The sequence below is a fragment of the Saccostrea echinata genome, unplaced genomic scaffold (genome assembly GCF_033153115.1).
Source record: "Saccostrea echinata isolate AGI-Se365-2 ecotype Australia unplaced genomic scaffold, CSIRO_AGI_Sech_v1 ptg000016l, whole genome shotgun sequence".
NCBI lineage: Eukaryota > Metazoa > Mollusca > Bivalvia > Ostreida > Ostreidae > Saccostrea > Saccostrea echinata.
The window spans coordinates 18,102,713-18,174,801 of record NW_026889765.1 but is presented as its reverse complement, the minus strand read 5'-3'; the positions used below and the strand labels follow the sequence as shown (position 1 = coordinate 18,174,801).

General features: G+C 31.7%; 2 protein-coding genes across 2 annotated transcripts; both read right to left on the bottom strand.

Moving 5' to 3' along the window:
* Window positions 1-434: 434 nt before the first annotated feature.
* On the bottom strand, window positions 435-3,104 carry LOC133188972 (cyclin-dependent kinase 5 activator 1-like). Its single transcript, XM_061324435.1, has one exon. The coding sequence runs from the start codon at window positions 2,933-2,935 to the stop codon at window positions 2,066-2,068; it is 870 nt and encodes a 289-aa protein (XP_061180419.1). The 5' UTR covers window positions 2,936-3,104; the 3' UTR covers window positions 435-2,065.
* A 30,206-nt stretch (window positions 3,105-33,310) lies between these two features.
* On the bottom strand, window positions 33,311-70,232 carry LOC133188530 (unconventional myosin-Id-like). The gene is made up of 21 exons (XM_061324000.1): window positions 70,053-70,232; window positions 65,117-65,325; window positions 62,288-62,381; window positions 59,152-59,317; window positions 56,424-56,573; window positions 52,555-52,674; window positions 52,092-52,301; window positions 51,403-51,548; window positions 50,677-50,902; window positions 50,449-50,508; window positions 49,945-50,090; window positions 49,252-49,384; window positions 48,723-48,889; window positions 47,779-47,983; window positions 47,065-47,186; window positions 46,494-46,595; window positions 45,401-45,545; window positions 38,995-39,096; window positions 38,057-38,173; window positions 37,544-37,692; window positions 33,311-36,691 (listed from the first exon to the last, which is right to left on the bottom strand). Exons 1-21 carry the CDS (start codon window positions 70,151-70,153, stop codon window positions 36,535-36,537), a joined length of 3,027 nt encoding a protein of 1,008 aa, XP_061179984.1. The 5' UTR covers window positions 70,154-70,232; the 3' UTR covers window positions 33,311-36,534.
* Window positions 70,233-72,089: the final 1,857 nt, after the last annotated feature.

Genomic DNA, 72,089 nt, shown 5'->3' with positions numbered 1-72,089 from the left:
ACAAAAATGAGAATTAAAGAACTTGTTGTACCGTATAAGTGGAAATTTTAGCGAGACGAAAATCTAGCAATTTATCCTAAAAAATTGATATCTATTTTTAGCGAGAAGTAATTTTAGCGATATTAAAATGCTAACTAAAGAAGCTATTACAAATAAAACGCGATTAATTTTTAGCGATATTCAATTTTAGCGATCTCAGCACCCTCGCTAATAATGCCAAAATTACACCCTTGCTAAAAATTCTACTTATACGGTACTTTAAATGTTATACAAGCTAATCTTTCTCTTTAAAGATGAAACAATATCTTATATCTTACGGTATATCATTTAAAAAAGAGATAAAAACATATGTAATATGTTAAATCTTAAAGTTTTACTACACTGTATGTATAAGATACCCTTATGCTTTATCAGGTCTTTATAAATATACACAATTCATTTTTAAAATCATTTATTGCAAAACTTTCAACACATAACAACATATTACAGAATGATAAAAAAATTAATCAACATCTTAAAATAGGAAGAAGGATGACGGAGCAATCCGTTTTGTCTATACAGAATATAACAGTATGTAAAATAAAGCAACCCCTGAAATAAATATAAATAAACTAAAAACATCTCTCTGCCTCCATAAACTCATCTTGTTATACAAGGCATTGATGTGAATTGTATGAAATAAAGATAATTAATGACTGCTTTTAAGCATTTGTATCATACGTAATGCACAAAATATATACCTTTTCAGGATGCACTGAATAATCAATGTTTCCTGATATCATAAACAGCACCGAATTAAAAATTGCCGGCAAAGAGTTTGTGCTAATAAAATGTAAAATAGGAATAATAGTTTAATTTAAATGCAATGTATAATAATGATCTTCAATAGAAATATATTTTTTTAAATAAACAAACAAATAAATAAATAAATAAATAAATAAATAAATAATAACCTTATTAGCATGTAAAGCCGGTGGTTCTTTTTCTGCAAAATCTAAAAGCATTGATTAAATCTATCAAACTAAGTTGATATTCTGTTTAAGAGTTAAGCTTCGTAAACATCGAATTTTTTCATCTTGACAATGGGCCAAATAAAAAAAAATTCTGCGACATTTAATTAAAATTTGATTTCCCTAAATTTGATACATTTGTATATTTATTGTCAACAGATTATCAAGCATTTGAATTTTTCTTCCATTCTACGTGATAATTACTTGTAAGTTAAGCCAGTATTCCGTTTAATTAAGACATAACAAAGGTATTTTCTCCCTATACATCCTATTAAACAGTTCAGATTTCACTCTCTATTAACAAAAACCTACCATCATAATCTCTTACACTAACCATATACACCTTCTCGAATATCACAAGCAGAGTATAGTGTTTTGTAAGTTAACTGGATCCGCAGAGGGAAGCCATTAAAGGAAAAAAAACACTGGCTTCGCCGATGCCAAGAACCATTATCGATTCACACATTCTAATACACAGTGACAAATAAACCACTACGTAGGAAGAAGGAATGCTAGATATCGACTTTTTCCTCGGGATATTTTTTTTTTCCTAATTCGACAAGGAAGGAGCATGTTTTTTCAGAAATTCAATTTTTTCTCATGCAAAAACCAGCATTTGTAAATAAATTAAACCAATGCTCCTCACTACCAGCTCTACAATAGGATATAAAAGATTATTGCAATTTTGTGTTATGTAAATATACTTAACTATTGATCATACTACCTGGTTTGTTACAGGTGAATGAAAGATCGTATGTCATACATAAACAAGATGAGTAATCTTTAACGAGACTTGAAAAATGGGATTGTCAAAGCAGCGGTGGAATACTACGTATGCAAATTATTGCAAATAATGAAAAATTTGGTAAACATCAATAAATTATTTAAAAACCAAAATATGTACTGTACAGATCAACGCTAGATGTCTATCACAAAGCTTATATCTAGCTAAATACAGATATCTATATCAGATAGCACTGTCTGAAATTTCTTCCCTATATGACAATTCTTTTTACGTTTAACCAAAAATTACTCGGCATCCGTGAGGATATTGTTCATATACAGGGAGAATAAGACTTCAGCTCAGCAAAGATCTCCGTGAAATAACCCGGATCACTGTTTATCCGTAGCATATTGCTACTTTGTTTATTTACAATAGAAAGACATCGGTCCCAAAATACCTCCTTGTCGTTCTCCACTAAGAAGGGTTTTAGGGGATAACTGATCTCGTTACCCATGTAACTGTAGGACAGATACAAACATGTCAGCACCATCGCTTGTAAGTCTTGCTCAGTGACGATATCAGAATGAGAGTGATCCCGAACCAACATGAACACAAATACCACGTTTGCGGGATTGATGAATCCCACATCTTGCCAACCTTGTAGCAGCAAAGAGCGATCCACCGTGCGCAACCACATAATCAGATCGCAACCTTCAAAAGTCTTCAGCTTTCTGCACTTTCTACATAAGTACTCTCCAAGACACTTGAGGAGTTCCGAAGTGGATGCTTGGATTATTGTGCGTTTGGCAGGACTTGTGGTGATTACCTCCGATTTCTCTGTCGTTCTGGAAGGAGGAACATTTTCGTCTGATCCTGATTTGATGTTGTATAACGATAGAGATTTTGGTATATTTCTGTTTAAGTTGTCAATATTAGAATTATTGTCTAATTTACCCGGAACAATGGAAGCATTCGAACGAAGGAGAAAATTCTTGTCTTTTTTCTTACCGCCATTCACAGTCAATTTTTTCCAGCTAAGTCCACTCAAAAACACGGTATGTTTCTTGTACATTTTGTCTTTGGACTGAGTCGACTGTGTGTTTTTAGCATTGTTTAACATCTCATATCCGAAGTTTTGTAAATGAAGATCTTCATAATTCGGCTTCCGCGGTCGCGGCGTAAAGGACATAACGGTGCCCATATTGTCAGCTTTTTCCGTGAAGATCAACAAAGTGGCTACAAATAAAGAAGAAAATCCACTAGCAGAAGAAGCCCCTCCTAATCACAAGCGCCTATACCCATTATCCATAGAAAAGATACATAGAACGTCAACAGTATATACACAAATGGATAATTCCAAGAAAATCTTGTCTACAGGTTTACAGAATATTGATTGGCCATCCCGGCAAAATGGGAGACCTATATTATAATAAAACATCCAATGACATCATTGCTATGGAAACATCAATAGTCTTTCAGAGCGTTCAGTCCTCGTAATTGAGCCATGCGCAGTGAAGCTTGTATTTTTGTCGGCAGCATGTAGGAGACCAATAATCAATAGGCAGATGGAATTGGTAACAGCGAATACACGAGTACAGCGACTGGAGAACTATTGATTTTTTCTCACTAATTGCAACAACTAGACGTGTCCTCGTAGGAACTCGATAGATCCAGACTCCTTTAAAATTTTTGTTGTTGTTTTGCTTATTTATTTTTTATTTCGTTCTTCTTTCTTTTCACTGAAAGGCCATTGTCTCTTCTTAAGGTTTGATATTGATATTCTTCGAATTTATATGAAATGCTCAAGATAGGTAAAATGTAATAAATTAGAATGGAGATTATATTTTATTCATTTAAAACGCAAACGTACTTTAAACAAATTAGTTATTATTCTTTATTACAATGCATTTAATTACATGCACATCTTTTTTATAATTACATGTACATGTATTTCTTTTTTAATGCAATCGGATTTTTAACATTTTTTTGTTTACTCAACTATGACAATCGAAGTCTCTCAACTACTCTACTATGTACAGTATGTACAGACAAGTAAAAATAAAAATATCATAATCAGCTAAATATTAGTACCAAAAAGTCTAACTGACAAAGTTAGCCTTAGCTTGCTAGACTGTGCAAATCAGATCAATGTTCTCGAACATATAACATTACAAGCCACAGTACAGATTTTCAGTTTCATTTGTTCTCTTGTTACATGTATTTATACCAACAGAAAACTCAAGTTTCCGATCTACGGACCACTATGATATAATTCTATTTAAGTGATTATCTATTTTGTTTAACTCAAGACACTATAATAAATACTATAACAGGGATACAACCTTTAAAAGGATAGTAATTTCAAAGAACCTAGAAAATCATCAAATTTTAAATATTAATATATAGTAGTTAGAACAGAAAGATAATGAATAGGTGGATAGAAAAAAAATTCTCTTTTTATTTGAAGGACACCTTGTTTTCAAGACGTCGATGATTTAAAACAACTGGTGCAATCTATCTTATATACCAACCGAGATTTAAATGTTTTGCTACATGTTTCATCTTTTCTTAATTTTTTCAAACTACATAGTTTAAACACAAACTATTTATAAGGCAAGGTGCTTATAACGTAGTTTGTTTATTAAAATAAAATCTACAAATCGTGATTTCTTCATTCGGAACTGCGTTCAACACACTCAAAGAAAATACCTCCACACTGTAACTGTGAATTGAATAATAAACAAACAAAGTGTACATGCATTTATACGAAGCAACCGTGTACACCTCATCGTTCATTTGTGCATTTGACTCATCGCACCATTCGTCACGCTCATCGATTTCTTTTCTGATTTTAGAAGACACGTGCCACACGTACTATTCTCATCATTACGCTATCGAGCATTGAACGCCATAACTCACGTGGGAAGACGTTCACGAACTGTTGCTGAGACTGACGGAATTCGTCCCCGGGCAAAGTAATTAATATGAAAGCATCTGCATTGAATTCACGGTGATTTATTAAGAATTCTTCGCGGACTGCACGGTCCCCTTCGGTCATTATACTTCCATTTCTGAGCAAAATTGATTCCAATTCTGAGAAATTCTATATATGTTTGTCAGCAGGTGACGAGGTCTCATTTACCATTCTTTCTTGCCGAATCAGTGAGGATTATGAAAACATATATTTTCGATGAATTTCAGGTATACATGGAACTAACATTATAATGTGGTAGCCTAGAATTAACATAAATTCAAAACCAAATCTAGTTAAAATAAAGCTGGTTGTGCTAAATTCGGTTACTTGCCAAAAAAAAAAAAAAAAAAAAAAAAAATAGGGTCACCAGTGCTACGTTTAATTTAAACCAGTTTTATTCGATACACTATAGTGTATAAAAATGCATTGAACGTGGGCAGATAGACTAAGCCTATTAAGGCCATCTATCGAAATGTGCTTTGCACTTTTATCAAATAGTATTTAACTTGCATGTGGGTGTCGATCCTTTTGATTTATGTATTGATATGCTGCTTTGCAAGATAATCCTTTGAGAATTTTTTTTTTTTTTTTTTTTTTTTTGATTTTCATTGATCGAAATCTAAATGAAAACATGTTTGAGGCGATGAAATTCTAATGAAATAATTATATGTTTGATGAATTGGGATGTAGAATTTAAAAGAAAAAGAAGCAGTTTCAATCGATCATGCAGTTTAAATTTTTCTATGGAATTCCTTAAATAAATAATTTTAAAATGATATGTTAATTTCTAGTGTAATTGCATTTCGTTTGTTCATTTTATCGGGTGGGGTGGGGATGCATGATTGTAGCTGGCAATGTTTATTTTTGTACATATAAGTATTCTAAAATGTAGATGTTCATCATGAACTTAATCTATACACAAGGTCGTTAAACAACTCCTTTAATTTCTTGGCGACATATGAATTAATGACAGTAAAATTCGTGAAAGCAATTTTTGCTTATCTGACAAAGATAGGAGGAAAGGAGTGGGTACACTATTTCCCAAGAGTCCTTATTAAGTACATACAGATCGTGAATACTAAACATTATTTTCAGAGTTTTCTCCCCATATCCCTATTTCTACTATTTGAAATCAATTAAAAATTTTATCAATTTTTCAAAATCAATTAAAGATTTTATCAATTTTTCAAACAGTCAACAGACTCATAAAATTTTGGTAGTTATTGACACATGCGTGTCTTATTTTATTTTCCACATCAGTGAGATACAATTTTGAAAACTAGTCTGATTCGAGATGAAAACAGGCCACCTTATGGTAACCAACAGTTCATGAAAAATGAACTGTTATTAGAATAAGTTCACCCGAAGAAGAAAATCAGCATTTAATGTATAGAAAAGAATTGTTGTGTGACAATTGACCAAAATAGTTGTGTAAAAATTTCTTTCATTCATTTACTAGAGCATACACTTTTTACATGACTATAATATGCGAAGTTATAAACCTATTGTATTTTTTAAATTTCTTTCTTTCTTTTCTAGTTACTTAAAAAAAGATTATTTAATTAATAATTGATTATGAACTACTTCATCACTGTCAACCATTACACAAATTGTTAATTCTAAACATTTTTAACCTTGACATTTTTGGACTTATGCAGGCAACGCCTGGCGTCTAATCCAATTATGTAAATGACTTTAAATAATAAAATATTGATTAAATTTAATCATAATTAACCAAGCAGCATAATATTTCTATATACTGTGCATAAAAGAAAAACGTACAATTTTTCATAATTAGCTAATGCGCTTCGTGTTTCAGTTTGCATGCTTACGTATCTTGGTAATCTATTTCACTTTAACATTAATTTGTGGGAAAATGTTCAATTTACAAGTCTGTCCCTCCTAATTACTTCTGTTTACCTAACTTAAATGTATTTCCGTCATTTCACGTGTATCTTGTATATTGTCTTTGTAAATATTGAACCATATATACTATTAAGGGTATCCGCTCCTCAGGCAGGAAGGATAACTCCTTAATATATTATTTAATTCAAAAAGTCTCAAAATGAAGCTTGAAATTGAAATCTTTTCATGCAACACTTTTCATTTTATGCATCTCAGTGTGATTCAAGGTTCCTCGAAGTCTTAGAATCGGTCTTATAAAAATTTGATATTTGTACCTCATAAAAGTATTTTAAAAAATTACATATTTAAAGAAAATCCAATTTCTTTAGTCTGGCCTTAGATACATATATCTATTGGCATGATATGAAATGAGAAGTGATTTATGGTGTTTTGCAGTAATAGGAAATGCTTTTTACACTATGCTTTATAAAATAATTGAAGTAAATAGAAGAAACTAAAGTACCAAATAAGTGTAAAAATCATACATTTTTTTTAAATGACAGGATAACTATAGTTTTTAATCCTAAAATATGTTTGTTGATCGATTTTCAATTGGAAAATGCATACTAGGTGTTTTTATTTGCATTTCCTGAAAAATATTTTGAGACTTACTAGTTTTCCCAATATGATATGATTAACTTTAATCATAAAGTTTAAAGAATACATATTATTTTGAAAATTCAGAGACATTTTTGTGAGCATTTTCAATTATTCAATGCCTGATTTTATGAACCTGAGGATCGGACTACCTTAAGTGGACAGAGAGAATAAATGAACTTGAGCACAAATCTAAAATTTACTGTCATTACAAAATTAAACATATATAAGCCATAAGGATTTAGAAAAGCATTTAATTCAAAGATTTTAAATTCATGATCATTTAATTCGTAAATATCTAATCCAAATTAGTTAGTTAAAACAGGTTTCCATTATTTGAAATAAAGAACTGTAATAAAATGATTGCTAATCATTGAATGGAAAATTATGGCATGAAGTAGAATATATGATGGTGACTGGAATCCGTCTACACACAGTGTTGTGTAGCAAAAAATAGGGTATTGTACATTTGTTATAGTTGATCGGAACTACGAATGGTAAGGTGAAACAATGTTTGGGGTTCGAAATTCTGCTGAAAAAAAGAGAGCAAACTGAGCTCATAACACATTCCGATTCTACATAAAACTTGAATTAGTAGGCTCTGCTTTGCGTTCCTAGGCCAAAAGCAAACCAATAGATACCAGATTTTTAAGTGCATAGTAAATGACTTTTTAAAGAAAAATCTTTCCAGTAAAATGCATTATTATCAAACTTCTAAGCATGGAATTCTAAACAAAGTTTTATTACATGCAGTAGTTAATAATTAAGTATTAAATTCTTATTTTTGGATGTCGTCGGTCGTATAACAGCACCTGAGATTGTTATAGTTAGTTTTAAATTCTCTGAATTCTAAAACTTTTAAAACTTTAATGTAACACATGTATTTCTGGAGTCACGGATGAAAGTGTCTGCATCATACATTGATAACACACATCACCTAGATCTGAACAAGGTAAAATTTGATTTTATGGAAATTTTTCGAGTTGAAAAGTGCTAGTGTGTTTTTTGAAAATGAGTTAAGTTTAAAGCAACTAGAAAAATTATTCACAAGCCACAACTATCATGTTGTTAATTTTGAATTTGCTAGGTGGAAGGTCACTGCAAAATTTACATGACTGCTAGTTATCATGCTGTAAATTTTGCAATTACATCCACCTAATAAATTCAAAATTCACATGATACAACCTTCAGCATCTTGTTGGAGAGACAAGGTGTATTATTAGTATAACTGAAATGAAAAAAAGACATGTTCCAATGTACATATTAGGTTTTATATACAACGTTTGCTCTGACTCACCTTAGCAACCTATAAACATGGGGGAGGGGGGTTTAGAGACTGAGATACTTCGACGATTGAACATATCTCTGACAGAGAATAACTTGTTATGTAGTGCATGCAATATGGCAAAATGTGAATGGCCAAATGAAATCATTCATATGATACATATATGTAGGTGTATGACTGGTGAATCCAGAGTGTTGAAACAAAAATAAAACTGACAGTTGTGAGAATGATGTATTTGAATTTTTCCCATTACCAACTGTGTTTCATCACTCCTGCACACAAAGGTAAGCCTCTTGTCTCTTGTAAAATAAAAAAAAAAAAACAAATAGGAACTTGAGTTTGAGGAAAAACCTGTTACTTACTCGCACCTGTAATGAAACCAATACGACTTTATTCTTTTCACAGCTCATGCAAGGTGCGACATGATTTATCACTCCCTCACTATCTCTCCCTATATATCACAATACTCATGTGCTTCGCCACGTATAAAATTATTTCCCGACAAGACTATTCCCTTTGCACATTTTGTTTTCTGAGCTTTGTTTCATCTATGTTGATAAACTAATTACCTTCCTTTGTAAGACTGAACACATATAGAATTTTTGGAGCCAAGGACATTGCTATGCTTTTACCTGCATTATGCTGTATTTCCCCCTTTTTTCCTTTTAGACTTTCATGTAGTCAATCCACCACTAATCTAGTTTATGACAATGTATATCTTGCCAGAAGAAGTAGGTTTTATCTCAGATATATATGTTATTACAAAACCAAGACTTACAAGGATCTTTTCTTTTAATCTCAAAGATGTATCTAATTTTTCATAATTTATAACCTATATCGCAATGGCATCTGGCTTTACTTTAAAACACTGAAAATTAAAACAGTAGTAGGAATTAACAATTTACCAGTAAAATAATGGTTTGACAATAATTTTTAGAAGAAAAATGCAATGCATTTTAAATTTCAAAACATATAAAGCTTCAACACAATTTTATGTACTATTACACCGTAAGTTTGAAATCTATTTTCTGACACTTCAGTTTTGAAGCAATCTGAAAGGCATGAAAGGGCCAGTTAGCTCAATAGAACTTAAAAATAAGATAGAAAATGAATTTCAGCATTTATTCACCATATTTTTGAAGTGTGCGTTAAACCATTACTAAGGCAGATTAGGGGCCTGTAGAGCTTTCATTCCCGCACACAGATGAAGACTGTAAGGGTAATCGTGATTCTTAGGGCCTTGTGCGAACAAACTTCAAACCTTTTTTTTTCTCCGCCATCTTTGGACACCAGAACAAACGAACATTATATAAGGTAGGGGGTAGTCCTGGCCAACTTTGGAAAGAGTCTGCTTAATTGACTGGACTGGGCCAATAAGCTCACCGAAACTTTGTCATTTTTTTCATTTTGCATAGTGAGATGAGGCTGTATTTCGGTTATTATCCCTCTTATCTTTAAAGTGTGCTTTTAAAGGGGCCAGGACATAGATTTGAAATTAATATTTTCTCAAACTTTCGGTATAATGTCATGACTTATATGTTGCTACAGCATTTCACAGGGAAATATAATAAAAGCATGTTCAGAAACTTCTTTTATCTGGAAATTATTGAAACTTCGAATTTCGGTACGCGTTTGATTGACACATCCTTGCACATTTACAAAGGTAAACTTTATTCTTAATAATTAAGACAAGTAGAAATTTTGTTGTGTATTAAATGAAAATATTAAAACTATAATCCAGAAAATTCAGCGTTGAAATGTGAGAAAGTAAAACCAAATCACCAGTATTGTCAGTCCGTGCTCTTTGATGTGTGCAGAGTTTAACAAATTGAACACACCCGGTGAAACGTAAACATTAACAATATCTCATGCCCTGTTTACAAAAAAAGATGTTAGACGTGATGTTATGATGAATGTCGTTGTTATTGAATTCTAAGAATATTCATGTAAACCATTCACTTTCACATTAAACCATTACTAAGACAGAGTAGGTGATCCATAGGGTTATCAAATATTCTCATTCAAACTTTGCCATTATTTCACATTGCAGAATAAGAAGTTAATTTTAATATATTATTACCCTTTTTTCTTTGAAGTGAGCATTGAACCATTAGGAAGGCAGAGTAGGGGGCAATAGGGACCATCATTACTCGCTCTCAGATAAGGACCTAGGGGTAACAATGATGGTCTGGGTCGGGGGCATATTTAAAGCATTTATTTCTCTGTCATTTTCAGACACCAGAACAAACAAGCATCATGGAAGGGTAGGGGACCTTAAGGCTTATCCGTGATGACCCAGTTCAATTCTACATGTAAACAACTTATTTACATTGTATATAATGTCATATGAATTACTTACCAAAGTATTTTTGCTATCCTTATTTTCGCTTAATTTTCAGTCATTGGAGGAAATATGCGGGCACACGTGCAAATTGAACGTTTTCCTGAGTCCTTTTTAACTTTTTTAAGTAAATGTAATTTTTGAATACTTTTCTCAAAGTTTTTTTTTCTTTTCCTTATTTCTTTTTCTTTACAGATTGATACTTTAAAAGCTTATTGGCCCAGTCCAGTCAATTAAAGATTACAAAATGATCAAATCGTATAAATAGCCCCAAGAGATTATCGCGGACAGTATTTATTTATTTATCCTACTTCAATTAACATTAATGAAAATTAACTGAAATGACAATGAGATGAACCAGTCTGATTTGAGATGAAAATAGGCCTCCTAACAGTATTCCATAAGCTTTATTTTTTAAATGATTTTAATGAAAAAAATTGGCATTGATAATTGAACTAACATGTATAAATAATAAATAATCTAGTTTTTTCTTCTTTTTCGAATGGAAAGCAAATGAACCTTTTACATGTTTTGCACTCTATTACTTGGCACTAAATTTAAAAGATAAAAAGATTTTTTGTGGTCGATAATGCAGGTATAAGGACATTGCAGAAAAAATACGTAAACCGCGTATACGGGTTTAAATATTTTTTCTGCAATGTATGCAACCATTATCCCTACAAAGAAATTAAAAAAAAACAAACAAACATTTTGTTATCAAAATTTGTATATTTGTATAAATTACTGGCATTAAAGTGACAGTACGGCGCATCTCATCAAAAACTGACTAGATAAAATTTTCCGACAAGATTTGGCATTTTTTTACTACTCATAAATGTATAAACTTTCAGAAAATTACAACTTTTACAATTAATTAATTTGGATTACTTCATTAAAATTAATAGTTATTTATGGGACGTAAATATATACATCGCAACGTGTTCGGGGTTCCACATTTCATGCTATGCACGCATGCGTAGTTTTCATAAACAAAACAACATGGTTAGAGAGGGAATCCCGGTAGGCCTGCTACATTGACAAAGTCGACTAAAAATAAAAAGAAACTGAAATAGAACTTGAAAAAGCAACTTTCCTGACTAAAATTTAGTTTGGGGATTAATATAATCGCTGGATAAGGAAGAAACGGGAACTCGGCGACACTCAAGCAGGGGTCTCGAAGGTTCTACTCGACAGGTTTGTTGATACTTGTTATCATTTCTCATTTTCCCGTCGCTTTCAAAGAAAAAAAATAGTGTAAACTCAACATAAAAAATACATCTTTGAATTATAAACATTGTTGCTGTTTGAAATGCAAATTTTTTTTAATTGTGCAGAAAAATATTTTGTTTGACATTTGCCGCGATAACGTATGATTAGTTGGTTTTTCCTTTCTCGGACCCCAATACACAAAACGTCAACATTTGTACTTTTAATTCTGTTAAATTCGCCTGAATGCAGACTAAAATCTTTACGATTATTATTTTAGATTATTTTATCAGAAAGTTATGATAATTTGTGTGTTTGAAAATTTCTTTCACCTAATATTCATTATAACTGTAAACTCTATAGTGTAGGCACGTGCCGTTTTGGAATTCACGTGGTACAAATAAACAGATCTAAGATTGCTCCAGTTCGTACGACCCTTGATTTTCCGGCAGATTCTAATTACGTTAATTTTGTTTGAGTAGAGAATATTTCTGTTTCTCAAACTGCTTACATCAACTTTATACCTTATTTCTTAATGACATATTGGGTAAATTTGGATGAAAAAGCACACATTTTGCAGCCGTACTGTCGCTTTAAGTAAGTAAAAATGCAAAAAATATTGTACTATTGGTCCAAACGGTCCATTGCTTGAAGAGCCCATTTGTTAAGAAATGTTTCAAACTGGAATGACTTTAAAACCAGTTCTAACTAGTTAAATGTAAATGGATTGATAACATCGATGGCATTTTACAAAAAAGCAAATTAGGAAGCAAAGGCATACGGTGAAAAGCATCACTCAGGTTAGTATATATTTTTTCATAATTCGCTAATGCGCGTCTCGTTTGAATCTCACGAAAAATTGACCATTTGTTTTATTTTTACATTGATATGGAAAAAATGCACAATTCACGTCTATTTGCAATCATTACAAAATAATAATGTCAATAATAAGATTAAGGGAGGTCATTTATCTTTGCTATTTTAAATTCGGCTTATTCAGAATGTACATATACATTCCAAGTAATGTCGTACACTCCTCCATGGCACCTGATCCCACCTCTGATCCATATATTTCATTGTTAAAAAATCACTTTTCATCTCGACTGGAATAATAAAGTCGAGGACGTAAAATCTTATTTTATGGACGCTTACAAAATTATACAGAAGCTAAAACTTCAGCATTATGATGGTCAGGCGAGGCAAATCATATCAGAATAGGAAAGGAAATAGACATGTATCAGTGTAAATCATGAGTTAGATTCCAGGTTCTTGACGTTCTATAGAGACCTATATTTCAAAGCTCTGACTCATCCCAGCAAACTGTTGTGGGATGTTAGAGTCTGTGACGCTCTGACAAAGAGACCAGATCTCCCAAAGATAACGGCGTTGTGCAATATGACAAAATGTCAAAATGATATGGCAAAATGAGGTACTTAATATTGTACCTATATCATTTCAACAGTGAAATTGTATCTTTGTTTCTTAATGCAGGAATTAACATTTGCAACTAGATTGTAGAAAAATGTGTAACCTGCTAAAACATTTGGCGTGAAGTGGTTGATTAAGGGAAGTGGTTTTCATCAAAGATAAAAGAGGAAATATTCATGCAATGGATATTCATATAACCGGTATATTGTGAAAAACACCATGTTTATCAGATGGATCTAAAACGTTTGAAACGATTTATATGAATAATCTACGAGGGTTTTCCGGTTAAGTCGTGGACATTGCGATTTTATTGAAAAATAATGCACACACTGAGCTGAAAATTTCAGCAAATGTTTATGAAATTCATAACAGTAGAAGCATTTTCGGCTATTATTACTCTTTTTTCTTTGAAGTGTGCATTGAATCATTAGTAGAGCAGAGTAGGGGCCCTTACAAAAATACACTGTAGTTAACTATAGGTTACTATCGTTAATTATAGTGAGAACTTTGACACTATAAAATTATGGTTAACTATAGAGATAGCTTTGACACTTTGATTTACTATAGTGATAACTATGAAAACTTTGATTTACTATAGTGAGCACTATGACACTATAGAGATAACTATGAAAACTTTGATTTACTATTGTTATCAATCTAATAATAACTATACCTTGTATATAAGATGATAACTCTATTCATCTTGTTTGATGTACTTAATGCTATTGATACAATGTAATTTACTGATATACAAGAGAACAAGTAAAATGAAAGACAAACAATATTCATTTTAGAAATGTTTAGCCAGTAGCAGTCATGGAAAACATGAGGTATCAAAAAGAATCCCTAAAAATAAAATTAAAAATAAAATGTACTGCATGCAACATGCATGTAATTATTTGAAATACAAGACATCAACAGATAACTTTGATAAAATGAGAAAATCTGTAACACTTGATTTCATCTATATTGTGCAATAAATTTGAAATTAATTGAGACTTCTATCATAGAACATTATAATCTTAAACTTTGTTTTACTATATATAGTGATAACTATGACACTAAAGTGATAATTTTGAACATTTTGAATTTCCATAGTTATATCACTATAGCGATGACTTTGAAAACTTTGATTTACTAAAGCGATAACACTTTGAAACTTTGATTTACTGTAGTGAACTATAGTAAACTATATAAAATACTATAATTTACTATAGTATTTTTTTTTGTTAGGGGGACCAGTTATGGTCATCATTTCCCGCTCTCAGATTGGGAATTAGGGGTAACAATAATGGTTTGGGTCGGAAGCATATTTAAAGCATTTACTTCTCTGTCATCTTTGGACACCAGAACAAACCAACACCAAGGAAGGAAAGAGGACCTTGGTGACCCAGTTCAATTCTGTATGTATTTAAAATGTAGGTCTCCATTATGAAATTAAGAAGTGCACCTGTATGGTTAACAACTTATTTACAGTGTATATAATGCCATATGAGTCTCTTACGAAAGCATTTTTTGCTATTTTAATTTTCGCTTTTCAGTCATTGGAGGAAATATACAGGGCACACGTGCAAAGTGAACGTTTTCCTGAGTCCTTTTTAGTATATGTATGCTTTGAATATTATTTTCAAAGTTTTTTTTCCTTTACCTTATTCTTTTTCTATACAGATTGATACTTATTAATCAATTAAAGATTTCTGTAATTGATCAAATCGTACACAGCCTCAAGAGATTATCACCGGCAGTATTTATTTATTGATCCTTATAAGGAAAATTGACTGAAATGACATTGTGATGAACCGGTCTGATTTGAAATGAAAATAGTATTCAATAAGCTTCTTTTTTTTTTTTTAATATTTTAATGAAAAAAAAAATTGGTATTGAGTAATTCAGCTAACATGTATAGATGAATAAATAATTCAGTTTGTTCCTTTATTCATTAATGGAAAGCTATTGAACCTTTCACATTTTTTTGCACTAAATTTAAACGATATACTTTTTCTGCAGTGTAAGCAACCATTATCCCTGCCTAGGAATTTTTAAAAAAGACATTTTATTATTAAAATTTGTGCATAATAAAAATGCATAAAAAATTGTATTACTGGTCTAAAGGGTCCATTGATGGAAAAGCCAATTTGTTAAGAAATGTTTCAAACTGGAATGGTTTTAAAAAAACCAGTTCTTACTAGTTTAATGTTAATGGATTGATAACAGTGATGGTATTTTATAAAAAGTATATTAGAAAGCATTCAAAGGATGCTAAGGCATACGGTGCAGTGCATCGCTTGGGTTAGTATATATTTTTTCATAATACGCTAATGCTCGTCTTGTTTGAATCTCAGGCAAAATTGACCATTTATTTCACTTTTACTTTGATATGGAATAAATGCACAATTCACGTACGTTTGCAATCTTTACAAAATAATAATGTTAATCATAAGATTAAGGGACGTCATTTATCTTTGCTATTTTGAATTCAGTTCATTCAGAATGTACATATGCATTGTGTGACCATTCCAAGAAATGTCTTACATTGTTTTAAAACCACTTTTCATCTCGACTGGAATGATAAAGTCGTGGACGTAAAATTTTATTTTATGGATGCTTACAAAATTATCCAGAAGCTTAAACTTCAGCAATATGATGGAAGACAAGACAAATCATATCAGAATAGAAAAGGAAATAGACATGTACCAGTGTAAAGAAGTGAAAGTCATGGGCCTTTCGGTTGAGACCTATAAAACCGAGGTCCATTTTCGTGGTAAGCGTTGGCACGGTAAAGATTCCTCACTGCTAAAGTTGACAGAGCCATTTGTGGCGATTAACCTAAAGCATGTGACGTCTCTATGTGAGTGAAAAATTTTCCTATGGGAAGTTTAAGGGGCTTGGACACAGATTTGAAGTCAATATTTTTAAAAAAAAATTCGGTATGATATCATGACGAATATGTTTCTGGAGCAATTCAGATCAATACATTATTAAAGCGCGTTTAAAAGCTTCTCTTATCTAATATTTTTTTTTTTAAAACTACGAATTTCAGGAAGCGTTTGATTGACACAAATCCTCGCACTTTCACAAACGTGGAAAATGTGTTGCGTATAAATGAAAATTATTAAAATTATAATCTAGAGCTCAGGATAGAAATGCTAGAAGGAAAACCAAATAGACCAGCGTTGTCAGTTTGTGTTCAATGAAGTGTGCTGAGTTAGCAAACTAAACACATCCAGTAAAGCGTAAATATTAACAATGACAAAGCTCGTATCCATGTTTACAAATGCAAATGTTTGATGTATGAAGAATGTCATTGTCATTGAATCTTTAAAATTGGTATGTAAGTTCAATTTATTAAACAGAATTATATGTTGTTTTACGTGTCATTCGAGAATTTTTCACTTATATAGAGTCGTCACCATATACCGGTGAAGGGTCTTAAATTAAGACCTTTACTCGGTACTCAGGGCCATTGAGCAGTCAGGGTTCTTTATCTTGTCAACTCCTACCTTGACACCGGGCCTCGGATTTTAAGGTCTCATCCAAAGGACCCACAACTTTCACTTCAAAGTGCTTGGCAAAGGAACTGTTGCTACCTATTTTTTGTCGACTTAGGTCAGTCGCGGCCGGGGATCGAACCCACAACCTTCCGATCACAAAGTTAGCGCTCTACGGACTGAGCTACCGTGACGGTGTCAGAATCGAGAGCACATGAATGTTAAAAAAAGTAGCTTAAGGGACTAAAAAATATCTTTCACAATGGCCTTAATTATAGTTTGCCCCCTTTTCATTTGAAAAGTCATGATAATGAGATAACTGTCTGTCTGGCAAACACTGAATTGTTAGACTAATGTACAATTAAACAATTAGATTATATCATCACATTGGATGTGTCGATAAAAGGAAATGTCAAATCAGCAACAAAAAATATTAGAATGTAACTATGCTTAATTTTCACTCGCATGTCGACTTGATACATCCAAGTGAACTCGGAATAAAAAGACACATATTCTACTACAACATCTTTTTCATGTTTGGATGTTTGACTATATACTTTAATGGCCAACTATCAACTTAGCAATATGACAAACTGGAAAATTTCAGCTTTCCCATCGACAACATGTCTCATTTATATAGTTACATTCCACTTCACCTGCACATATATCTCTGTACTCAAAAGCATGCATTGAGTACCGTCAATTTTCAAACCAAACAAGAAGTTGATGATACAGGGCATTTAAAAATCTTGCCCAAATTCAGCATTTTTCAAACTGTGGTCGTTTTAATGACCTCCTTTGCAAATAAAATCTATCGTTGGGTTGCAATTCATATTAAATGTAGGCAATTCTTTTCAGCTAATTTTGGCTAAGGGGTACTTTGTTTACATGATCCACACAGAGGGCTCACGGGGGATGTGACTGGACGACAGAGGATGATTACTTCTCCCAGGCACCTGATCCTACCTCTAGTGCTTCCAAGGGTCTATGTTTTGCTCTGTTCGCGATTGTATTGTTTAAATGATTTAGGAGATCGATTACTTTTCGTTATCTTCATATTTTTCCATTTTCAATCTACAGAAGTTTTTAAAGCCATGTTATCTTGCATGAAATGTTCAGATTTCTTTTATCAAAATTTTCGACAATTATTGTGCTTTTTATTGTGTTAATTTTAAGCAATTGAATTCAATGATGGCTTATTAGAGCTTATTATTAATTAGAAAGAGATCTTTGTTTGTATTTTGACAAAAAAGTTTTTTGAAACAGCAAACAAACTCTCCCGTGGCTTTTTTTTTGTCTGAAATAAAGCCTGAAATATTACACGCATATCCCTTTCATCAAGTTTCTACTTTTCATTGGTTGTTTCAATAACAGGGAAAATTTTCTATTTAAATTGATGATAAAAGAAGTCTTGAAAATTGATAATACAATTTTTTGTATTAGTCGACAATTGAAATCATGTGTTCATAATTATGTCAATTACGTTAAAGTATGAGGTCAAGACGCTTTTAGACTTTCAGATTACAGTACCATACGTCTCAAATGAAGTGTTTAAGTTCGAATGAAGGTTCGCAAACTAAGTTCAATGTCTAATACTATTTTTGGAATTTGTTGTACTCTATACTTAAGATTTACTAAGAAATTAGATTGTTTTAATGAAGAGCTTGTCCTTCAGATATTCAGTTTTATTTTACAAAGATAGTCAAAACATGGAGACATAAACTTCAAGCGATAGAATTGTTTTAAAAAATTTTGGATTTCCAACGTTTCGGCATGAGCGTCACTGAAAAGACATAAAGACACTGAAAAGACATAAATCATCGAAATGCGCATCTGGTGCATCAAAATTGGTACCATATATGATTTACATTCATACTAGGATATTTTTTTAACCTTTTAATGTCCATTAATATTGCTTGCAAGAATTTCATACCGTATAGAGGGTTTCTTTAGCGTGTGTAAAATTTTGCGTTTTGCTTGGTCACAAGTATGCCAATAATTTAATTTGTACCAAATTTTATGTCTCTCCAGCAATGGGTTCTCAAGATACTGAGCAAGATATTCTCATGATATTGAGCGGATACACTTAGTCTACCGACATACTGACCGACCAATGGATCAACTGGTGGAAGGCAATTTGCCCCCTTTTTTCAAGGAGGGCACCAGATGCTATTTTTTCTAAATTATTTAAATTAAAAAAAAAAAACAGCTGTATGTTGTTTAAAAGTTGTCTTAAAGGTAATGTATATGACTGCCGTCATGAGAGAAGGGCCCCTATCTTTTGACGTCACAATGTGCAGAAAACGACATCAAAGTCGCCGTATTGTAAACACGGAAGTAATTTCTGTCGACTGCGTTTTGTGAACGGATTTCCAGGTGTTACAAGAAAAACATTAAATCATATGAAATTTGATGCGGAAATTTATAATAAATAATATAATTACTGGTACATACATTTATTATTATTCTGTTTAAGTATTTAACTTGATATCCCATAATTAAGCTAAACGCGACATTGAACTCATTGTTAATTACGACGATTTATAGCGATGTGTATATATGATGCATGACTAAAGATACTGTATATTTGTTTTCTGAGCAATTTGCAAATGTTTAAATTTGACTCGTACTCAGTAGACTAAGCTTAAATATTAAATGGTATTTTACATACACGTATACTTTTTTAAGAGAGAGAGAGAAAGAGATCAATGCACATATACACTTCTTAATTCAAAAAAAAAGAAAAAAATACCTTCATGTAAAATATATTTAGCCATTCTAATTTTGATCCATATATAGTTAATAATATCGATATGCGCAGTTAGACCAGCTCAGGGTGAAGCGTCGATATCCAAATGTGTGTTTGAATGGAAAAAGGGGGGGGGCAGAGATCATTGAGAAGCAAAAAAAAAAATCTCCGAATAAAAAAAGGAATCGGTAAAAGTTCAATTTAAAAAAGAGAACCTTTTCGGGGGGGGGGGGGGGAGTATAGGTACTGGTATCATAGGAGATTCGAACCTCCTACCACAACAACGAATGACAGGGGGAGGGGGGGGGGCAAACGGCCTCTATATACTAAGTAGATAATGCTTTGCTAAATTAACAACAAGAGAACATGCTAAGGGGAAAAACGGAAGAGGGGGTGATATGGAAAATTTTGCAAAAAATAAATTATGATAAAAAAAATTGAAATGATCAAATAAATACATAAAAAAAGTAGTCTCTGATAAAAATTACTATTGTATCAATTTTCTTAAATTGTTCCGATAAAAGCTGACTCGAAATTGAATTGCAATATGTTATTTCATAGAATTACCCATTTTATTCGGTTTCTTAAAAACAAAGGCGTTTTCATGCGGAGAAACTTATGTTACGGCTACTATTAGACAACAACACCGGTTTCTATTGGAAATGTCTTAAGTTTTCAATTTTTCTTTAATACACGTCCTTAATTTACATCTATTATGCAATAGTTTAGAAAACTATATTTAAATGTTCATTCTATATTCTTTTTAATAACTGACTTGTTTATGTTACCTTGATTTCGATCCCATAACGATAAAATGGTTTATTTCAATATCTATATGTATGGTATGACTATTAATAATAGTATAGTGTTTGTAAATAACCTGTACATTTACAAAGTATCCTGCACACAATAAAATTGTTCTTTAAATTATGTGCACCTTCTATTGAATTTATTAGATTTCACCTGGGTAATTACGCCAGATTCACAAATAGAGGATCGCTCGAGCTCATGTTTTTTGTTTTGTTATTTATTTATTTGTTTATTTTTATTTTTTTTTTTTTGGTTGGATATAAACTTTTATCCATTGAGTTGTGGTAATATAATTTCTTTAGAATGGACTTGTTCCAAACACTTTTCAAGAATTGAAGGCCAGATCAGCAGCATCGGATCCTATATATATAAGCAAGGCAACCCTAGATACACCATCCTTACAAGTTTCATCCAAGTGAACGGCTCGCTCGAATAACAGACCTTATTATAGATGCTACCATATTATACATCCAGTTCAATAAACTACTTTTTTTAAATTTAATTTTTGATGTACGAGTACAGTATGGTCAAACACTCCTAATGTCCAAAAAATGTGTACATGTATTGAAAATACGAAAGTGGAATTGCACACAATTACCCCCCCCCCCCTTTCTATTTCGAAAAAGACTACATATGTCTGTAAATAATTGTAATGCTCTCTCCTTTAAATGTACATAATTAAATATTACTTACTGGATAGAATATTAGCCTTTTCCACCTTTTTAAGGGGGGCGGGTTCCAAGCCCACCCCTCAAAATAGACAGAGAGAGAAATAGAAGTAAATATAAAAAGAATTGAAAAGCATATTAAACAAGAAGCTCAGTCTTCTCCATCTGAAAAGCCTTCTTCTTTCGAGCCCCCCCCCCCCCCCCGGTGGGGGGGGGGGTGATTTTCTCTTCTATCTGCATAAATTTAATAATCCAGAAAATCATCCAAAAGGGGGAATCGGACATCCTCTCCATTCAAGATCCGATGGTTTGAATAATGCGTGTTAATTGTATTTTCTAATGCAACAGCGTACCATATCACTACCGCCAATCGGTTATACTGAAAATTTACTAAATATTATTTAGGTCTAAGTATACACATAGGCTACAAAAATTTAAAAAGAAATAGTTTTCGAAAGCTTTCCAAAGCTTTTGAAGTACTGATGGTAAAGTTCTTTCATTTAATTTAAACTTACGTTTCCTTCGTATAGCTTTCTTTTTTGATTTTGTATAGTGATGTTTTTCGAAGATCAGCTCTACTTGGCAGAACACAACAAATTCGAGTTAAGTTGATAAATGTCAATTGTACATGTAGACATTGTGTTCTATATGCTCTTGGATGTTTTAAATATATTTACTATGCCTGTGCAGCCATAAGATTTTTAATTTTCTCTTTCTTGATTGAAAAACAAATTAGATTTCAAATAGCAGCCGGTGCATTATATTCAGTTTATAGCCGGTGCCTACACACCAACATTTCTGATAGTAACCGTAACTTAAGAAGATCGTATTTTGTCAAAAACTCTTTCAAAATACACTTTTTTCTAAAAAAAAATTTATATCCACGAATTCTTATAGATTGACACATCTTTACATACCAAAATGAACTCAAACTAACCTATAAATGATGAAAAGAAGCATGGAAACTTGGAGTATATTGACTTGCGAATGGGTACATGCTTCGGAAATTTCACTATATTTAAATTTTTCGAAGGTTGTTCGTCAAAATACATCTGGCATCATTTAAAGAAATCCCTTACTTGTTCCGTGCACAAGGATTTTTCTGAGACTTAATCGATTTGGGGTCACTTTCTGGCAATTTTACCTCTTGTTCCGAGTTTCTCCGACATATTTATTCCAGCCAGTAGCCGTAAAATTTACGAATAGAAACGATGAACGCTTTTTTGTTCTGATAGCTACCGTTTAGGTACTACACCGTGTATTAAGATAAAAAATATTTATAAAACAAGAGAAACAACAGATTAAACAATTGATAAGGCTTTAAAGAAATAACAAACTTTTGATAAATGTTGATATGGCGACATCTTTTTAGAATAAATCACTGATAGAGGAATAAGTACTAGTAACAAGTGGTTATGGGTGTCATATTGAAATGTTAAGAAATGTTCAAAAACATCAACCACACCTATCGCAAGACAACAAAGACAATCAAGAAATCTAAATTTGATAAAGATGAAAAAAAAAAAAAAAAAAAAAAAAAAACTGGTGGTGTTTCGATCGAAAAAAAACGGAGTTTCAGGCAAAACTTTCATAACCTAAAAATATGTTTTAAAAAAGCATTTATTTTTTGGCTGACTGTTGAATTCATGTACATCTGTATGTAATAAATTGGTCACGTTTCGTGTTGAAATCTTGGACGTCGAGTCTCAGCTCTGATATCTCGATACCCCATATACTGTTATCTCGAGATTTTTTGAAAGTTCCGTTGATGTTGGGATACCGAAGGAAAAAGATTAAACAAACACATACATCTTTCTGATTTTAAAGGAAAAAAGTTTCTATTTCAGTTGTGTGGTAACAGGCAAAAATAAGAGTCATGTTCTTTAATTTCGAGATTCTGACAAATTGTTATTTTTTTAACATTTAAAACTAGGAAAAATTGGTTTGTCTTTTTTATCTTTAGCTTAAGAAAAAAGCAGATGAAGGTCAGGTTAGAGTGTTAGAGTTATAAACATTCAATGGGATAGTACTTGACCGATTCGCCTCAAATACAAGTATATGTATGTGTTGGACGTAATATTTAATTAAAAGAATATATTTTTATGTACATTTCATCGCATCTAAATACGAAAAGCTGAGGTGTCTGGTTAGCTGATGCCACAGAGGAAAATGAAAAGATGACCTTAATTATGTTTAAATACATATATTCAAGCAAGTCCGAAGCTACAGTTTCAAAAGGTGGGGGGGAGGGGGGAGGGCAACTTCCTCCAAAAATCTGACAAGCAAAAAAAAAAAAAAAAAAAAAAAACCTATACTGACCAAAAAGGAGGGGAACAATTTCCCAAAATACTAAGTAATCTGAAAAGCAAGGAAAAATACTGGAATTTGCCAGTGCTTCACCTTACAACAACAAAAAGGGGGGGGGGTACCAGCACTTATAAAAGGAAAATTTGGTAAACTGAAATACTATACTCAGAAAAAGTGGGGGCAGGCCCCCTCTGCCACCCCCCCCCCCGCGCTCTGTTCTACGGGTTATTAAGTCTCGCATAATATCGGTTTCAATTTCAAAAAGATTTCATACAAATTGTGATGCAACCGTATTTCATTTCGCTCAGAAAAGTCCGTTTAGTATATATATATATATATATATATATATATATATATATATATATATATATATATATATATATATATATATATATATATATATATATATATATATGAGCCAAGAACAGCACAACCATTTCTTTGATCAAACTATACCATATATACATAAACCATTTTTTTTAAGATTAGCGGCCCTTTTAACAAATGATGAACGATTATTGTTCTGTTCAAGTGATACAGCGATATCGTCTACGACACAAGTGCCTCAAAATTAAAAAGAAACGAATTGAAACATTTAAAACCGCTTTTGTTTAAGTGTGATTTACTTAAAAAAGTAAGAAGTTGACAAAAAAATTTCATGTACGGAATAAACGTTCATAAAACAATCCTTTGAGATCATTATGTGCCTCTTTTTATATGTTTCTACTCCATAACTAAGACAGGCGAAGAAATATTGAATTGTATAAACAATGGAAACTTAATTATTAAACATTTTTAATAAAATATTTTTTAAAAAAGATTTTTTTTATATATTAAATGTAATTATGATTTTTTATGAAACAAAAAAAGTTTACACATCATGGCGTATCTGAACTTATTTCCAATTAGAATTTTTCAGTGACACAGAAAATACATGAGGTGTTATTATCCCTTCGTAACAAAGTTATAGGGGATAAAGTAACGTGCGGTTATGTGGGTGATTGAATGCATGCTTATATCCGAAAATATTTTTTTATATTGGGATCGATGTGCTCTTTTGCTCTTTAATTGCACGAGGTGCCCTTCTGGGACATCTATATAGATCTTTTAATATTACAAGTGCTTTATATCTCTTATAAATTGAGCTAGAGTATTAAAAAGAATACATTGTGTGGAATTCAACAAGTATTAATTTTGGACTGAATAAAAACCGTTCCTATAGCCTGTCTAGACCCCCACACCTCCCTTTACGAAATTACTAGATCTGCTCTAATATAGTATGTCACTTCCCTCACGAATAATTATATACTAGTTGCTTGGAAGAAAAAAAAATTCTCCAGTTTTTTATGTGTCAAAAAGATTAAGGTTATTTTTAAAAATGTAGTTTTTTTTAAAGAATGTTTGGAAACTGAATTTGACGCACGCGACGTCATTACATTTTCAGTAAGTAACGTAAACGTTGTTTTGAAGCTGTCTTACATGTACTAAAATGCTCATAAAATACTGAAGATAATTTAAAAATTGATGTATATTTGCATTCAGAAAGAGTCAGGCTATCAAAATTTACAAAAAAGTCAATTTGTGAAATTTTGACCTTAAAAGCCCTTTTCTCATGACGACAGTCATATTTTTACATGCATATTCCGTATTTTGTGTTTTGTTAGTTCTTTGGAATGAATTTATTTCCAATATAAAATTAATCGTTTTTAAAGTTTATGTATATATGTAGTTTTATTTTCAGATGTTTCACTGGAGTCATTTATTTTAATTTATTTATCCCTACATTACATAAAAGAATGAATTGTTGACACTTGTTATTGGATTAAAGAAATGTATCGTTAAACCACCATTTCTTCACCATGTTCACCTGTCCCTCATTATAGGCTTTAGAAAAAAATCGGTTCTTGTTAATACGAGGTTTGGCAAAAGGTAGGCTTATGAATATTTTTGTTGTTATTTCAAGTAATATGATTTTCATGCTTAAAACCAAGGTAGTAAGTCCCTGTCTACCAGGGTTGAGGTGAAGGTGAGGGTAAATATACTGCGAGCTATTTTGAAGTTTTTATTATTGTTTTTCTAGGGAAAATCTTTCGTTTTTCAGAAAACAGCATATATATATATATATATATATATATATATATATATATATATATATACTTTAAAAAAAAATATAATCTTTATAAACAGATACCCAAATTGCCCCAAAAATTCAACGTGTCCTTCAAATTTAAGATTTTGGTGCCATTTAAAAGGTGAAAAGTTTATTTAAAACAGTTTCTCAGATAGAAGCAGTACCAATTTGGTAAATCACGCTTTTTCAAGTGAATAAGAACGTGCTCTTTGTTTAAATATGACCTTATCTAAGTAAAGGTGTCCATGAATTATACTGGATTATTGAAAAAACAAAATCTGTGAAAACGGGGGTTTTGTGCATGTTGCATGTAGCTGTAGATTAAAATGGAAACATAATTGCCTGAATAACATTTAATGCTTAATTATCAATTTATTTAATAAGACGTTAATGTCGTCACAGTCCATCATGTGATTACAAAAAATAAATTGCAAGTACTTGCTAATTAAAAACAAATTTTAATATTAGTCCACATGCTATATTATTAGGTTTAAGCACCAAGGAGGTAATTTGCTGAAGAAAACATAATCCCCCTATGATGTGTTTGAAGCTATTTAGCATTGTCTCTTGAATATGATGTATTTGAATTGTATTTTCGTTACCAGCGATCATTTCTCTGTAATTGGTTACATTTAAAGGAATCATCTCTCCGTAAGTGATACAGGCAGACATTATCATCGACCGCGGACCAGCAGAAAGGCTATATTTCTCAAAACATAAAAATATAATTATCTGCAACTGAATAAACTGTTTACTCTTATTGTTGTTTCTAATTTGTTGTATTTGTGTTAAATAATAATAGTCGCCAGAGTGGTGCAGTGGTTAGAACGTCTGCTCTAGAGTCGCGGAGTAAGGAGCTGATCCTTACGTCGTGGGTTCGAATCCACTGCGAGACGTGGAGACCGGTCCTTCGGATGAGACCGTATAAACCAAGGTCCCGTGTCGCAGTAGGTGTTGGCACGAAAAAGATCCTTCACTGATCAATGGCCCCAAAATGCCGAGTATAGGTATAAATTTGCATGCCTTCCACCGGCAAGTGTTGGCGTCTCCATATGAGTGAAATATTCTCGAGAGGGACGTTAAACAACAAACAAACAAACAAATAATGATAAAATCCAAACCAATAACAAAATCGCTGTGCACATATTCAGCATTAAGAATGTTTGATTAGTTGTTGTTTTACTTCTCTTACGAGAATTTTTCACTTATGTGAGAGATGAGGGGCTTCAAAGTTGTACATGTACCTATACTGGACACCAACGGCCATCAATTGAATAGTGAAGGTGCTTTTTCGCGCATGCCATGCAAAGTCTAACGTGACACAGGACCAAAGTTTTTTAAACTCATATCCGAAATGCGCATGTCTTTTACTTCAATGATGCCGGGCGCTTAACAAGGGAACAGTCGCTACCTACATGATATGTAAGTATGCACAGCGCCTGGAATTCGTGTAGTGTAGCCGCGAGAAATCCATCGGCATCGAAAGCAAGTTTATTGACTTGCCTAGATAGCCGAGCGGTCTAGCGCGCTGTCCCTGTACTGCTAGGAGACAGATTCCGTAGGTCGAGAGTTCAACCTCGGGCTGGGGCGGAAGTGGGTATCCTTATAAAAGTGAATTTCTTTGTGCTTTATATATATAATTATATATATATATATATATATATATATATATATATATATATATATATATATATATATATATATATTTCACATAAAGAAAATGAAATTGATGATGTAGTATTTCCTACAGGCGTAGGGGGTCTAGACGTGAAAATTACAATTAACATCTGCAACCACTGAAAAAACCCAAATAATTATCATAATTATGTTTATTCTTTGTGATTGTTTTCGTCATTAATACATCCATTTTATATAAAGATACACCTCTAACCAAAAAAAAAAGATGTTCATCATTGAGAAATGTGATATTTATAGATATGAAAAGCTTATTAACAAATAAATATATTTGCAGTAGAATTTCATTTATTATATATTTCATGTAAAGAAAACGTAATGAACTCATCGGTATTTCCTGCAGGGTGAACAACAAGTCTACATCCTCTCTGAAATGAATATTTCCAATTATAATAGACAATTAAAATAACACGTAGATGTTGAAGGCGTCAAAAGGAAATCTCTATGGAATGTTTCAAAAATTCAATCCCATTGACATATGTTGGAGAGAGAGAGAGAGAGAGAGAGAGAGAGAGAGAGAGCAGTTTTTTCTCTCTCCATTGTAACGTGTAAGTGGTTAAATAAGAAACGTATGTTTTACATATAATAAAAGGAATAATATATAGTATTAGAGTCAAACAACGCAGATCTCCTAACAAGGGAATACCATAAAATGCCTCATATTGTTGAAATGTGTATAGAACATGGAGTAATGAAGAAAACTTTAAACAAGAGGCCCAAGGGCCTTAACGGTCACCTGAGTATAATGTAAGATTAAAACAAAATAAGCTGATAAATAAACTATGTTGCCCAAAAGCAAGAGAAATAGGATGGTCAGGGATCAGCAAAATATTTATTTAGTACTCACTGACAAATCTTAAAGTTTATCTTTTTTAATTTGCCTGTAATTTCCCCCTTTTGTCACTATCCCCGTGCGGACTAAACGAAACAATAGTTCTGGAGCACTATTATCTCACACATTTCATTCCCCTGCACACTGGCTTCTCTTTAAAGATTATTTTAAGTCTTTAAAGATTATTTAATGTACAAAGAAAATGTATTTTTTGCTCTATTTTCATTTATTTATTCCTAAAAAGACTACCTGACCATTAAAAACTATGAAAGTACTTTTGTTTTAAATATTGTAAAATTTTTTGTATAATTCTGTTATTCAATTGACCTTTTTAAGTTACATTATTTACAGTGATTAACTATCATAGAACGGGTAATAGCAATGTTTGAATTTCCTTCCGCTTCATTGATTTTTGACCGTCACGGTAGCTCAAACGGTAGAGCGCTCACTACTATCGGAAGCTCGTGTGATCGGATCACGGCCGCGACTGACCTACGTCGATAAAAAACAGGTAGCAACTGTTCCTTCGCCAAGCGCTCGGCACTTTGAAATGGAAAGTTGCGGGTCTTTCAAATGAGACCTTAAAAACCAAAGGCCCAAGTCACGGTACGCCTTGGCACGATAAAGAATCCTCACTGCTCAATGGCCCTCAGTGCAGAGTAAAGGTCTAAATTTGAAGTCCTTCACCGGTATATAGTGACGTCTCTATATGAGTGAATAATTCTCGAATGGGACGTAAAACAACATTCAATCAATCATTGATTTTTGACAAAATTATAGGCATTTTTAATTTTTAAGGGGGGTTTTCCACATTTTTTCTAAAAGCTTGAAGATATTGAGCTGATTTTTGATACGTGAGTTTACATTGATGAGTTATAGATGAAGTTTGCATTTTCTTCCGCTTCAATGATTTTTTGACGGAACTGTGGCATTTTCAATTTTTAATGGGAACCAGATTACAGTTGTCGGTAGGGGACTAGTATTGCTAATGCAATACTACTCACAGAATCTTTGTTTTTGTTAAAAGTGACATATAGGTCGAGGGCCGAGTGTCTGAATATTTGATTAACATAATGATTTTCATTGTATTGTATAACATATATGTCACTATAATAAATCATTTACTTACTTACTTATATATACTAAATTACTTACTCTTTTTGTCATTTACTTGGTGATTTTGGAATGCTCTAACCGGTTTCCATTAAAATAAAATTGGTCAATATTAATTTTCTATCAATGAAAAATAATTTCACCGTGTTATTTGAGTGCGAATTAATTGTATTACTTGCAAAGAGATTATAGTCCTAAAATTATCAATATTTTATAATCGGAAAATTAGTTCAAGTTATTGTTAGATTTTAAAACCATATGGTTAGAAAATGATTAACAAAAAAGGCTAATTTATATTACAAATAAAGTGTAGAAAAAGTGTGGCTATTAAATTTCCATGAGTAGAGAAATGGAAGATCTTTAAACATGCAATTTATTATTTATTCGGATGGCAATCAAATACTGAAGTGCTAATCGGTTAACAGCAAGACTTTCCGACCGATTATCCAACATATCGTATCAAAATACATGTTTTCTTGACATTTTCTTTTATGAAGCTCTATTCATATACACGAGAAGACTTAATAAGAAGTTATATGAGTTAGAAATATTTTGTATATCTTGATCAGAAAACAATACATGTATACATATTTTATTTCAATTTAAATACTCAACAATAATTGAGAACACAATAAAACATGCCTGCTAAATCAAATAGAGATACTTTTCCAGAGCAGATGTCACACAAGTTCATACTGCATAATGTCACTATAATCAAAACTATGTCCGAACCATTCCTTTATTTACAAATTTTGTTTAAAAAAAAAAGATCTGGTAGATAGCTTCAAAGATAGACATACCAATTAGGGAGTTCAAAATTACCGCTACATAGCAAGAAATTCCAACTCATTAACGCTACTTTTCATTTAAATTTCGGGTGCTTATTACCGCCAATTCTTATCAAAAGGGCGATTACAACTCATTACCGCTGCATACACAAATCTGCCTGCGATGGCACAGAATACAATGTATGAATTCTTTCCAATATAATTCACTCACAATATAATGCAGTCGAAGTCAAATTACAATTATTATTAGTATGAGTTCTAGCCTGTATTGGAAATATAATTTTATGGAGTCAGTTGAATGTCGTCACTATTTTGATTGATTGATTGTATGTTGTTTTACGTCCCTTTCGAAAATTTTTTCACTTATGTAGAGACGTCATCATATACCGGTGAATGGCTTCAAATTTAGACCTTTATCGGCACTCAGGGCCATTGAGCAGTGAGGGTTCTTTTTCGTGTCAGCGCCTACCATGACACTGGGCCTCGGTTTTTAAGGTCTCTTCCGAAGGACCCGCAACTTTCACTTCAAAGTGCCGAACGCTTGACGAAGGAACAGTTGCTACCTATTTTTTATCGACCTAGGTCAGTCGCGGCCGTGATTCGAACACACGACCTTCCAAAAACGGAGCGAGCGCTCTACCTACTGAGCTACGTGACGCCATGACTTCTTTAAGACTTCGAAGTTAGTAAGAATTTGCGGCAATGTACGATTAGTCATTGATGGATATTAGCAAATTTCAAGAAAATGTGTCTTTTAGAATTAAAATGACTAAGGATTTTAAAAGACAAATGAAAATAAAGACTACTAGCCTAAGGTCTGATGCATGCACATGCTGTTCGTTATATCTGTACAGGCATATGGCTCTGTCTAACTGAAAAGGCATTGTAGCGGTAATGTATACTATTTTGTGAGGGTAGTGAGTATGTAGCGGTAATAACTATCTTGACAATGTAGCGGTAATGTAATGCAACCACCAATTTACATATATACATGATATATACATATATTTTATACCGATTACAGATTTCTAACCAACCACCGACGTTCCGACCGAGTAATCGGTTAACTGTTAACAATATGACTTACCTAGCTCCAACCTTTGATGGTTTGAACCTAGAACCGGGGGGGGGGGGGGGCATAAAATTACACAATTTTGATAAAAGGTTTAGTACTCATTGCAATCATACAAACAGATTGTCTGCTAAATATAGTTAAGAAAATAATATTTTCAAATTCATACTCGTTTTCAGTAAAAGACCATCTTAAAATGACTATCATCCGGGGCCAGAACACCGGATTATGGAGATGTTAATTAGATTAATTAAAAACAATTCTTCAAAGCTGCATTGTATAAGTTGTTAAAAAAGGTGATATTTTAAAAATTTCTTTCAGCGGTAAAAAGTTTCAAAGGTTGTGACCTCATAGTTGAGATGGATTTCAACAGCAATTTGGAAAAACTTTGGCTGTTTTAATTTCTGTCAAGATGGTTTAATTACATGTATTCTTACTATTTTATAACTGGCTATTGAGTATTTTATTTAGCATTCTTTGTGAAGGCAAGGAAAATCGAGTTTTGTTGCACTTTTGATATTTTTCACAGTAAAAATAAATACGACTTTGATATTTTTCAAAGTAAAAAATAACTTTCAAAATTCTCACTTTTATTTAATAAAAATTACAGTATTTCGTGATGAAAATGTAATAAGTATAGGATTTCCCATAATTTTTGGTTTGATATGATTTTTATCCAACGAGTTGTGTCTTTTTTTAATCCCCGAGCCTCGGCGAGGGGATAAAAAACATACGAGCTGGATAAAAATCACACATCAACACAAATCACGGGAGATTCTTTTCATCACAAGTTTTATATATCACTCTCAATGTTTTTACACTTTTTAAACATATGAATCTACATCATTATACTACATCACTTTCACGCAAAACCCATTGTGACGTCACAGCAATGGAATATGAAAAAATATCCAATGAGTGATATCCATGGGATAAAGGGGTAAACATGTGATAAAAACTTTTAGTATTATTGCAAAAACGCATATCTATCACGAGATTTTCCCATCAAACAAGCTTTTTTATAATCTTTAAATCTATAGTATAGAAAATTCTATGTTAAAAAAACCCCACCCAAATAAATGTTATTCTTCTTTAACATTACCATAAACAAATTAATTTTATACAAAAACAATAAAATACAATCAGCTATGATTAAATCCCCAGATCCTTTTCCCCAGATTTAGGGTATCCTATAAGAAAAGAATTCAAAGTGCATCGCCACGGCACATAATACGCCCGTCAAATATTGTTCAATTATCAGATAAGCAGATAAGATGTATTTTGGGTTCCTTACAATTTATAATTAACATTCATATTGAAATGTGGAAATCAGACAATAGATTGCTTAATATACTAGTATATGGGATTTTTTGGTATGTCACTGTCTACTAATGACTTACAGGACAATTTTCAGTTGTATTCAGCCCCTTCACGGTAACTGCGGTACTACTCTTTTGCAGGGCAAAATAATAACGTTTGGCGAAGTATTTGTTGACAGATAATCAAATGACGTATATTTAACAATTACTTTTACGTCATATTCATTTTGCCCTGCAAAAGAGCAGTGCCACAGTAACAGTGAAAGTCTATAAACGTTGAACGCCTTGCAAATGCAACATCACAAGCGAAGATTAAAAATCACGCTAATATTGAACAATAATTTCTCCTTCAATTTAGCTGTACAAGTGAATGTGGAGTGTATCATTTAAACAGACATAATAAACTAGAATTCGAAGAAACCATATTTTATCAATCTACATGTACCATGAAATTTAAAAATGTAAATACCGGTAGACAAATTTTCATACATGTACATTTACACGTGTTTCTCTTTTCATTTAAGGATACATAAAATTAGGAGGAAAAGGGTTTTACCGTATCTTGTTGTATTTATACATGTATGAAGTTCTTTTTTAGATTCAAATTATGCTTAGTTTGTTACATATTAGATTTAGAGAAAATTTATTTTTATTTCAGGAAGATTTCAAATTTTTCATGTTTTTGAAAAAAAAAAAAAAATCTTTAAAAAAGAGGAGAATGCAAAAACTGGTTGATTTGGTGGGAAAACTTCGAAATAAATATGTGTTTTAACAACTATAAATTCTGTACAAATCGTTTACAAATTTCTATACTATAATATTTTGACATTCTACATCCTTAAAAGCTGAAAATATGAAAAACTGAAAAGGAACTCTGATATTTTATTTTCATGTTATATAATGTACAATTACCAATTAAAACCTGTCCAAGAGATAATTGATAATAATAAATAATTGATAAAAATTACAAGCAGAACAGCCCAATCTTTATATATGATATATAGATATATAGCAAAAGATAATGTATAATTACAAAGAAAAAGGCACATAATATGTGATATGTGATATCAATATAATTATTCTTCGAAATATAATCAAATACTTCTAATATGCAAGTACATTTTTTGAACCAGTTAAACCATTTACAAAACAGAATATTTTCCATCCAAGAATACTGAAAACATAATGTTTTTTTTTTTAAATATAATTTGCTATTTCAAGGGACCTTGATTGAAAAAAGTTAGGTACAAATGTGTATTATTCAAATAATTTCTTTTCAGTAAGTATTTATCTATGAATGACATGTTCTGCAAGGAAAAAAAACATTAACATTTCTTGTCCATTAACATAATTATAGGGGAAAAAAATAAAAATTCCTGGAGACTTTTCTACTCTTTACTCATTCTAGTTTACTGCTTTCTAATTACTGTTCATAAATAGCTCTATTGGAGCACAATGAAATTTTGCTTTGTATATTCTTTCCTTTTCCATTCCTTATTCAGTCAAACATCGTTATCTACAAACTCGAGGATATACATGTAGAGTAAAGAACTTTAAGATTTCCAAGGAATCAAGATATCCAGGTTAAAATACATTAAGAAAAAGTGGCTGGGACCTCCAAATCACTTTGTCATATCCATGGTATTCGAGATATCTTGTGTTCAAGATACCAAAGTCCAACTGTGTTATTTTAAATAAATAAAACATCATGGTTGAAAATTAACAATACAATACTCTACATTTACAAATATCTATATCTAGCACTACTGTAACAATATTAAAACTGTCCAAAGCTCAAAACACGTACGACACCATACTTACACATACAGCAATGGTTACAAAAAAAAAAAAAAATGAATTCTTTGCAGTGTCCTTTAAATAATTTTCTTGAAACAGACAAAAACAGGAAACAACACAGTGGATTAATCTTGAAAGCAGAATTATAATCTTCAGCATTTCTTTTAACTGATTCCTTCTCTTTAAGAAACAAATTCTCTGCTTCTCTTTTGATTTATACAAATCAACTAAATCTCTGTACAATTATTTTGGGAAAAAAATAAAAAATTCTCAAAACTTAAGGCAGACAGGGATATTTCTTAAAATATGTTGTTGAAGCAAACAGTATTTTCCAGAAATAATGATCTGAATTCCTACCAATAAGATCTCTTATATTTAACAGTGGTCTATTCCCAGTTTTTGGTAATATTATTTTTAGCAATGCTACTGCTTCAAAGGCATATCAATATACTGTGGAATGTGCAACACAAGTGGATGCATAATTCTTAGACAATCTCCATTCACTCTGCTGGCATTTTAGTAAGGATAGTAGGATTGAAAAGAATTTCCAAATACAATGAATACATAACTACCTTTTTTTGCTCATAAAATCTAACTTATTACAGAATGTTATCTAAGAGAAAAAAAATGTATCTAAAAATGTTATTCAGCCTATATTACAAATGTGATGTAGCCTAATCTTCTCTAAATGTGAACTAAAAATGAAAAAATGTTTTTCAAACTCAAATGAACTGCATGTACTAAGGGTTTTGCTTCTGCGGAAAAAAAAGAAAGACTTATAGCAGATCTTTCTAATATGGCATATAATCACAGAAGATGATGGAAATGCAAAGCATATAATTAATATTCTCTCCCAAAAAGATAGCTTGTTCAACGAGACAACAAAGTAACAAAACAAATGCATCAAAATATTCCGCATCAGCTGATCAAGGAGTGTAAATATATATATATATATAGACATATAATTGTATAATAGAATATATAAATCTTAATATACATCAACAAGCAATAACAAATGTAAAGCCACAAATCAGAGCAGCTGTACAATACATGTATACAATGTATGAGGAATTTATATGGGGCTCATCATAGCCTCCATCTAGTAAGCATGATACATAAAATATACATAATTATACAATATTTATGGAATAAATGGTATGCTTACTGTGATGTTTAGCACCAGCTTTTAAACCCAGTGCAATTAAAATTTATAAGGTGCTTATTAATATATGAAACCTAATTAAGGACTATATGAAGACTCAACCCACAAAGATAATAAGGTGTATCTACAGACTTTTAAAATAATACAAATATTATGAAAATCGGGGGTTTAAAATGAGTAAATTAATGATTATTATCCAAATATGTGTTACATATTACATAATTTATGGATTTCTGTTACCTGATTTAAAACTTAAAGTAAAATTACAAACATACATGAATGAAAGTAAATCAGCACATACATAGGTACCAATTTTTAGTCACATACACCATTGAAAAAATTATATTATATTAATTTTGTTCAAAATAAAACAAAAGCCCATACTCTTAATGCACTTGAAACACAAGTTCTGATACTGAAATACTGGCATGCGAGTGCAGGATAATTCAGATTTTCAAAATGACAAAGCCATGCATGAATGCGAGACATTTAAATGGTAGCCTCCATCTTGTATACAGCATGTACTTGTTAATATGCATTTTTTTTTTCAATTTTCAATCTGATTGAGTGTAATTGTTCAGTGTGTTAATCGATAATTAAATGGTGGAAAATCTGATCTGTCACTTAGAAACGCATGAATAACCATACAGCTAATGAAGTATACATGTACAAACTACAAAAACACATTGCACAATAAATTTCATTATCAGCATTACATCTAACATGGAATTATGGTTAATATTTCTGGAATACAAAAAAAATCCATTTTTCTAAAACATCTATAATTATAATCCAGTTTCTAGGATTACATAATTATTTTAGCTCTGAGATCATTAAGCTACCGATACATATATTCTCAGCACCTAAATGGTATATTCTAAACTAAATACCAGATATAAAGCAGTTCTTAATAAATTCAGACATTAAATGTTTGCACAACAAAGGTATATGTATGTATTAGCTTGTGTTTCTTGTATTAAAAACTATTAAAAAAAAACTTTTTTCTTTTAACAAATCAATTCCTTAAAATTATTTTTTTCAATAATCTACATTTTGACCTTGACATAAACTCATTTTTTTCCACTTGTTCAAAACAGGTTTTCTTTTAAATTTAGTAAATGCTGATTGTCTTCCTATGATTCTGGCCACATTAGTGCAATGTCTGCCCCCTCTTTCTTGAATGTGGCGCCACCGTTCACGGCAGTGGGCCGCACCATGACTGTCCGTCGCTTACTTCCCAGCATGCAGTGCACCGGTTTACTGACTGTCACTTTTAATTCCTTACCAACCCTACACAAAGAAACAAAAGTGAATATAAAATACAGGCAAGTAGAACAGAATATAGAGATTCAGGATTATTATTTGGTTGTAGTATCATAATCTAGTTCCTTGAACTTTTGGTTTAACTATTTTGAAATTGTGCAATACATGTCTATAGTTTCTCCAATATCAATCAAGTTTTGTCAGAGTTGACTTTGGGATTTTTTTTTTAAATGAATCTTTATGGCTTTTTCTCAATATATTAACAATAAACCATACCTTTTTACTAGATATATGTAGAAACAAAGTGTACAATATATGACAATATATAAAGTGTACACATTTTTAAATACTAGCTACCTTTTGCCAGTGACTAAACGGTGTGTACATTTTCTCAATCTGTTAACAGTGTAGCATAATAGTATACATATGTGAAAGACTAAACTATGTTCCAAATCTGTCATTAACATACCGTATGCCCATTATTTAAATCTACAGACAATGTAATAACACACCTTTGCCATTAACTAACAGTGTGCCCATTATTTCATGCTGCTGACAATGTAATAAAACACCTTTGCCATTAACTAACAGTGTGCCCATTATTTCATGCTGTAGACAATGTAATGATATACCTTTGCCATTAATTAACAGTGTGCCCATTATTTCATGCTGCAGACAATGTAATAATATACCTTTGCCATTAATTAACAGTGTGGCCAGTATTTCAAGCTGCTGACAATGTAATAATATACCCTTGCCATTAATTAACAGTGTGCCCATTATTTCAAACTGCTGTCTATGAAATAGCATCCATTTGGTAATGGCTACATGATGTGCCCACTATTTAAGCTTTAAGCTGCTGAAAATATAATAACATACCTTTGCAGCTGACTACACATTATGCCCACAATTTCCCCCACCCTCTCCTCCTTGGTTAGGTTCAGAAGACAGAGGACAAGGTCATTTTCATCAGGGAGATGAATGATGACCAGCTGGTCAGATCCAGGGGTCACTGACAGACCGGTTACCTGTGAATATGTACAACACTATTATTGTGGAATCTGTACTATGAACTCTTGTCTGGTAGAGTTACTAATGTTTTGATATACTGAAACTATACATTGAATGAGATTGGTTTTGTCAAAGAAAAAAAAATGATGATCATATTAGTAGAATAAATTTCCATATGATATAGATATTACAGATCAGCCATTTTACATTTAAATTGAATTCTTGAAAATTATGAAAGGCCTGTAAGTTCTAACACATATCCCTTTTTTGAGTGCTCCTCCTTATTAACCAATCAAAAGTAATTTAGCAATTTGCTGCTGAACCAGTCCTTTAATAATTAACACTACCTAAATTATCTTTAATGTAAAACAACATTATTACCGTATTAATATTGATTCCTTTCTTTAGTGGTTTATATTTCTTCTTAGGATCCAACTTGTAGATGAATTTATCTGTGATGACAATCGCTCGGTCAGCAGGCTTGTTGTTTTTGTTAAACTTAAAAAAAAAAAAAGAAGTCCAAATCAATTCTAAGAAAAAAAAACTTTTCCTGGAGGCAATAAATACCTCTTCAAAAGCTCATATATGCATCCAAATAAGTGCCCTGGGACATTAAGAAAACTGAGAGGAAGTTTATGTTTATAAAGTCTTACAATTTTCAACATATTTATAAATATTTACATTTTAATTAACACATCAAAATACATGCATTGTTCAGAAAGCAAATTTTTTCCTTTTAAATCAGTTATCAACAATTCTCAGCTTTTTGTAAGCTGGTTGGAAGAATTATTTTAAGTAATCACTTTAATTTATGAATATCTAATAGGGGCAAGCACTTTTTTCTTTAATTATGAAACATCACTGACAACGGTGTTTACTTAAGCAAGGACAAATATGGAATATGACTTAAGTAAACTCAAAGCAATTACATCACAGAAAAGTCACTGAATTGTTTCTATATTTTGAAATGATTAGAAGCGCTCATGAAATATAAATGTATATTAAAGCATAACAAACTGTAGATCACAAAATTTTCATGACACCTTATTTTGGCCAAATAGTGATTTCTTATTCATAAGTGAGACAAAATTTTCACGACTTTGGCTACTGTTTTATATAATCTTTTATAAGAATAATATACGCAAGAATTAAATTTTCACGAGCAGATCGACAGACTCGCATAATTACACAAGAATTAAGTTCTTGTAAATAAAAAGTGATATTTAAAGTATTATCAACTATTGCAATACTTATGTCTTATCACTACACATCCCCTAAAAGAATAGCAAGGTAAAAAACACAAGTTCATAATTACGTACCTTTTTAACATGACAGGAAAACAAGATCTTGGAGAAATTGTCATGAGACTTCAAATGGTTCATCTTGGTGACAAAGTCCGCTGTGTTACTATTGTCTTTTGACTGAAAATCAGAGAAATAATTGTGTGTTGATTTAATGTTACAAAGATTTCATGTTACAATGTACCTGCATGTATATCTGATTATTCAATGCTTTATAAATTAAGATCTACAAAAATGAAGAAGCAGTAAGCAGAATTTGCTTTAATCTGTTAATTGCAATTATCACAAAGATAACGATTTCCAGATTTACAATTTTTTTTCTCACATATCCATCAAAATCAAACATGAATGCCTCATCATACGGTGACCTCCTCACGTAATTGTACATGAAGTCTGGGATTTTCATTTTCGAGAAATTAATTAATGATTCACAAGTCTTTTCAAATGTCACACATTTAAATGTTTTCAAGAAATAGTCACTCCTAAAAGAACTTAAGAAAATTTATTGAAGCTAGGCTAAATAAAAATCATTTTAAAACTCATGATAACACCCCCTCCAAATGTATGTGTGTTGCTGGAGGGGAGGGGGGTGCATCTCATATAAGTATACAACCCTATATGAATTAACAAAAAAAAATTAAAAGATATATAATATTTCAGATAAATAATATCAACATGTTTTCCAAATGCATACTTTATTACTTTAAAACCACTTTTGAAACTGAGAAACAAATAATAAACAATATATCATTAGAGATGTTTATTTTTGCAGGGGAGTGAGAGGTAAATTGTAGGAGAGAGGTGGACTCAGAGGAAATGCAGAGAAAATAAAATTCTGTATGACCAAAAAAAAAACCCCTTGTCATATAATATTGTAGACATGTTTTTTTTTTTTGTTTTAAATCATTTTCTATTAGATATATGTCTTCAGAATCTTCAATATATAAGAATGCAAATTAACATTTAATTACTGCTTTAAAATATACTAAGAGTATTTCTAATTTACAGACTTGATATTGTTAAGAACCTGAAAAATAAAAGTTTCTTTGAATGATGTTAATTAATGTGCAAGTCAGCATCAATGTGAATCATGTTCTAAAGAGAATATCACCTAGCACTAATTATTTCACATACCTTGAAACATACATGTATTACAACTTGGAAGAAAAAAAAAAAACTGTGATCAATAATTTTTTTTTACTCATGAATCTTTAAACAAGAAGAATAATACAGTATGAAATAACAGAAAATTTCAGAAATCAGCTTGTATTTAAAACATTTACTGAGAAGGATGATACCTTCATGCATTAATTATCTCATCTCATGTTCTTTCTTTAACATAGAGATCATAAAATCATCTTAATTATTTTTAATGATACTGTGAGCAAACTCATGAATGATATCCTCAGCTGCAATTCTTTTCAAACTGCTGCATGCACTGCCTCTCCAAAATAATGTTATGGACCTGCCACAAATTAATATTCACTTCTTCTGCCAGTGACCTTGAACTTGTCAAAGTGACCTTGGGTCATTTGTTATGATAAATCTTCAGGTCATAATTGATCTTAATATCAAGTTTGTCTTAGTTTCAAACATATCTCCATCACAAGATATGGTCAGGACAGGAATTGAGACATTTTTCTGCCAGTGACCTTAAACTCGTCCAGATGACCATGAGTCAAGATCATGGCACAGCTTCATGTCATACATAATCTTTTGTGTGAAGTATGAACTTCCAATGTTCTTCTGTAGAAAGATTATATGAACCCAACATGTATTACACAATTTTTTTGCCAGTGACCTTGAAAATAAGCTAATGACCTTGGGTAATTGTATAAATGTGAAAACACTCTCAGGTCAGAGACAATTTCTTTGTCAACTATGAGCTTGGAATGCTTCTACAATACAAATTTATTGACTGGACCTAAACATTGTTTGCAGGGGAATAGATATACAACCTACATCCCTTGTATGATTATGAGTCCACAGCCTACAAATAAATATTTAATTATATTTTTTACTAAATACCATGCTTTATATTTACAAGTTCTTTGTGAGATATATTTTTCTTACATTGACAAACTCCACAGTAAGGAGTAACAAGAACTCTACAGTAATTGTTATGTTAACTCAATATCTCACAAAAAACTTGTACTAAATTAAAGACTTGCCAATAGAAGCTGATTTACATTATATGTATCACATATATATTAAGCAAAGGACATTTATATTGTAGCCCTAATATTTATACATATATATGTAAACAGCACTAGTTCTTAACTCTGCAACAAAAGATATCTTTACTTAATACTGGTTATCCTGACAAACCTTCTTAAATAACATTCAGTTTTCTCAATTTTTGTACTTTTTCAACTTTTAGATAGACCATACATGTATGATGGCATTAATAATTCAAGTGCCCTGTATGATTCTCTCAATTATGATAATTTGACATCTGAGCTGTAAAATAAACAATTTAGGTGGGGAAATTTAAGACATATAGTATTGCAGGTAAAGTAATATTCAAGTTAATTTGATTCATGATACAAATATCAAAAAGAAATGCATGATTTTGACTCTCTATATGCCTCATTGAGATCTGACAGACTTTAATTCTTGCAAAGTCACATGACTCACCATGTGACTCACCACATGACATATCACATGACTCACCACATGACTTATCACATAACTCATCACATGACTTCATCACATGGCAAAGACAGTTACTGTTAACCATGTAATTTATAAGTAACTGCTGAATACATTATATTCTCTTTGTTCAAAATAATGTAATTTTTATTCATTTCTTAAGTTTTAATCTTCAATTATGTCCATTAACAGAGAATATGATAAATAAATCTTTTCTAAATCCAACTCACAATTTTTTTTTCAAGAATTACAGTATTCATTAATTCCAGGACCAAAAGTACAACATTTATTAGCCTGACCAGTGATTATATCTTCAAAGTACTGGCTACCATTATTACTCTACATGTAGTAACATTTGAATACAGATCTATGAATATACTTTATCCATGACAGATTTTGCTATCACCCACACAGGCTTACAAGTATCCTTATTCCTACATTTTGCTCTAACTTGTATAAATTATGAGCCATCCCAGTCAGTAATACATGAACTTTGAATTAGCTAGCAACACCTCTATCTAACCCCAACTACTAGTGCTCTATGCATTATCCAAAAATACATCCAAATCAATTGATGTTTTGAACTGTTTGAACTGTCTTCAACATGTTGGTATTTATGAATTCATTTAAGTATTATACTTACATGTACATTGCTTTCTCTAAATATTTCTTAACCCTGACATTGATCCCCCTTTTCTTTTAAGATAACTTTTTCCCATAATACTTTATTAAGTTCACCATTTCAATTTTCTTTCTATTCACTGTTAGTGGCATTTAATACTGTCAAGATTGAATCATGTGGCTTTGAAACTAGTAAGTCTCATAATATGTTTTAACAAAGAAATAAAATATCTTTGTTTTAAGTGGTTTTCACAAAAACATTTTATCTTGATTATCAACTTCATGCCGCTACATCATCTCAAAACTCTAATGGGTCAAAATATTCTGGACAATTACTGGTCTTCAATAAATTAATATAAGTTGTTTACATGCAATTTTAATTCAAAATCAAGGTGCTAATTGATATGAATAGCAAACTGACACTAGAGACACAGAGAGAAATGGTCCATTTTGAGAATTTACACCAATTTTTAAGCCACATCATTCATGACAAGTTAAAAGAAAACCTTTTAAAAAGTGAACATTTTAAATTTTTTTTTTCTTTTTTTTTTCCCTTGTCATGTTGTTTTTTGTTGTTTTTTTTTTTTTTGTTTAGTATCAGTGAACATTGATATCACAATTTAATGACACATGTGAATTAAAAATAGATCAGAGTACTAGTTTGTGCATAGCCAAAATGACGACTGAAAGAAATTCAGATGAAAGACTTTGAAACGTAAAATGTATCAAAAATTCTTTAAAAAGATTTCCAGAAAATCTTCAGAAATTTAAAGGTGATTGTCCACAAACATTGTGTGGCCTAGCTTCCTTACCTCAAAATGTAGAAGAGTTTTGTAGAAATTCAAAGAAAATTCAGCATTTTTTATCAACCATTTTTTTTTCAGAAATAAAATCATTCAAGATATTCCATGTGCTTGGAATTTAAAAGAAGTTTTGTACTAAAAGTTTGAGGTCAATCTAAAATATGGGTGTACACTTAAAATCTAACAACTGCCTTAACTCACCATGTACAACAATTGTAATATATCTTTAAGGACGAGTGATTTTCTTAACTTTTTACAGTGTAAATTCAAACCTATCCTCCCTTTTTTGGGCATATCCTACATAACTTTTATGGAAAAAGGTAGTTACATTAATGGGTACTGTAAATCACTTAGTACTTTCTTGGGACCAACTTTATAAGGAAAAATTATTTGTTTGTGGAGATTGGATTTTGTGGTTGATGAGTTACTGATGTTAATGTTGCTTGAAATATTATTTTTTTTTGGGGGGGGGGGGGGATTAGTGGGTCTATTCACACCAAGAAAAAGAGAAAGTTAAGTGATTTCTCAGTACATGTATAATTGCCTGGACCAACATTTTATCTTTTCCAATGTTCATGTCTGCATATACAACTTTAAAAGTGTCTATCATTACCTATGGGGAACATTTAGTTGTCTTCATTTTACTTCATTACATTCATGCATGATTAACACATAAGTTTATACAATGTATGAACAATAAAGGACTTAACCCTGAACCTTGCAGCTGCCTAGCTTGTACATAAATATTTATGTTATATATAGTGAATACAGGCAGTTGTTGAGACTTTTTTGTGAAGTACACAGCACCCAGCCTCTAGCCATGCTAAGGTCGTGCGTACAATTTCTATACAGTACCTCCGATTTTTCCTAAAGAGAACAAACTTGATCATACAGTAGAAAAAAACCTTTTCATATTCCCTATAATATCATACAATACTATAATTGCTCTTTTTGAGGTCAATGTAAAAAATTATAGCTGCCCAATATATTTATCCAGCCCAAAGGGCAAAGTAAATGTTGTACTTCAAATTGGCTAAATCTTTGTAATCACTAAAAACAGCAGTAATTGTTTTATTATATGATTCAATGATTAAATAATGCGTACTGTTCAACAGGAAATCAGGTGCAAGTAAAATAGCCTTTCATTACCAATTGTATCAGTTTAGAAGTTTGGTCCAATACATCTTCTTTGAAAATTGATGTATGATTATAAAAATGAGAATAATTGTGTTTACTGAAGTTTCAACAATAGCACAAACATTTTAGAGTGCACTTAAAATATAGACATATTGCTACCTGAAGTTTTCAACAAAACATTTCACAAACTGACAATAAAGCTAGCACTTAAAATATGTTGCACATAGAAAGTGCACTGGTTGTGTAGTCTGCTAAATATACATCATAACAAAGAACATTTTTTTAGACATTCAATAATGTTAAAATTATTTGAGCAGAAAAGATTGAAAATTTTTGATTAGTACTTACATGTCTTTATTTATTTACTGGAGTTTATTTAAAATACTACATGCAAAAAGTTTCCATCAAATACATTACTTTAAATTAAATTAAAAAAAATGATGTTAACATTTTGTCATTTCAATTTCTACATGTCTTTTTCAATGATCAGATTTTTCTAAGTATTCTAAGTATCTACAAGTATTTCTTTAATTCAGGTGGGTCATAATAAGAAAGAAATGAATAAGACAAAGGATGAATTGAAAAAAAAATGGTGGATATATAGTGGGGTAATCAAAACCTGCCTTCCGACTTCCCTATTCATTCATTCTGGAACAGCCCTTGCAGTAATTAATTATTTAAACATAACCGATACTTATACAAGAAAAACAATTCGTGCTGGGGAGAATAACACAAACAGATTACACAACTTCGCATTCTAATTATTTATTGAAATGGAAGTCCAGTGATAATTGTTGAGTTTTTCTGATATTTGTAAAACAATACTGTTGTAGATGTGTTCTAATTTTATATGAACCTATTTGAAGTGGATGCTCATTGGATGGAAATGATTTGAAAATTAATCTTTACTGTCATGTTTTTTGGCAATAACAATTATAATAATTATCAGTAAATTGGAAAAGAGCAAAAACACTTAAACAAATACTGTTTATCATTTTCATAGGAATTCAACAGTAAATTAAACTTATGTAATATTTACTATAGATGACGAGAGTATAGCATTAACTTGTTTTGCAGGTTTTGAAAAAAAAAGAAGTTTTAGAAACATCACTAATTAATGAATTTGATGTTTAAAAGTTTGCAATTTTTTAATATTTAACAGAGAAATTATATACAGAATTCATATAGTATCTGGAATTCCCTTCACTCACCATTGCTAAGTAGTTTCCATCCCATTTCCTGCGGGAGCCCCAATCTGACCTTCGACCTCCCAAGGCATATGCAGCACAAACCTTTATTCTTAACATTGGCCATTCAGGTTTGGGAATGTCCTTCAAAATCATGTTGGCTCTCCACCTGTAATTATGTGTCGTCTTGTAGTGCATTATTCCCCCCCCCCCCCCCATTTTCATAATTTTCTAATAACATGAATAATTTTGCTGAACAACTAGTTGTTTTATTTTTTGGGTTTGCTACATAATAGTCTTTTTTTTTTAAGAAAAAAAAAATACACACCTCATCAGATAAATCACAGATTCATAATTTCTCTGATATTAGACTTTCACAAGAGGACTTAGTGCAGATGGTTGAGGAGGGATTACTGACCTCTTTTAAAGCATTGCCACTAAAATATCATTACAACTATAATACAGTCCAACTTGTTTTCTTGAACTCAATGGGGGCCAAGAAAAACTGAGATGATACATGTATCTGAGGAAATATTGAAGTTGAAGTACAAAAAGAACAAGATGTGTTTGTGAAACACTATCCCCCCGATGGTAACACAATTCTGGAGTGGGACGTAGACTACAGTGCAATAGTTATGGCCAATTTTCAAGTTTTTCAAATGTAGGTCAAAGGTCATAGTTGAGGTCACATGATCAAAAATTTCTGTAACAGTGGAAAGGGCTTGTCATAATGAACACTCATGTCAAATATTAAAACCTTACCCTTGACAGCACAATAGTTATGGGCTAGGTTAAAGTTGAAAACAGACAGACAGACAACAGACAGACAAGAAAAAACAATATTACCCCGGGATCTTTCGATCCGGGGCATAAAAAGTGCTTGGAACCTCCAGCTCACATTAACGTATAAAGTATGGTATTCCAGAAAATAATTTTCCAGACACCGAAGTTCAACTGTATACATGTGTATCCTATTCCAAGTGTATATTTCAACTTTTTCTTAATCATTATCCATAACAAATATCACATTCATTTAAACTTATCTTGTGCAGTTTTGCAAAAGGTATTGTTTTAACAGAACATAATCATGATAATTGTATTATCTATGCATATTTACCTTCCATGTACCCTTTTTAACAGATCCACCAGTCTCTGTAGTTTAGCAGGTGGGCTTTGCCACTCCACACTTTTCCCATAATCCTTCATCCTCTTCACATTCCTAGAAAAAAAAAGATCATTCTCTCTACATAAATCATAGGTTTACAACAGGCCCATAGGAAGCAATATCATAATTTCATTTTGGACTGGGGGGGGATGGCAGAAGAAAAAAGTCATAAGACGTTATTATTGATGACAAATGAAGAAATTAGCTTTAATTTTAACTGTATTACTGTAAACAGTACATGTTAGCAAAATGTGGGCCCCTGTTTCCTATGGACATTTACAATATTATGATCATTATTTGCATTGATTCATCATCAATTCCAATGATTCAGAAATACATCATCATTTACCCCTAAAACTTCAATTATAACTGTCAGTATAAAATTGAGAAAGTCCGGTTGTCCCTTATACAGTATAGGTTGCCACCAGCTAATTATCCCCCATCAGCAAGAAAACTCAAATATCAATTATTTCCCAACAAAGGTCTTCAAACTACATGTATTCTTCAAGAAAATAGGACTTACTTGAATTTTTCTACAAGATTCTTCATATATTGCCTCATTTTGTACTTCTTGAAGCGGTCCATGATAAGGTATATCGCCCTCATCTTCTTTGCTTTTCTCCTGGCATTGCCTCCCCTCCACATCTACAATTATAAAATTTACAATTATAAATTTATTATGAAATAAAAAAAATATGTATAAAAATACTTATTCTGCATGTAATTTATTACTGCAGAAAGGAATGAAGCAATTTCCAGAGTACAGTAAAACATGATTACAGCAAACATGTTTATAATTAATTCACGCCTAGTCAGCGGCCTAGAACAAAATGATTTTATTCCCAGGACATACTATAAACTAATCATATGTAACAATTATCTAGACATATTTTTTCCCCATGCCTGGAATTAATTTACTCTATGTTCACAATCATATATTTTCTGCAGAAATTTGCAAAGCTTACTTAAATTGCATTTGAGGCATACAAAGACAATCAAAAAAATTCAGACGTGTAATTTTCTACTTGCAGATTGAACAGAAATTGTGATTCCACAGAATTTTGACCTCATGGAAAAAAGGATGTTTATAACAAATCAAAATTTAACATCTTTAGCACTTTGCTATAAGTTTGTTTTATAAGTGGGAATTATTGGAGGTAAAATAAAGGGCAAGAAATTTTCTTTCATTCATCAAGTCAAAGGATCTGACCATAAAGAATAAACACAAACTTCACACCTTCTGTAGGAAGACCACAATGGTGGGGATTTTCTGGGAGCGAGTTTCCTCGATGGAAAACAGAGTTTGGGGGGACCGGATGAAGATTTTGGATTTCCCATATTTGACATCATCCTCGAGACCCAGAGACTTCAAAATCTTCTTACACCCATCAATATCATTACCTGCAAAGGTGGGCCAGGTGTATGGTGTGGTGCACTTATACCTGTAGGAAAGATTAGTCATTTAATTAAAAGCTCCTTCCTCTTGATAATGTGGATACATATCCTTTACGGTGAATCATTGAAAATGCTCCAATGCAATCCTTTATTTCATAATTGCTTTTTTAAATGATAATTTCATGCACTTTTCAATTTAAGATCTAATTATTTAATTACATTTAATAAAAAAATACACAACATAATTTTCCATTATGGTACTTCTGTTTTGACAAACATTTTATTAAAAATCTCAGCATGAGAAGAGATTTTCATTAGTTACTGCCACTATAAGATTGTTCAGCCATTTTTTCCAAGATACATACTGTAGATCAAGAAATATTTTCCGGAGATAAGTATTTGGTATTCATTTGCAAGACAAAATTTTCAGGAATACCGTATGTGTACTTAAAAAAGCGGGCTTCATATTTTAGCGGCTTTGGCGCAGACAACGATACGCTAATTCATGAATACCGCTAAGAAATCCTTAATATAAATACAATACACAGCATGGACATGTGTAGCGCTAATTCATGATTTCGCCAACAACTTGATACCCAGTGATTGCGCTAAATTTTGAATACACCAATTTATGTACACGTACAGTATTTTGGTTATTGTTATAATCTATACTAATAAAAATATATGCCAGTATGAAAAGTGATTTACAGTCTATACTAAAGCATGATCATTTGGACTGCAGTGGAAGGTTATGTGTAATTCCTCATAGTAAATCTTGTCCATTACCTCTGAAGAAATCTGACATAAGTGATTCGGAAGGCAAAGCCTGCTCGTCTGACTCGAACATTTTCCATCAGACCCAGGTACATCACTTGATGGCGGACCCGCTCGTCGTTAAACGCACTTGCTGATTTGATTTCATTGGGTTTGATGCAACGCACATAGTGTGGCTCCTATTAAATGTAAGTTTATCAAATTTTTATACAAATATACCATGAAGGCATCGATCAACAGAGAAAGAGAGATTTAAACAAAAATTTGATGTATATATGTGAAGAAAAAGATTTGTGTCTAAAACATCTATTACTGTACATACAAATTTTTGCAGATTTTTGACGATCACAGTTGCAAACAATTTTGCCATGTTTTAAATATGCCCAGAAGTTGTGTTAAACGACAGTTTAGTCTGTCTTTATTGAATTTGCTCCATTGGTATTGGCCCACTGCAGAGGAGGGCAAAAGTGGCAAAGACAAAACAGGGGCAAAAATTTTTTTGGGTACAATATTTCATGTTAGAGTTATAAAGTTGACCAACCTTGGTGGCTAGGTTGTCTACCAGGGCTATTATCGAGTTCTTGAAGTTGGTACCAGCTGTGATTGGTCTCTTTGTGGTCTCGGTTATATTCTGTGCTCCCTCAGGCCACATCAGCTTAAAGATATCCTCCTCACTGAAAATATTCAGACAAGAGGATGATTGATTTTTAAAAAAAAATGCAACAAAAGGGAGACAACTCTTCTTTTTTATTTGGAAAATCTCCATATCCATTAGATGGACTGCACAATTACAGCTTTCTAAAATCAATGTTGTACACTGAATTCTTTTTCCTTTTTTTCTTCAGAAAAACGTAGTTTATTTGAAGCAAAAAATACCATTGATTTACTTCTACACTAGTATACTCCTTGTGTAGTTGATGGGGAAATCTGTTTGTGAATGAATTATTAAGAACTTCAATGTTGTTGGGCATGCTAATATTTTGCTGACTTCAAACTCATTTTTACTATAATTGAGACTTCATACTTGGTTTTACAATAGCTGAATGAGAGGTTTTTTTTCTTGCTGGAAGCATCATCAGAAAACTGGCCAAAGGTTATTTACAGGTAAGTTACCAAAATACCAACTGCACCCCATAAGACAGACAGTTTTCCAATATGTGACAACCCACGCAATGTCACCCAAGCAGGTACTGCCAAACGAAAGGTAAATTCCTTATGACAAGGACTGACTTACCTGTTATATAGAAGTCTTTTAAAATCCTGGAAAAGACTGTCTCTGTTTTTATCAATGAATCCAGGAACTTGATAGGTCACCTGACCTGCATAATGTTTTATTCTGAAGTCACGAGCATGTTCCAGTGTTTTGTCTGCAGGGTTCAGCTAAAATAGAACAATCATCATGTTTTATAAGAAGGTGTGATGCCAAAAATTGGATAGATTTTACATTTCACATTATAGAAAAATTAACAAGTTTAGCTAGAAATTTAAGTTGAATGAAAAACTTAATAATTAATTTTTTTTCGTATTATTTTATACTGTACATAACTTTTACATTATTTCATGGAAAATTGTTGCAGTTTTTACACAAAATCCAATTTTCATTCATTTATACTTTGATTTGATAGAGTTCTCTTTCTTTCTATTTCATACACACATCTTCAGAAAATTCTTATCAAATTTACTTTCACAAATTTTTCCAGCAAAAGTGTATGAAAGTTTACTCATAAAAACTATTTACAGATCTACAGGTGAAGTGGTCATGTTTCGCCAGTTTCTGAGCCATGGCAGTTAAAAACATCTACAAAGAAAATAAATAACAATTATAATTTAAAAACCTCATAGTATTTCATAATTTAAATAAAACCATTTCTCCTACATCTGTACATACAATGTACATGTATATATTAAGTGATTGGTCTACTTTTGAGATTTTCTTAATTCTGATTGGACTAGAATCGTATCTGACCTCGTCTGTGACCTTCCCTACACTGAGACACGCTTCGTCAAGTATGGCCAGTATCCCCTTATGAGGGGCCTCTATCAGGTCCACAATAATTTTGTTGTTGAAGTACTCTATATGCTGCCATTGAATCCCTTCTCTCTGATATTCCTCTTGCTCCTGTTTAAGGACTAGTTCTATAAATAGCTGCTGCAGTTTTTCATTGCAGTAGTTGATACATAGCTGTTCAAAACTGGAGAGAAACATAAAATTCAAAGTTACTCAAACACATTTGTCATAATTTTTTGACATTTTTTTTACTCTTGTGCTAAGGCTCTACTTCACTAACAATGACCCAGAATCAATTTTATTACTTTGTCAAATTCAGTTGCTAATTATTGCCAACAAATACATGTACACCAGTTTAACACCTTACACTGATCATTATCAAATCTATCATCATTTTTTGCAATGAAAATATCTCTCAAATATCAAAAAATTTTGGCTTCCTAATTTCGGAGTACTCAAGACTGAGACATCCTATTTCTTCTGGGTACTGGCTCTGGGGCCATAAAACTTAGACGAGCTCACTTTTGATCTCGGTCTCACTTTTACCAAAGGAATTAATAGTGGAAAGGTGAGACTGAGATCAAAAGTTAGCTGATCTAACTTTTATGGCCCCAGACCCTGATTATGATATGCTAAGTCTGTAAAGATCTGTTATATATTCAACTTCAAAAACAGAACAAGCACCTGTTGTTGTCAAAAATTTCAAATCCGTAGATGTCTAGGACTCCTATGACTGTATTTTTTCCCACATAAGAAATTCCACTGGCCTTTGGATCGATGGCCTCATTAATTTTACTGACGATCCATGTAAACATTCTGTCATACATAGCCTGTGAAATACATTAAAAGAACCATAATGATTATTTTTGACCAAAAGGTATATATTCTCTTTTTTACATATAAAAAGCATTAGCTTATACAATTATGTAACTGTTACAATACATGTGTAAGTTACATATATAAAAAAGAAAGTATCAATTTCAGTACTGATTGTTCAAACATGAATGGAAATAAATACAATGTATGTGTAATTTGTTGCCTATGCCCTTATAATATCCTTAGGTCCTCCATTATATCAAAAGACCAATTTACTGTTAAAAGCAAAAATATTTGTTGGAGATTAAATATCATTTACCGGTATTTCATTAGTAATTCCTCAACGAAATTAAATAGCAAATGAAATTTTTATATGGTTATACATGTATATAAATATCTAAATATGGTTTATTTGAAACTATAAATTTTAAATAAAGTCCCCATGAAATCATTCTAGATCATAAATCAATGAAATATTATACCCCCACAAAAATTCCTGCTTCTAAGGTAATTTTAGACCTTATAAAAGTCTTTTCCCCCTCTGTGCCTGATTTTACCTTGGCAAAAGCATCTCTAGCATAAACGGCATCAGACGTGGACAGCTGTTTCTCCACCACCTGACCCCCAGCTGCAATGACCCGGAAACAGAGGGCTTTCCTCAGATTTTCCTTGGTAACTGATAACAACCCAGCTATGTTGCCAAGCAATGTTTCATCAGACACACCTGCATGATCATGGTCATCAACTGAGACATAATCTAGATTTCCCTGGACAAAAAAATTAAAATTCACACATAAATCCTGAAATTTTTAAAACATCTAAAATGTCTTCTAGCTCCTTTTCATTTTTTATGATTTTTTTTTTTCAGTTTGCATAGAAATAATGGTAAGTACATAATGACAAGAAATTGAAAATGAGAAAAGATATAACAGATGAAACATGCCAGACATTTACTCACTTGAGCTTACAGCTCAGGTGAGCTAAAATGCTTTAATTTGAAAGTATACACAGATAATTTACCAGATGCAGAATGGCAGCCACAATTTTCCACAGTGCCTCAGCGTGAGCATAAGAGAACCCCATGATCTTCAGGGCATTCATTACAGCCCTATAGTCGTCCCTGTCATGTACCGTCGCACACTGAAATAAAGGAACAGTCATTACTCAGTAGCACTAATATGCAGTTCAAACTTTTTTGGGTCGACTTATTACTTACCTATAAATAAGGATGGGTACATGTAATTTCAGAAAGCAGCAATTATTTTACTTATCATGCTTATATACTGCTTATAAATGTATATCTTTACTAAACACTTTGATGATAATTGGATCATAAAAATAAATTTTACTTGTTCAAATTTTTTTTTGGCAGACCAACAATACAGTCTATACTCATGCGATAAACACCAAGCATTTAAAAAATTAAACCAAAATAAAAATGAATGGAAGTTTAAGTTAAAAAAGGGAGCAAAAAAATCCTCACATTCTCAGCATCACTTAATATTTACACATAGCAACCATTTCAATACTGCTCCACAAACAAAAGCTGTCACCAATTCTCTTTATTTTTTATCAACAACACTAGCATACCATCTTTTTTTTCCCAGTTAATTCACTCATTTTTGTAAGGTCAATTTGTTGTTTGAATTAAGACAAAATAAGCGGGAAATTGATTTCATGGATGACAAGTGAACATGATAATTGTTCTCAAGTTTGAAATTTTCAACTTTTTTATAGAGGACATTAATTCATTATTTTGGGTCTCTCCTCTTATCATGAAAACAACAAAATTCTCACTTCAGCTCACTGTAAAAGTGGAAGTGCTAAATCAAAGGTGCAGATCCAACTTTTACCCATGATATGTTCAACCCAATGAGAATTATTCATTTCACTGTAATATTTATTCCCTTTAGAGGTCTTCTTCAGTCATTTTAATGGCTGATCTACGCTAGTTAGCCTGGATTATATGTATCTTAATCCAATTAATCTAATTCATCCAAATCTGCAATTTTATCAGTGACTTTACCATTATATAAAATGCAACTGATAGCTGCATGCCATTTTTTCATTATTTCAGATTTATTGAAAACCCAAATAAATAAAAACAACATTTTTTGCAGAAAATATATACATTCATTAAGCAATCACATATCCTCTGGTCACTATATAAATACATATAGCGATTTCCCATACATGCATGGACATGTAATGAAACCATTTTACTATAATTTGGTATGAATTTCCTGTTAATTGACAGGAAAGTTAATTAAATATTTAACAACAAAGTCACTTTATGATCATTTTTATGATAATATACGATATTTGATATTATCAAGAATGCCTTTAAGTAAAGATGCCTAATCCAAATATACTTAATGTTGCTTATAGATTATGCCATCGAGTACATAATTATGATTTTAATATATAAATTATGACATTTTACCTTTTCCTTATTTCTGTATTCATTATTAATCAAATCTTTTAATTCAATAATTATTAATTATTATATTTTAATCAATAAACATGATAAAATACATTTAATTTCCCAAATTTTTCAATGTAAAATTAGATAATTAATTCAATATTATATACATGCAATTATATCTTAATTTAAAATTTGATCCCTTTACTGAAGAGTAAAATTATCCAGTGAAAATTAGGACTATAATTACAAAGAATATTTCTTCTGGACTTCTTGATAAATAATATTTAAGTTATACAATTATACATGTAGTAAAACTGCTATAGTCAATTTTCTGGGATATGGCAGAAATTAGTCTGATATAATTTAAATGTAATTCCACTATTTATTATTTTCTACTATTGGGTGAAAAAAACTCATGTTTAATGTACATGATGTAAGCATGAATTTGCAATACCCAAGTTTGCTATAAATTAAACCTTTTTTAAAAGTTTTATATTGGATTAGATATACAGGGTGGAACTAAAGGTGAGAGGGTGATAACTCGAGACTTCTCTCCCCTGCATGTACAATCGGAAAAGAAAATTTTACCTAGAATTTTCTGTTAACATGAATATTCATTACAATATTTTTGATAATCCATATAAATTGCATATAGAATACATGTACTGAATTCTGTGGATTTGGGTATATACATATATTCACATACCCCAGTTCATGCTTATACACCACAAACGTAAAATATGAATTCAACACTACAGGTTATAATTTCTATAAGATATGTGCACTAGCTGTAGTCACATACACAAAAAATGACAAAATACCATAAATATGATTATAATTATTAATTAATTATCATGATATTGTACCTTTATCTTTTATAAATTATGTTTACTGTACTTACTTTTTCAATCTAAAAAATGTGTAAAATATACAACAAAAATATAAAATAAAAAATAATATACAAAATATGATTGAAATGAAATAATAAGAAAACTTAACAGCTGAGTCCATCCTGTCCTATGTTAACTAGTGAATATTTGTGTATTTAATAAATTGACCAGGATATCTTTATTGTACCTAAAAAGTAATTCTTTCATTTAGAAATAATATATTTTCTATAAATATGTTAGGTATTGAAAACACCATTAAAGTTCACAGTGATGTCGTTAGAATATGACATCACAACCTTGCTTAATTCATCCACTCCTTACAATGTTTTGAAGGTCACAAGAAGTGCCATAGTTAATGGATGGACAAATCTTATTTCAGAATGGTGCCTTGATATAATTTACACAATATGTGAATACCATGAATACAGTTGGAACGTAGTAGACTTATAAAGCATTTACTTTGTGTAATGGGGACCAAATTTGGGAAAAGTTACAAGAAGAATATATATCTCAATGTCCTCTCTCTCTCTTTCTCTCTCTCTCTGACAGAATAAACAATCAGTTATACAGATCACCAACACATCTGAGAATTAATGCTCAAAGTAGACTGATTTTGTTGACCTTTCAAACCTATGGTGGTCATCATCAGAACCATAATGTGTCTGATGACGAATGCCCTTTGATTGAATCCGGTCAACAAAATACATCCACTTGACTGTGCATTCTCACCATGTGATGGTTGATCTGTTCATTTCTTTAAATTTACAACTTTAAATCCAGACCATGTGGTATCCACTCTTAAAATAACTTCCACAATTATAACTTAATTAACTTTTGGACTGACAGAATAAATCTCTGAGGGAAAGATTTTAATTGACATATTCAAATAGGGAAAAATACAGTAAGAGGAAATTACAATAAAGAGGGGGAAAAAAAGGAAGGACATCCCGGCTGTCTGGGAAATCGTACTTAACACATCAAATATATACAACACTTCAAAAAAGTTTTTTCCAGGAATGTTTTCAACGGAAAATAGATGTTTATATTTCTAGGAAACTAATCATGTACAAGTACTAGTAAACATGAATTAATATAAGAACGAACAGATAATTTTAGAGAGATGTAAATTGTACATAATTTAGATCCACATGAAATATAAATATCCATTTTAATCTATTAATTCATTTTTTCACAGGTGAGGGAAATGGGGCATGTTTACCTCCTCTGGCAAGTTAACTCCCTATCAAAATCAACACTTCTTAAGGTTTTATCATTAATTAATAAAGACATTACTTTGAATTACAGAACAATCTGAATTGTTTCAAAAAGTTTTAAACTAAAATGGCACATGTTGGGAAAAAAACCTCAAATGAAGTCTCCATGAAATATCAAATTTTCCATCTTTGAAGCATGATAATTTATTTTTTCCTTCCAAGTTAGAGTCCTCTTTGACAAACTTATATCCCTAGTTTTTACCTACAATTTCTAAAATTTCTATAAGTGTTCTTGTATACACCTACATGTAAACACCCTGTCATATCTCCAATTTCACTAAATATGAAATCTATACATACCTTCGGATCCCCTCCCTGGTTGACATAGAAGTATTTCTGAGGTTCCCGTGCTAATTTGTACTCCTTTAACTTCTCGTCCTTAGCTCCGTACAGTAGCTGGTAAAATGAGTGAAAATTTCTCTCTCCGGCCTGTTGATGGACTACGCGTGACTGAAAAATGAAAAACCTGTCTCATAGAGAAAATGGGGAGTGTACACATTGCCTTTCCATTATTAGGTACAGTCCCTGAAACGTTCTACTTTCCCACTTGAACGGTGAGCGAACGCTGAACGAACGGTGAACGAACAGTGAACGAACGCAGAGCGAACGGTGAGTGAACGATGTGTGAACGCTGAACGCAACTTGGTGAACGATGTGTGAACGGTGAACGGTGAGCGAACGCAGAACGCGAACGGAGCGCAAACGCGAACGCAAAGTGAACGGTGAACGAACGGTGAACGCAAGATGAACGATATATTCGGAATGCCTCTGATCTTTTCCTTGCATTGAAACTATTTTATTGTATTATAATGTCAGGTGCCAAAAAAAAAAAAAAAAAAAAAAAAAAAAAAAAAAAAAAAAAAATAATAATAATAAAGAAGTAAACAAATAAATGAATGAATAAATAAGTCAATAAAATAAATTCTCCAAAATTGTCCTAAGAAAGACGATGCATGCACAATAAGTTTTTAATCACACAATTTTTATCGCATTAAAACATTGCAATTGTTGCCGAACGCTGAAGTATAAAAGATATTATTTTTAGTTGGAAAATAAAAATGTTTATTCTTAGTTGATAACAAATCAGAGAAAACTTATGATTTATAGAATGAATTAAAGCGATTGTAACTTATACTCATATATATATCTCCGTGTCAAGGCGATTTCGAGTAAAGTAACGAAAAAAATTAATTACATTTATACGCTCGTATTTTAAATTTTTAATACAATAACATATTATGTGTCATTTCTATTTTTCATCATGATTTATTGAGCAGACGTCTACATGTATCTCTAGATGGCCGTGATTATACTCGGACAAGATGATACAAAGATACATATTCATATTATTTGTTATAAATTCAATTTTCAGAACTTGATAATTAAGTAATATGGTGTTATAGTTTTTATTAAACAGACAAATGAGAGAGAGAGAGAGAGTAATATTCAGTTTTAGCCCCCCCCCTTCTTCAGGCTTCACCAAATGTTTGTACCTATATCAAACAAAAACTCTGAAATTTTTTTCTAAATATATCAGACAGTGAAAGTAACTTTTTTTTTTTTTTATCAACAAATCATATCCATTTTTTTGACAGTCATACTCGTTTTTATTTTCCTGCTTCAAGTTCACACGAAGTCCACGTGCTTGTCCTGTCAATCAAAATCATTCGACACTGTGCTGGTGTGAAAGTTTCGTCATATCGAAGACGAACTGCGAGTATTTCCAACAAGTTATAACAATTATTTTTATCATTTCTAGATTTGATTCCAACATTTGAATAATAAATTAGTAAAATACATTGGGCATTTTAAAACACTTGAATGTGAAACATACTCTCTGCCAATTTCAAATACCACCGCCGACACGTGTACATTTTGATCTACTATTGTTTTGTGACTTTTTTAGATGCATGTTTGTTTTGAGACTGAAATTTTTGTTCTAAAAAAGACCGGAGCTTTGTTTTTTAAATGTTAATTAAAATATTCTGGAAATACGGTACTGACTAAGTCACCGATTTAGGGGGAAAGGGGGGGGGATTAATCATATCGAATGGCAAACATATAAAGTTACGGTGAAGAAAGATTTTTTTTTCTCTATAACTATAGACTTTACATATTACAGTAGAGAAATTCTGTAGTGCATTACATTTTAAATAAATATTTCCTTTAACCACACTATCAATTTAATTCGTTCTAAAGATAATAAATTAACAGGATATCCGCAGTACTATGTATAACTCTCAGAACTACTTCTATTATATTTTGTAACAACATTTATTTTCCAGAGTAATTTAATAAATAACCTAACAGCTAAGTTAGAATAATAAAAATATATATCGTAGATATTTTTCCTCATGAAATAATGATTCTTCAAACACGATATGTTAGTTAATAAATTAAAAAAACCTGTAACTCCTTAAGTACAAAAAGATAAGTCCTTTCACTTCGGAGTTCCGAATGACAATGAAAACTGAACGATAGGTGAACGCTGAACGCAAGGTGAACGCAAAGTGAACGGAACAAAGAGCGAACGCTGAACGCTTTGTGAACGGTGAACGCGAGCGCACGGTGAACGCTGAACGCAAAACTGTGAACGGAGAGCGAACGGTGAACGCACGCTGAACGAACGGTGAACGCACGCTGAACGAACGGTGAACGAACGGAAAAATGGGAAAGTAGAACGTTTCAGGGACTGTATTAACAGCATCAAATGCTAATTAATCAATTACTTATCTAATGTACATGAAAAACTGTTAAACAGGACTGGTACATGTACTTTGAAACTTCTGTAATATCTTACAACTTTTAAAAGAGCTTTCATGTTAAAACACTATAATGTAATATTCCATCAGAATATTCTTTTATAATCATGATAATATCTATAACACAGTGAGAAATAATCCTGTACTCACAAGAATACATACATTTTAAAGTTGATAACTATGTGTAGAAAACATAATGTATTATAAACTATCTCTCATCATCTTCAAATGAAAAACAACAGTCAACACAGAGAGAAAACTCATACCTTCTCTAATAAGTAGTTATTGATGTGCCCCCCTATGGGATCCCCTTTAAAGTCAAAGTTGATATCCATATATTTTCCAAACCGACTAGAGTTATCGTTCCTGTTTGTCTTAGCATTCCCAAAAGCCTCCAAGATAACGTTGGACTTGACCAGGACATCTTTAACCCTGTTAATACAATATTTTAAAAAATGACATTCATTTAGTATTTGCTGGAACCTACTACCATAGACATTGCTTCTACAGCTCATAAGAGATTAAATAAATGTATGATACAAAGAATATAATCTTATTGCATATAAAAGATGTTCAGTATGTACAATTTTTTAAATTATTAGCATCATCAAAAGCTATTATAAAATTTCTATTAATTAGGTAATTGCAAATTAAGAATTTCATTTTTTTTCATAATGTAATTAGTATGCAGGAAATTGTGACATATGGTGCAAAAGTTAACCAAGTAAATTTTGCAAAGTCATTACATGTAAAGATATGATCATGATGATTAAGAACCAAATTTTGAGCATCAAGCATATTATGACGAAAATAGTAAACAAATGTTGACATGATCCAACATAAAATGTAGATTTTTTCTTATTTAATATTTATGATAGATATATTATTATAAATTTAGTTTATGAAGAAAACAACAGCTTTTTAGTGTTTAAATTATTGTGATTATAGATACACAGTTGATGCACAACACATGTATTAACTGGTATATAACCTTGATAACCGTACTCAGCAGGACATTACATGCTGAATCAGATGTTGATCTTTATTGCGATCAAATTTTGTTCAAGATTATTGTTAAATGGAATAATTCCTAAAAGAACATTATTGTGAAAAAGTATTTGGAAAGTCATGAAGAAAAATGGGCTTTTACTGAAAATAACTAAAAAATACTTAGTAATTGGACCCATAAATAAAGAGCTGCATATAACTTTTAAACATGCCAGTAATATAGATCAATTTGCATTATTTGAATAAACTCTAGATATTTTACATGAAAATTCACCGAATTCTTTTAAATGAACTTTCATATCTCTTATAGATAAAAAAAGAAAGCAGTTTTCTTTCATATATATTAGGGATGTCAACGAGTACCCAGTTAACCGGGTACTCGATCGAACGTCCGAGTATCGAATACTAAAAATGGTACTCGGTTACTCGGATGTGTATTTTTTCTTATTTCAAAGTACATATTTTTATCAAAAACTTAACAAAAAATAACTTAAATATGCATACGGGTAATTAGCGTGTCGTCAACTACTAATGTAAAACACCCCTTATCGCCTATGGCTGTGTATATACAGTAATTAGGGACCAATCACCTGGTACGCAGCTGTTCACACCTATTGTGGTCACGGTCCTTAATTTTTTGATGGCTTCAATGATTGTTTTTCACTAAACATCGTTTAATATGGTCTATTATCTTCAAATCATTTTAAAATTATTTAGTTAATATACGGCAGCAGAATTGGACATGCATAGAAATGCCTCTACACACTTCAAAATAAGTAAAGATTCTAAAACATGTAAAAAAAAGGTTTAAAGTCAGTTTCCATAGCAAGTTTAGTGTATACGGGGGAAATAACCAACATATGAAAAAATATTAGACTAGCGATCCAAACAATGTCCGTTCCTTCTCTTTCGCTAGTCTAATCATCACAAACCTGTGTAACAGATTGTCGATCCTCCTTTTGCGTTGATCAAATAGATCTTAAACAAGAACTCTAAACCATTTGTAATTTTTGATGTATTAATTGTCTTTTGTATTTATTTAGTACCAAAAAACATTTCCGTTGGACTCCATGTTTATATACATTCATAAAACGTGATAAAACAGGTTTGGGGTTTAATAAATTAACAATTAAAAGTAAACAAACTTGTATTAATATACATTTTTACCGAGTACCCGGGAACTCGATCGGAAAAACGTCCGAGTAACCGATTATCAAAAATTGACCGATTTGACATCCCTAATATATATACATCTTGTCTGATTTTACAATGCATAGTGCATTGAATTGAGGTTAATTAATAAATTATTTGTCCTCAAAATATGAAGGAGCTAGAAACCGAAACTGCCAGGCCATTAAAAACATTTAACTGCAGGAAATACTTGAGACAGGGTGACAGAGTCTGAAATAATTTAAGTTAAATAAAAATTTACAGATTAAAGTCTAGTAATTAAGAAAACTGCAGCATTACAACCCTGCAGTGCAAGAGAGTGTTCAATCGTTGGCATGCAGAGTTCTATAGCGTTGTTTTGTACTCAACCTCTCAATCTCATTTCGACTGTAAAATTACCCACAAATCATTAAAATCTTGTAAGCAAATTCAATAAATTACAATTACTCAGTCGATAAACTTACTGTTCAGAATTCAACTTTCATTTTACTGTAGCAATATAAGTTTATTTCATTAAAAAATATAAAAAAAAATTCAACAACTGCATGTTGTCAGACTGAAAATATTTTCAAAATATTAACACAATATTAACCAATTTATTTATTCAAACCATATTCAATATGACTTTCTCTAACAGCTAGCATGCCTCTACAATACACACATCATATAGCATTAAAATTCCAGATAATCATAAAAATCGTATTATTATGCTGGTTTAGCAAATAACACAAAAATGAACAGCAAAAACTTGGTATCATTTGAGACAAACACAATGTCTTCAAGTGCTCATCCTTCAAGGTCAAGGTATGATACACAGAATATAATGCAGGGGCTGACAAATAGATTTTTAAGGTACTTGTCCAAGGGCAAGTGCATGGTCAAAATTCACTTGCCCAACCTGAATTTTTGCTTGCCCCACCATCATGACCATAAACTAACACTGTAACTATATGTTTATATATATTTCAAAAAATAGGAAGACAAATACTGAGTAGATCATGCAAGCCCTGTGCCTAGCTATATTCCTATGACTTATATGTGTATTTAATCTTTTTTTAAGTCACTTGCCCACGGGCAAGTGGTTGATAAAATTTTACTTGCCCACCCCTAAAATTCACTAGCACTGGGCGTCGGGCAATGGGATTTGTCAGCCCCTGTAATGTTATATTGCATTTTGAAACGTGTTCAAGGTCGTGAAAATTTAACGGATAGTTTGCTGTATACCTTTCGACTTCCTTTTGCCCACCCACATTGGTTACTGCAGCAATGTACCTCATAATGATTTTAGAGGCTTCTGTCTTTCCTGCTCCAGATTCACCTATATAAAGAGAAAAACAAATTTTTTTTTTTTTACTTTCTAATAAAAACACCTTTATACTATTAGATATGTGTGGCTTAATAGGCATATATACATGTTAAGCAGCAGACATTGAAATTTTACATATTAATTATCTTACAGAAGAAATCAAAATGACATTTAAGGTAGTCAAGGGTAGACAAAATTTTAATTATTCATGATGATTGTTATTTTGTGGGTAACTTGTATGTCTTCTTTAATGAGCATGCACGAATCATTGTTCATGGGGATGTAAATTCATGTTTTAAAGGGTTACCAATGATATCCATGTAAATGCTTAAACTTAAATATAGATCTTCTTATTTTTAGTCATAAACTGATTACTACCAAGCATAACATTAGGCCTAAGTATTGCAAGCTACTTAACGATATGATACATATCATGATACAGTCATGCGATACAACATATATCATGATACAGCTGTCAACAATTGAATTAACCGTTATCTTAACATATTCTTCTTTGCTAACCTCCACAGTTATAGAAAATATAAAAAGAATATCTTGATGCCCCTGACCAAAGTTAATAAAAGGTAGATTTATAGTCTTGACTGTATTTTTTCTTTGCTACCTATTTTTCAGCTATTTTAAAACAATAAAGTTTGTAAGGTTGTATGTAGAAGTTTCAAACAAAACAATGAATATTATCTTGAACTGTATCACGATACATGCATGGCGATACGATATGTGTATCGTGAGCCCTTGCAATCAATATGATCGATGTATCGCTGTATTGTTACATCTCTATATATCATGTATATTATGATATACAAGTTTCTATTATTTTCCTTCTGTACATTTACTGTGCTATAGTTCACAGGATATTTAAATGACATAATTTCAATACATTCTATAGAATCTACACAAAGTATGGATCAACTTCAAAAATGTAACATTTGAACATGCAATTATGCTAAAACATGGTACATTTCTACACTCCTGAAGTTGTGCTTTGTAACAAATAAGATATAGCTGATTTATACATCAATCTCTCAATGGGGTTATCAACATGTTCAGAGTGGAGAAACATGTAGTACATTGAACATGTTGAGCTGATCAGCATGTTCAGAGAGTGGAGATCTCTCATTGAATTTGAGCTGATCAGTGTGTTCAGAGTGGAGACACACGTAGTGCATTGAACATGTTGAGCTGATCAGTATGTTCAGAGAAGGGATATACACCTAGTACATTGAACATGTTGAGCTGATCAGTGTGTTCAGAGAGGGGATATATACCGGTATGTAGTACACTGAACATGTTGAATCACAAGGAAATAACAGAGAGCTTGAACAATGTGTCTATACATAACACTTTTGTATATCACATAATCTATTGGGATTTGAGAGCTAACAGGAATTTAAAAGGGCAAAAAGGAGGAAGGTATCAACTGTGTTTAATATCCTTCCTTTCACAAATATAGACCTATAATGTTCCTTCTCAAAAAACAAGCATCCAGTGGCATAACCCATATTGATTTTACTTTCTTGAAAAAAAGTACTCATTTTTATCATGTTTATGTGAAAACTAATGAAAACAGGAAGTTATTGGTCTGAAGTCTAACATCATCATGCTTCACAGCATGCAGATGGTATTACATGTATATGTACATGAGATTGTATATAAAGGGATCATAAACATACATATCAAAGGCATCTTGAATTTAACCATTATTTGCCCTTAACTAGTGTAATACATGCAATTCCATAAAATTTTATTAATAATTCAACTCATATAGGTTCTTTTTTATCTGCATTAAGTGTGAAACATACCAGGCAACATCATAAAATGGAAGCTGAAAGCAATCCCTTGGTCCACCACAAAAAAGATGATTTTGAAAGTGTGACCTTGAACTTGCCAAAATGACCTTGGTTAAAAAAATGACACATCCTCTGGTCATACGTAATCTTTGAGTGAACATGGACATCCAATTTTTTTCTATTTAAGAAATTACAGACTTGACATGAATTCACATTTTTTTCTGACAGTGACCTTGAACTTGACGGAATAACCTTGAGTCAAGATCATACAACACCTCCAAGTCATAAGCATTTACATCAAGTATGAGTTTCCAATGATTCTCCAATAACAATTTATAGCCTGGACAAGACTACATGCACAGATGGATAATGTGACTCCTATATATACGGCCCCAAACTTCGTTCACTGGGGGCAACAAAACTTTTTTTTAAGAGTTAGTGTCAAGTTTTTTTCTAAAACAAGGCCAAGATTCTCTGCAACTTTCATGCAGACTTCAAATTTTCTGCACCTTATATGACTTCAAAGTCTCTGCATTTTATAAAACTTCATACTTAGGCCATATTATTAAAAAAAATTTGTAAGATGTACTCTGACCCACATTTTCAATGTTGGAAGAAAAGTAGTCTTTTTAAATTATCTTACACATTGATAATCATTATAAAATTCACAGACTTAGAAATTTATTGATGTATTCATTGAACACAGGACTCCTAGACAAAATTAATATTTTCTATAAAAGCTTTTGCTATAAATGTGTCTAAGAGCAAAGTCAATCCTTAACTTGAAAAATGGTAACATATAAGGAGTGATTTTGACGGGTTAGTCAGAGTTCAACAAACAAATCATTTCTGAATTTCATTGTTTTTCCTACAGCACCTGTTGCAATATGACTTAAGAAATGTAGCACCTACTATCATATTAACTCAGAATTACTGCACCTGATATGACTATACATGTGTCTCGACTCTGTCTTTTCATGGTTTTGTACGCAGAGTCTGCCAAGGCAAAAATGTGGGGCGGCCTCTCATAGATTTCCCTCCCTTTGTATTCGTCGACATATGTGGGGTTATATATGTCCACCGTCTTGTACGGATTCACCGACACTACCACTTCTCCAATATACGTGTAGATTTTATTCTTACTATATCTAAAAGAAAAAAAAAAACTCAAAAGTTGTATGACAATAAATACTAAGACTAATAAAATAAATTTTAAAAACATGCTTCTAGTACATGTATGTAGTTTTATGAAAAAGATACTGCTTAAGCAGTGATGGAGCTCCTGCAAAAATATTGAAAGATCAAATTAAGACTTATGCATTAAAAGCCATTAATTTTCTGGTGAATTTTCCTAAAGTTCTCTTCATTCTACAGATGTTCACAGACAAAGTGGATTATTTTTTGTTTAGACATATGTATATGCCATGTAGTTTTGAACTTTAATCTCGTAATCCCTATGTATCTGAAAAGACATCTGTGTGACTTTAATGTTTGTGTTGATTACGATACCTATATAATGATGCTACAATTTTGTGTATTTTTCTTTGAATATCACAAGGATTTTCATTAATTGATATATCTATTCAATTTAACCTCTGGTATTGTTACACTAATGTATGCCAATTTTTTGTTTAAGCCTCTCTAATGGTACGTTGATTTTACAATAATTACATTGTATTACAAAATTTAATCCTTGAAAAATTATCAATGCATTGATAAGATACATTTTAAAATATGTCACCAATGTCTTTCAACTACATTTCTTCATAAGTTCATTTTTTTTTTATTTATCTGACATGTCAATGATCAAAAACCTCTTTTTAACATACTTTAGTTCACCTGTAAATGCTAGAAGGATATTTTAGGTTTTTTAATTTACTCCACTATCATTAACTGGAAGATCACATGAACTTCTAAATCAGTTCTTAATTGGCATACTCGTAAACTTTAAAAATTCCTTTAACAAGCTAGACAGATAAAAGTGAAGATTTTATTTGAAAAGGGGGAGGAAATTCGCCTTCACATACTTAAGACGTCAATAAACAGTGTAACCTCCACCTCTTGTGAGTCAGACCCTCTGGGCTCTGATTCTGTGTCACATATACTCTTTACTTTGTAGACTTATCTATGTACATATGCTCGTAGTGTTTGCTACCTAGATCAGAATCTTTGCACTGATCTATATTTTAGTTTCTACCCAGGTATACGCATACTCCCTGATTACGCAAGCAATGTTCATGATGTTATGTACTTTTTTTTGCTAATTCCTAACAAATTCAATACCATTTATCCTACATTTTGAAAGAGTGAGACATTTTTACATTCTTCGTGTTTATCCAGCATTTCATCCTTAATGTATTCATTAAATGAAGACTTTTTCATAATGATTGTATAATAGAGCTTTCAACATAAACACTCTTCTTGTTAAAACCTGGATGATGATCACCAAGGCATTAACTATAATTTGCTTGTAGGTTTTGAAACTCTACATATGTACGTACATTGTATCACTGCATTAATGTACCTGTATCATCATGTATATCATGCATATTCATTCATTTACAATACAAGTATATGTTTCAATCATTGTTATTTTTTTTTTATCATAATATAGTTAAATAATATACTGAAAAGGTTTGACTATTTATATACATATAAATGTAGCACTGTTGTCTTGAATTCTTTTGAGAGAGAGAGAGAGAGAGAGAGAGAGAGAGAGAGAGAGAGATTTACAAAAAAAAACAAACATTGATCTCATATTGATTTTTTCACAGAAATACATTTAAGAGTGATTGAATCAGGTGTAGAAAGGTGTGATCTGTAGACTATATATAGGTAGATAAAATCAGGTATATCAGACCACAACCAGATACATGCCAGCCAGAAATACATTGGTCCAATACACATCTCGTTACAGGTGGGCCTCAGGTGTATCATAAAGACCGAGATAGACAAGTATTATTGATCTATCTGATAGGTAATGTGTTGGAAAACAATTAGGAAATGGCTTCCAAATGTTGACTGTACAAAAAGAATGGCTATAGGTATATATAGTCATTTAACATGTTTAAAGACATATGTTTTTGCATGTTTTATGGTGTTTACTTGATGCTGTGCATTTCATACCTGTAAAAATTGCATAAATGCAACTGATGTTCTATGTTTTCAAGGACTGACATTGACACAGAAAAATCTACGCAACATATACACATTGGATATTTCTACTGCATAATGCATATATATATATATAAATAACAAAATGGCAATTGAAATACATATTATTGATAAGGAACTTCACTTCTGCAAAGAATCTAATGATTCATGTGGGTTGGGGTATTGGATAACCTGAGTCAATATATGCTGCATAAGCAATATTTATGATAATAATACATGTTTATTTTTAATTAGGAATTAAACTTGTAATTAAAATTACTTCCGATACAAACCAGTACAAATAAGAATTGAATGTACAGTGCACTGTACAATAAAACAACATCACAAACAAGACAATGAATGTCCTCAATCAAAACAATACGTGTGTGATACAGAAACTAGAGTGTTGTTTTTTTCATATCAACACGTTAACTCTCATGTAGGTAATGCTGTAAATTTCCCTGTCTCTGGTTATTTACATAGATCTACAAAACAGTGACATTCAAGAAAAGCATTATAGCTGCAATGTACGATGTGCAGAGGTGTTACCTCATTATTTACATCTTTAACATTCAGCAAATTGTCTTGATGCTTGTACATGTTATCTTTATATATTTATACTCTGTATATTTTAAAATTATATATGTATATTGCTAAGTGTAGACAAAAGGCACAGCACATCATTAAAATTCACTAGATCAAAAAACAACAGCTGCAGCTACAGACTAGAAAATTGTCAAACTAATTTCATGCTTTTAGGACTATAAACATGATCATTTATGACGATGTAAAGTATTTTTAACTACTTCTGGATTTCAGATTAGTTTCATTAAGTTTGTGTGTTAACATATGAATATGGTACAGTAATTAAATACATTTAATTAAAAGATAAATATTTTATGATTAGTATCGTAAAGAAATACCTGTACCAAAAAAGAACAGTTTCTTTGATTCAGGTACTTGTGTGCACTTATAATTTAACATGTTTAATAGATCTAATAAATATAAATCTCTAAAATATCTAAATTTTCAGTGTAGGTACAAATAAACATTTATGTTGTTAATTAAACACAAGCATCTTTGTTAACATCATACATTTTACAATTTCAATAAACTCTTTGCCCTCAAACATGTCAAAAGGGAATCAAGGCAAAGAGTAATAGGATGTAAGATCCAATTGTTATGTTTGATTACATACACTAAAGTGTACTTCACTTTTCTCTATAGAACTTCCTGTTAGTAATATGATTAAGTATATGTACTTCAGAAAGGCTTATAAATAAACATGATAAATGAATGTAAACTTGTCAGATAAGAAATTGTTGCAGCATGTCTTATCCACGCGTATAGATACAATAATACAGCACTAGCTGATGTACATAACATAGATATATCAATTTAAAAGAGAAGTTCATTGAAATTCTAACAAGTTTGAGTTCCACGAGATATTTCTGTTTCCTAATCAAGGAAGTAAAATGTTTTTCTTTTCGCTTTTTGTTTTTTGTTTTTTTGGGGGGGTTTTGGTTAAGCATGTTTGCATAGGTGTGTCTGTCTAGATATCAAGATAGCATTACTTCAATCTGAATTTTTTCTAAACACAGTTGGAACTTCTAACAAGCACATGTCATTATAATGAAGTTCTTGGAGAAAACAAAATTCTGCAAGTAGAGATTTTCAAGAAGGGAATACATGCAGGAAATCTTAACCTCAGTTGAACTTGCATGTATTTGTTGTGGTTAAGTATATGTGGTGTAAAATTACCTTTTTTGACATATATATGGATATAATCATTCTTGCACTAATTTGGCATATTTTTCAAATACTTTTATCAAATGCTTATTCTGTTTATCATACAAGACAGTTTAGCATGGTAGAATTATTGTCTGTAAAATAGAGCATAGTTACTCAGAAAAAGCTGGTAAACCAATCATTCTACCTGATCATCAATCAGTGGTAGAAATAAACGTCTATTACACAAAGATGGCCTTAATAAAGTCACACTGTGTCATGTACACAAAAGCATACAGTATAAACTTGGTACGTATTTGTTCCTATACTCATGTATGTTCAGAGCGGAAGTTGTGGGTTCAAGAACAACAAAGTGGATATTATTAAACCAGCGTTTTTACGGGAAATGTATGAAAGGAAACATAGGAAAATCATGTTGATTAGCAATCAGCTATTAGTATTAAAGCATAAGTAATGTAAAAACATGATATAATGTAATTTTTGTAAACATATGATTAGAAAAAAAAATAAAAAAACCTAGGTAATTTTTTAATTCATGCACTATGTCATGTAAACATGGAATTTTAGTTGTTGTATACATGTATGTATTTCTTTTGCTTTTTTTTTTTTTGACAGAACAAAAAGCATACATATTATACTATCTACAAATATACACAATATATTTTTTTTTCAAAAATAGGTAAAGGTAATGAGGATTTCTCCTTTCATTGGGACACAGTGTTAAGTTCCATTTAATATAACAAACCACATAGGTCCATAAGGTCTTTACGTCAACGGTCGATCTGTAACCCGATACAAGAACACTAGGCGTGGTTAAATGCCTTCAACTTGTTTTCATGAATGAAATGTCGTAAAACACGTGTGTTTCATTAGGGGGCATATGCATTTTTGTTAATAAAATGATTTTCTACACTTTGTCGGCGAAAATGAAAATAAATAATCTGTCAATGTTTACAACCAAAAATATACTTACCGCAGTTTTAAATTTTCCATAAACGCATCAAGCGTTAAATCATGCAGTAAAACAAAGTCCCCAACCCCAAACTCGGGGCCTTCGTGAATACTCCCAGCCATCTCTACAAAGAATTCTTGTGATTTCACATCTTATTTAATTCAAATTGGAGATATTCAGGTACTCACACCGATCAAAATTCGAGATGTCAAACTTGTTAACTCGTACAGTTGCACTAAATTATTTGTAGTTAACTCGTACTTCTTTCTGTCGAAAGAGTAGTAGTTTTACGATGCGACTGTCAAGGGTTTAGCTGTCCAGATATCGATACATGTAAATAATCATTATGTCAACTGAAATGCTATGGATATTATAAACCAGTCTCTCCGGTGTCTAGATGACTGGAAGACTGAAGAATTAAGAGGCCAAACGTTGCGAATAACTTATTTTACATTAATTTGAAAATGGTTTTAATCTTTTTAAAAAGAATTTAAATAAGGAGATATTTTTATGCAAGCAATTTATAACAGAAATCAATGATTTGCAAGATTTTAAAATCAATTTTAATAAAGTTTTTGGGGTCTTAGTGTAAAATTCTTTTGTAAAACGGGTCCCAACTTTTGATCCGACTGGAAGAACCTATTCCTAGACACAGACACTTGGGCGAAAGAACCCCCTTTTCAATTTTTTCTTTTTAAATCAGGGTTCGAAACACATTTTTTCTATTTTTGTATTCTAATATGCACAGGCTCGCAGAACGCAGGGGGCCAGGGAGCCGTCTCCCACTTTTTCTAAGTATAATATTTTGCTATAGTAAATTTTCCTTTATATGCTGGTTCCCCCCCCCCCTCCCCCCCCCCCCCCAAACACACACACTTTTTGTTGCAGTAAGATCAAGCTGTGGCAAGTTCCAGGATTTAGACGGTTAATTGTTTTTCTAATTTATCTATTTATTTGCTTGTCACATTTTTTTGGGGGAAGTTACCACCCCCATTCCCTTTTGAAACCGTTAAGTAGTACTACGGGACTAGCTGTGCACTACATGTTATTGATAATGTATATCCCTTTGTCCTTAATTATAAGCTGTTTTTTTAATATATATAGTTTTTGACTGATACCTAAAAAGAGAGTCAAACTTCAAGAAAAAAAAAATCAGAAAACCATGATCATGCCTGAGAAATAATCGAAAATTTTCCGGAGCAGATGTCACATAAGTTCATTCTTCAGTCAAGAAATACTGAATAGGGACTTAGAAATATCTGTCTCCTAAAAATGTAACGAACAAAAGCAAAGGGCTGCGTGGGTGTAACTTGGAGGAGGTGTCTTTTGAAAACTTATGTGGTGGACCTCTTCCCGGCCCCTCCCCTTTTCATGTGGCCCCTCGAGCTCCCCTTTTACAGATTTTTTGATCCGACTGTAAGTGAGTTGATTTGCCAGTGCACATTTCTAGCATTCAGAAGTAAACAGAAAACTGGTAAACGCAACAAGCTGGAAGATTTAGCAAAATGGACAGACTGCCAGACCAGGATTTGAACCCTATTATAAACCATGAATCTATGTCATCTTTTTAGGTGATTGCGAAGACGTGCATGACCTCCCCCCACCCCCCCCCCCCCACCCCTCCTGAAAATTTCTGTCATTTTGATTGTTATGAAACAAAGTCACACAAAATGAAGTTTCATCTCCAGCCTACATACAGCGTTTTACAAGTTTCGCGAATTTGGATTCGTGATTCAAACATATGAAAAGAACGGAGGCCTACAAGGCGACGACCCCCCTCTCTAATCGAGACAAGATATTTCTTAATTTCAAAAGACTGGTTCATAGAAAAGTTATATTTTTTCAAATAATTGTGTTGTTAGTGTCATCTTTTACACATTTAATTCCTTTATTTTACCGAATTTTTTCTTGATAAAAAATTTATTATTCAGTTTTTTGTTTTTGTTTTGTTTGTTTGTTTGTTTGTTTGTTTTTAAATAATTTTTTAGATATACATGTACATATGAAAAGAAAAATGATTCGAACTCTCTTCAATGTAGGTATTCATTTAGAATTTTT

Bases quoted from the DNA above. Each gene is read 5' to 3' on its own strand.
- LOC133188972 (XM_061324435.1), bottom strand. From the start codon at position 2,935: ATGGGCACCGTTATGTCCTTTACGCCGCGACCGCGGAAGCCGAATTAT.
- LOC133188530 (XM_061324000.1), bottom strand. From the start codon at position 70,153: ATGGCTGGGAGTATTCACGAAGGCCCCGAGTTTGGGGTTGGGGACTTT. The intron at 46,596-47,064 runs GTAAGTCCTATT...TTTTTTTTCTAG, and splicing joins AATCTTGTAGAAAAATTCAA to GAATGTGAAGAGGATGAAGG. The intron at 36,692-37,543 runs GTATGTTATTAT...TTCTTTGTGTAG, and splicing joins ATGTGTAGTCAGCTGCAAAG to GGTTGGTAAGGAATTAAAAG.